This window comes from Eptatretus burgeri, chromosome 11 (assembly GCF_056783735.1).
Source record: "Eptatretus burgeri isolate ZD-2024b chromosome 11, Ebu_testis_v1, whole genome shotgun sequence".
NCBI lineage: Eukaryota > Metazoa > Chordata > Myxini > Myxiniformes > Myxinidae > Eptatretus > Eptatretus burgeri.
In genome coordinates this window covers 3,917,166-3,988,662 of record NC_140971.1, presented here as the reverse complement: position 1 = coordinate 3,988,662, position 71,497 = coordinate 3,917,166, and the positions used below count along the sequence as shown (strand labels likewise).

The 71,497-nt window shown below is 45.6% G+C and overlaps 4 protein-coding genes across 11 annotated transcripts in view; 3 read left to right on the top strand and 1 right to left on the bottom strand.

Moving 5' to 3' along the window:
• POLR1H (RNA polymerase I subunit H) overlaps positions 1-1,581 on the top strand; it is a 13,809-nt gene extending 12,228 nt beyond the window's left edge. For 4 of the 5 annotated variants that reach the window (XM_085844927.1, XM_085844926.1, XM_085844925.1 and 1 more), the window contains 4 exons: positions 29-153; positions 239-333; positions 468-577; positions 1,019-1,581. In XM_085844927.1, the coding sequence (XP_085701053.1) occupies positions 33-153; positions 239-333; positions 468-577; positions 1,019-1,043 (351 nt within the window). In that variant the 5' untranslated portion in view covers positions 29-32 and the 3' untranslated portion in view covers positions 1,044-1,581. The remainder of the gene's footprint in view (positions 1-28; positions 154-238; positions 334-467; positions 578-1,018) is intronic. The other variant, XM_085844930.1, reaches the window with a different exon arrangement.
• A 1,600-nt stretch (positions 1,582-3,181) lies between these two features.
• Positions 3,182-12,904, bottom strand: LOC147016335 (uncharacterized). 2 transcript variants are annotated; one of them, XM_085844920.1, is made up of 5 exons: positions 12,789-12,904; positions 12,295-12,425; positions 10,761-10,847; positions 8,151-8,297; positions 3,182-4,263 (listed from the first exon to the last, which is right to left on the bottom strand). In XM_085844920.1, exons 1-5 carry the CDS (start codon positions 12,808-12,810, stop codon positions 3,682-3,684), a joined length of 969 nt encoding a protein of 322 aa, XP_085701046.1. In that variant the 5' UTR covers positions 12,811-12,904; the 3' UTR covers positions 3,182-3,681. The 2 variants fall into 2 exon arrangements, with proteins under 2 accessions (XP_085701046.1, XP_085701047.1); XM_085844921.1 differs by having other exon boundaries at positions 12,295-12,422; positions 12,789-12,894.
• A 7,524-nt stretch (positions 12,905-20,428) lies between these two features.
• Positions 20,429-46,197, top strand: UBE2J2 (ubiquitin conjugating enzyme E2 J2). 3 transcript variants are annotated; one of them, XM_085844922.1, is made up of 7 exons: positions 20,429-20,706; positions 35,407-35,535; positions 35,729-35,769; positions 35,940-36,042; positions 39,671-39,809; positions 40,035-40,115; positions 44,666-46,197. In XM_085844922.1, exons 2-7 carry the CDS (start codon positions 35,408-35,410, stop codon positions 44,927-44,929), a joined length of 756 nt encoding a protein of 251 aa, XP_085701048.1. In that variant the 5' UTR covers positions 20,429-20,706; position 35,407; the 3' UTR covers positions 44,930-46,197. The 3 variants fall into 3 exon arrangements, with proteins under 3 accessions (XP_085701048.1, XP_085701050.1, XP_085701049.1); XM_085844924.1 differs by having other exon boundaries at positions 20,444-20,706; positions 35,359-35,535; XM_085844923.1 differs by having other exon boundaries at positions 20,444-20,725.
• Positions 46,198-47,653: 1,456 nt separating this feature from the next.
• Positions 47,654-64,912, top strand: LOC147016333 (45 kDa calcium-binding protein-like). Its single transcript, XM_085844917.1, has 6 exons — positions 47,654-47,952; positions 59,292-59,428; positions 59,677-59,790; positions 60,943-61,101; positions 64,136-64,287; positions 64,380-64,912. Exons 1-6 carry the CDS (start codon positions 47,759-47,761, stop codon positions 64,551-64,553), a joined length of 930 nt encoding a protein of 309 aa, XP_085701043.1. The 5' UTR covers positions 47,654-47,758; the 3' UTR covers positions 64,554-64,912.
• Positions 64,913-71,497: the final 6,585 nt, after the last annotated feature.

Genomic DNA, 71,497 nt, shown 5'->3' with positions numbered 1-71,497 from the left:
ATCAATTAATTAATTATTTGGCTTGTAGAACCATGAGTGGTGCATTTGATTCATGGCCGGAGCTGTGCCCCAAGTGTGGTACGGTGCTACCACTGCCTGTGGTTGGGAACTTGATGGTATGTCGGCACTGCGGGAAGGCACAGCCCATCACAGGTACGGGAAGAGAATGAGGGGATGTCCTTGGAGATGCAGGGATGTTGTTGAGTTTGTGTTACAAGTTCCCGTGACCTTGTACCAGTACTGCAGAATGTGATGACCTCCTCCAATGTGACCTTCCTTTCGGCTAAGGTAGCACGGATTGAGGACATTGAAGATGAAGACTCTGGACTGTTGGTAGGTTGTTCCAACTTAATTTGTTTGTTTTCTCGTTACCTCTTAGGTCATAGCTGCACTTGTAAGGGTAGGGTGCACTTCACCTTACCATTCGTATTTGAATGTGTGATGATCGCCTTGTTTTGTGGTCATAGGTGGAACGTTTGTGTAAGAAGTGTGGCCACAACCAGGCGCGGTACCATACCCAGCAGACACGCTCTGCAGATGAAGGGCAGACCGTTTTCTACGCGTGTGCCAGCTGTGGGTACGAGTATACAACACTGTTGGTCTTGGCTATCGCTGTGCATTGCTCGGCGTTTAATTATCATTTGTGGGATTTTGACGAAAAATGTCAGCACCTGCACCTGCACAACCAATGTCAGCACCTGCACAAGAACAACCAATGTCAGCACCTGCACAAGCACAGTGTGAGATGTTGTCCACAATGGCTGGTACAGAAAGCCCATTTCAGTCACAGGTTGTTAAAGGCCGTACACACCGGTATTAAATGGCCTCGCGGAGGGGTGAATATGGGCCTGCAATGGACCCCAATCTTTGGGCAACCATTCCCGTTTGCACATACTTGTATCATTGACTTGTTTGTATTCCTCAGTTTTTTTACATCGCCAATGAGATGAGTGTGGAGGCTTGATAGACGAAGAACAACATGCTGCGTTATAACACAATGTGATCCTTTCTTGTGTAGGTTCCAGGAGAAGGAGGATTCGTGATACGATCTTTGCTGCTCTATGGAAGGTTCATGGTCTTGCTCGACGTGGTTCTATCATGGTTAATTGCTGGAGCGCTCCTCCTGTTTTTACCTGAAACATGTGACCAATTTAAAACCACAACCATGAGTCATCATCCTTACAAGTGTGGATTTGGAGTTACTCAAGATCATAACATTTACACCGCCGATGACTCTCATATTTTGGGCTCATTCGGTTTAGTTGGAAAACACCCATTTCCAGTTTTGCACCAGAACATATCAAAATAAAGTTTGTTATTTGAAAACATCGATTGGGTTTTAATTTCAAAACATACTTTTCCTGATATTTAGACCTACTGCTTCAATTGAAATGTTCATGGGACTGTATTCCAAAATTCAGGCACAATATCCACACATGACGGTTAATAAATTCCCCCAACTCTACGTGCTTACTTCCATGACTGTGAAAAGTAAACTTCCCATCGAAATGATTATCAAGTACCTTACTTTGTTTACAGAATGTTAGGGGTTCTGATTAAACAGTTCTTGGGCAAGTGTTACCCTGGGTGGTTTGGTTATATCCTGGGTTGTTTGGTTATATCCTGGGTTGTTTGGTTATCTCCTGAGTGGTTTGGTTATATCCTGGGTGGTTTGGTTATATCCTGGGTTAATCCTGGCTGGTTTGGTTATATGCTGGGTTGTTTGGTTATATCCTGGGTGGTTCGGTTATATCCTGGGCGGACTGGTGACGCCTAGTGGCCTCGCAGTTTGGCAATGCTGCTTGGCTTGGTGATGCCAGGAGGTTTGATGATGCTGGGTTGTTTGGTTATGCTCGGAGTTTTCTTTTTGTGAACAAAGTTGAGGCTCGTGGAGGAGCCAACAACACAGAACAGATCATCGTGGAAAGGGGGGAAATGCACTTGCAGCAGGGTAAGACTAGAAAATATGGTAGAAGACAGACCACTGATCTGTCTGTAATGTGAAAGTGATAGGCCCAGAGACTCCACTTCTTCAGGGAGATTCCAATGATTTTGAGTGTCTTGATCCCCACAGCATCAAACTGAGCAAGGTGTGAGGCAGCCCAAAGGGGAGAACATTGTTTAATCTTGCTGCGGATGAAGGCCTTATAGGTGGATAAGAGTTCAGGTGTGCCAATGAGAGACTTTACGTGACAGCGTATACTCAGTCAGTGTAGTGGCTGACTTTGGAGGCCAACTTGGATATATGATTTGCCCAAGAAAGATCATGGCCGAGTTCCAATAGTTTGAGTGACTGAACTTCGAGTGAGCGTGTGGGATTTGTCAGGATTGAAAGACATATTTCAAGTGTAGGATGAGCTCTTCATTCCATCAAGGTTTGCAGAGTGGTGGTTGCTGCCTGCCTATCTGAAGTTTGGTTACGCTGTGTGGTTTGGTTTGGACATTCAGGGTGGTTTCTCGTTGCCTTACCGATAGTCAGGGAAGGAATTTGTGATTTGCTCAGGGTGCTGGGAATAACTCGCCTACTCTTCATGAATGGCACTTTGGAATCTTTAACATCCACCAACTAATGGTGGCAGACGGGACACCCGTTTAACGTCCACCCGAGGGACAGCCCACACATTGATGAATCACCCTGTCTGTGAAACACCAGGATGGCAGTTTATAGCTGGGTTGGGATTCCAACCCAGGCGAGACAGCTCAGAGGCGAGTGTGTTTAACTCTTGGTGATCCTACCAGACCTCACATTGAAATAGCATGTTAACACACCGTGTGCTGCACTTCAGGATGTTTTGCAGTCCCAGATCATGGTCTTCGTGCTAAAAGGATCATGAGTGCCCACTGTCCTGTGCTGTCATTGAGATGGGTAATAAACTTCAAAAGATCTTCACCCATGTTTTTAATGCAACAGAAAAATTCCATTCCTTCTCGAACACAGACATGGGTGCAGCGATGTAGTGGATTGAAGATTGGAAAACTCAGGCCATACTGTATGTGTATCATCGAGCGAGTAGGGGGCTTGGGTCGTCAGTTTGGGAGACAGCATGTTATTCGTGCCACATTAAAATTATAAATTCGTGTGAAATGTTCCATTCCTTATTCCTCGGCAGTTTAAACAGTTGAGAATGATTCCAGAATCAACCAAGAGGGATTTTAGGACCAAAAAGTCAGTTTTCTGGTGTAAGGTAGAAAAATAGCATCTTTATTATAACCCTGCTTTACAGCCACTCCGATATATTGTGCTTGAAGAACCGTGAAATTACCTTCAAATCTGATGTCATAAAAATCCTTCAACCTCCTGCTCCTCCTCCGAAATATTTCCTTAACGATATGAGTTTAAGCCTGGTTTTAAAACCTAACAAGGCAAACCATGTTTAAAAAAAAAAAAGCAGTAAAACTGTAGGTAGAATAGAGCATTGCACATAACATGAACCTATACATTCAGTTTCTTGCATAACACAAGCAGAGATACCAGCAGCAGCACGTGTACCAAGGGGTTCAGCCTTAATCTGGGCCTAAACCCCACTTCTATCCTCCAGAATGTGTGATTGGGTACGGCACAAAATGTCTGTCAAGTCAAATGAGCATTGTGTAGGAGACTGAGAGGGGGTGACAGAGATTTGCTAAGTAACATTTTATAGCACACAATGAAGGTATAAAATAAGACTTGAAAGCCAACATTCACATCCTACTCGTCACTCTCGTTGCTTGAGGGACACAAAGGTTCTGTGCACGCATGCGGAAGTATATTCGAACCTTGCCTTTAAGAAAACGTAAGTACAACTGCAGCACCTGAACGAGGCTCTGACTCGTCTCACCTGTCCGCTCGTTCACCATCTTGCTCGTCTCTTTCAAATCCTGCTCATTGGCATCCTCGCTCACCTCCAACCTCACCTTCCCCATTCTGTCCCTCCCTCCTTCACTCAATTCGTCACTTATGCCCTTCTCATCCGCATCCTCATCCTTCCCTTTTCTTACATCTTCACTTCCGCTCTCGCTTTCACTTTCCCCCACCATTACCCCTTCGCTCGTCTTCTCCGTTCCTCTCATACTTTCCCCATCATCAACCCCCTCGCTGCTTCCATTACTTGTTCTCATGTGTTGTTGCGTTTCTTCCCATACTGTTTTTGTTTCGTTGTCATCCCTTCGCTGTTCATCTCCGTACACGTCCGAATCAGCATCCATCTGCATCGCCAATCCCGAAACCTTTCCCCACCCGAATCGGCACGGTCCCACAGACACTCGCTCTCTGTTCGGCTTTACCTGGGGGAGCAAGGTGGTAAAGGAAAGGGTCAAAGATAAAGGAAAATGTTAATAATAGAGAAAAAAATCTTTAGGCTTTTGGCTGTATGTTATTAAACAGTATTTTCATCTTTTTACAATTTATGTGAATATTGAGGCTTGTAAAAGAGTTTAATATTTTCATCTTATTAATCAGATTACTCTTTAGGGCATTCAAATCGCGATGTCCTAAAACGATGTCACAAAGCCGAGCAGAAAGCGCCCGTCTGGCGTGCAATGGAACCTTTCACAACTACTGAGCATGATTGATCAAACTCCCCACCTGTACCTGCCTGCACCCCTAAAAACATTTTAGTTTGTTATAGTTAATCATTTTGAAATTTCCACTCTTTCATCTAAATGCTGAAAATTATGTTTAAAGGACTATTTGAATCACAGATTTCACGCCAGTAATGGCAAGTTCATGTTCCAATTGATTCGTGTTCTGCAGTGTTCAAAATACAACATTCAATTAGAATTAAGTAGTTCATTGATCGTAGACCGATGTGTGTAACAGACAAAGTGAACCAATTCCTAAACCCCACCTTTCGTTTCACGTGCGTGGGGAAACAACCGCGCTGCTGAGTTTCACTTCGTGAATGACTGATATGTCAGCAACAGAATAAAATAGTGAACCCAAAAGAAGAGCTATAATCTTTTATCAGTGGAAGTAATAATGTCTTCAACAAGCCTGAAAATGTACTCCTGGCATTGTGAGAACTCGGTAGATTTTTCACAAATTAAGACTGACGTTCAGCTCTGAGAATTCATCTTTCAACAATTGAAATTTGTCACTGAATCACAACAAAGAGTTTATCTATGTCCTGAAATAAAATACGTACAATTTGAGGACACCGTCGGAAATTCACGATTTGGAATGCCACCAGCATAAGGCCGATTCCAAGATGTTTTTCCATGTCCATATCCTCGACCTCTCTCTCTCTCTCTCTATATCTAATAAATAAGATTCATCAGATGTCTGTATGTCTGTTTGAATTTTTGCAAAGACCGCTGGACCGACACCCACCAAATTTAGCACACAGCCCAAATCCGATCCGGGAATTGTCCTAAGGGTATTTTCATCCACCACCTGAGCCTTTAAATATCACTTTTCTGGCTTTTTCATTTATATGCAATCTCATTGGTTAACAGATATCACGTGACATATAACAGGACCAAAGGTCAGCACACCTAATCATTCGAGCTGTGTCTTCCACCCATTGCCTCATTGCACAGCTGGCCTGACTCCACACACAATTGCAACCTAAATAAATAATACATTTACCATTTTCATACTGCGGTAATCCAAAACTATCTGCCACAGAAAGTGGTGTACAGTACGTTCCTATTCACAATCATCATGCCATGCCCGTTCCTTGAAGATGTATTTAATAAATAAGATTCATCGGATGTCTGTCTGTCTGTCTGTTTGGTTGTTCGCGTTTTTTGCAAGGACCACTGGACCGACAACCACCAAATTTGGTACACAGACAAAGTCCGACCCGGGTGTACTAAGTGTATTTTCATCCACAACCTCAGCCTTTAAAGACCCCAAAGAACCACAAGACCTTTTTTTTTTTAAACATGCTTGAGAGATTGGAAGACATGTTTGAGAGAAGACTTTTTACATGCTTGGGAGATGAGACCCCTTAAGACCCCAAAGATCCAGACAGTTAAGATCCCTAAGACACTTGAAAACCCCGAAGATCCCTTGGAGCCAGAAGACCTCAAAGACCTTTAAGACCCCTTGGAGCCAGAAGACCTTTAAGACCCCTTTGCCCACTGGTGTAAATATATATTCTGGCTCTCCTGTCCCCCTACACAATTTCCACCACCCCCCCCCCCAATCTGTTCTCCTGTGCCCAATCCGCCTACCCCATTCTTAGCCCTGCCGACTCTCCTGCTTCTCAGTACCCTCCCCCCTTCCTGCCCAATCCCCACTCACCCAAGCAATGTCAGGTAACCTTACTAGTACTATAAATATAGCTCTCTATATAAACAAGTGGTGTGCTGCCACTACTAAGTAGTGTACTAATTATTGTGAATGCATGGACATTACTATAATCACTCCTTGGTAAGTACTTACCTCTGCCACCACCAAAGGTGGACAGAAGTTATGTTTTCACCCCCTGTCTGTTTGTTACTTACGAAATCTAAAGATTTCGTAAGTATATTGATCACTTCCGGACTCTGTTTGTGTGTTTGTAGGCACGATAATTCGAGGACGGAAGAAGCTACCAATGTCAAATTACACCATATGATTCACGAGGGTGATGGCTAGCGCTGATTAGATTTTGGTCAAAATCGGTCAAAGGTCAAGGTCACAGTGAGGTCAAATATTCAAAAAATGATAACTCGAGAACGGAAGAAGCTACCAATGTCAAATTACACCACGTGATTCAGGAGGGTGATGGCTAGCGCTGATTAGATTTTGGTCAAAATCGGTTAAAGGTCAAGGTCACAGTGAGGTCAAACATCCAAAACATTCGATTTTTGATGGTTTGGTACAGAATCATCGTAGAAACTTCTGGTTTGCGTCGCTACCTTCTCTCGAGACAGCTTTTATTAGACAAGGTCAGAGGTCAAATTGACGATTTCGTAAGTACCAGTCTATGACTGCTTGTTAATTTGTTTGTCTGTGAGCACGATATGTTTGTCTGTGAGCTGTGAATACGGACGAAATTTGGTGGACAACTTGCGTGTTTGATGAGGATGAATTGATTAGATTTTGGTGAAGATCAGGACCTGGATACCGTGATTTTTTCGTGATTCTTTATCATTGAGAGATGGGCCAAAAATGGTATATAGCATGATATCTCAAAAAGTTGTGGATGACTTGTGACAAAACCAGGTTGAAGAGTTGGTTGTGTGACGAGAATAAACTGACTGGATTTTGGTTCAGGTCCAGATCCAGATCCGGCCCATCAGTGGGATACAAAACGTAAACTGTTCAGCCTGGCAGAGGTATGCACTCTACCAAGTGCCGTTCTGGTTGTACGTGTAATGATCAATGAAGTAAGATATTATTTAACGTTTGATTGATGGACCAATGATCAGTTCAGTCGTGTAATTGGCTGAGGGCACAGCTGTGCTGAGGATGCAATTCCCTCTGCTGGTCAGGACGGGGATTTGCAATTTGTTCAGGGTGGTTGCAATAGATCACCTACTCTTCGCGAAGGACAATATGTGATCTTTAATGTCCACCAACGGATGCTGGCAGATGGGACGCCCATTTAACATATATCCGAGGGAAGGCACACATTGATGAATCGCCCTACCTGTGAAACACCAGGATGACAAGTTGATAGTTGGGTCGGGATTCTAGACAGCTCAGAGGTGAGTGTGCGTACCTCTAAGCCATCCTGTCAGCCTGAATATCTGATCAGAGGACATAGCGGCTTGCTTGATTGGCCACTGAGCTTATAAAGCCATTACCACCTCGTCTCATTGATCCCTTACGTTATCAGTGTGCGATAACAGTAACTCACCAAGCTTGCATCAACGAAGACTCCCAGTTCCAAGTTCAGTTGGTGCAGGAACCAAAAAACATCAAGCAGATGTAAAAGTGATGCCGAACCCAGGCAAGTCGATACCTCCAAGCTTCAAAATCAAATAGAATGACTTACATTACCACTCCTTTACCAATGTTTTACCAGTGTATTTCAATGAGGAGGCCTGTGTGTCTTGCCAAATGAGGTGACAGTTAAAGTCTTAACTACAGTTGAACCAACATCCCAAACCTGAAACTTGGTCATGGATCTGGATCCATACTTGTATGCACAGAAACGAGGGAGTATGATCCGGGTAATAAGAAACAGATGGAGAACACCATGGAGATTGATGTTAGAGGTGAGAAAACTGATTGGAACCTGCGAAAGACGACTGGCCAGTGCGGAAAGTGTGCGAAGGTGACGCAATACAGCAGACAAAAAGTCGAGAGTCGGTCGAGGCATGGGCTCCAGCACCTCCAGTACAGCAGCCAATCCTTGAGATACCTCTTCGGCAATCAAAGTTTCCTGGTTGGACACAGAATGAACCCACGAAGTATACTTGCACAGACACATCGTGCATTCAACTTTTAAAAACTTAAATCTACCAGACTGTTCACTCAAATAAACGTATACATCGAACTACACAATTACCGAAGGTAATCAAAGACTAAACTTGTTCTTTGTCTATCAATGTCCTTGAAATCCATGTAAAAGTACGTGAATGACTCCAAATGTCCTCATATAGCTCCTCCTTGAAGCTTGGATCATGAGAAAACGGGGTGCAGTTAATTGACAATATTGGTAATAATAGACAATTCTACTAAAAGAGTCCCAATCACTCTACCTTGGACATGCTGCTTCGACTCGCCAAACAATGGAGGCCCTCAATGCAAGACGAGAGATCTCGTGCTTTGATACAGTCTGGCATCCCACCTTGCTCTCCAATCTGTCTGCCTATGGAATCCAAGGCCAACTCCACACATGGCTTTTTGATTTCCTCTACTCTCATAGCCAATGTGTGACACTCAACGGAATATTTTCATCTCCTCTCCCCGTTAGGGCTGGAGTGCTGCAAGGCAATGTTCTAGGCCCAGTCCCTATCGGCAGATCACTTTCATATCACAGACAAGTTGGTGGTCTCTCTGTCTTCTAACGCCTCCTTTCTAGTCTTGCACCCTGTGCTCTTTCCATGCTTTGCCCCCCCCCCTTCAAGGTTTCTGCAGGGCTCACATGGTCCACCACCCACCCATCGTGGTGAAATTCCCAAAATCCAGAATTTCTGCTCACCTCCACTCCTTTGTTCCTCTTTTCCTGCCTGTGGAATCAACTTCCTCTTAAACATCATTCTTCCCTCCAGGTCTTCAAGACAGCTGTTCAACACAGTCTCGGATCGCCCCCCCCCCCCCAACATCATCTCAGATCGTCCTCCCAACACCATCTTGGATTGTCCAAATGATCCTTTCGACTCATGTAAAGCCACCCCATCCCCACCCACAAATCTCCAGTGTTTCCTTCCCGAGTTTCCTTCTGTATCCATCTTGTTCACTCCATGCATCTTACCCTATCCCTCTTTCCTCCCCACATCCCTCATTTGTCCAAGTCTCCCTCTATTTTGTCCCTCTGCTGTTGGTATCCCCTCTCTCCCTTCTCTTGACTGCTCCTTTTGTTCTGTTGTGTCCCGATCCATTGTCTTCTAGCTCTTCCACGAGCCTTGACTTTGTACACAATTTTTTCTTTTCTGTACCTCATTTTTGAGTAATCAATCCATGGATGTTGAAATGCTTGCATCATTTCATGAACAATTTCCCTGGAATTAGACAGTCTCACCAGAATTAAAAATATCCTTCATTGAAATCATTAGTTGGTTGCTCAGGGATGAGTCTTCCTGGAGATTAAACTTCAGACTAGACTACTGAAACCAAGATCCGTGCACGGCTTAACAGCTACCTCGACATCATGGCTAAAATGCAAAAGAGAACAGTTATGAGGTGGATTCCCAAGGAGTGCCACTCTCCCATTGGCAGCAGGTCAGTGGCCCTCTCTTTTATAAAGTTTACCGCTCCTACCTGTGTCTGTTAATATCCACCCCAGGTTGCACAATTTCCTCAAGAAACCCTCACCTACTCACCCTCTCAAAGTCCATTCATTCCTTTATTCTCCCAATTGGAGAATCATCTCCCCGTGTCCGTCGACTCGTTCTCCTTCACTCTTTCAAATGTGCTGCCCATCACTACCTCGTGTGCTCCCCCATGCACATCCTCCATCTCCTCGACACACTGATTCTTTCCCATTCAGTTACTCTCCATGCCATTGTAAATCCTTATTGTGTTATTCATCCTTGTGAGCATCCACCGTTCACTCCCGAGCCCCATACGGAGTTTGTGAACCTGCTGCCCTTTGTCGTTTAGCTCCTCCATCAACCGAGACCCTTGTATAAAAAAAAAGAAAGAAAGAAAGAAAGAAGTCTCCCAATGGAAAACTGGTCACCTCCATTCAATTTCAGGATTGTGTAGGCAAATGTTATGTTACACAGGTGGAGTTCAAGTGAAACAAATGAATGGACATGCACAGAGGATTTGTATTGATGACAGAATGTGTGTGCAGCTTGGTAAAAAAAAAAAATAGAAATGAAATCAGAGCATTTGGAGTAAACACCAAGATGAAATGAAAGATGAATGGAAAGAGTTCCTCAACTTGGCGGATCGTGTCCACTGAGCAGACCTTTCAATAAGTGCAGGTTGTACTTAAGCATTCGGATTGGTTGAATAAATATGCTTTGGAGTAGATTATGACACCCGATACAAAGAATTTATGCACATAGTACGTATGCAGGAAGAACAGGATAATTCCCAGTTGGCATCGAGCTTTTTAAGACATTTTACACTAGCAGCTCAGGGACTGATGAGACCCCCAAGGAATGCCAGCGATGGAATCACATTTGCTTTGAACATCAAATTAGTTGGGACACCATTTGCGTTTCATACCTACCGGGAGCTTGGACCATCCATACGCGATGCGAGGATCCGGAAGGAAGTTTGGGATCATCACAATCAGGTCACCAGCGCTGCTTTTGCCCTTGAGGATGAGAGGTCAAAGAGCAAGGTAAACATTAAGGTATGGTTGACAAAATTTGGCACAAAATATAACTTCATTTATTCACAAAATCCCAACAGTGGCTGATGATGAGTGAAGGCTCTGAATAATGGGAGGAGAGAAGAATAAAGGGAATGAAGATTGGGATGAGAGAAGAGTGAAGGGAATGAAGATTGGGATGAGAGAAGAGTGAAGGGAATGAAGATTGGGATGAGAGAAGAGTGAGGGAAATGAGGATTGGAATGAGAGAAAAATGAAGGGAATGAAGATTGGAATGAGAGAAAAGTTAAGGGAATGAGGATTGGAATGAGAGAAGAGTGAAAGGAATGAATATTGGGATGAGAGAAGAGTGAGGGAAATGAGGATTGGAATGAGAGAAAAGTGAAGGGAATGAAGATAGGAATGAGAGAAAAGTTAAGGGAATGAGGATTGGAATGAGAGAAAAGTGAAAGGAATGAATATTGGGATGAGAGAAGAGTGAAGGAATGAAGATTGGAGTGAGAGAGGAGTGAAGGGAATGAAGATTGGAGTGAGAGGAGTGAAGGAATAAGATTGAGGTGAGAGGAGTGAAGGGATTGAAGATTGGAGTGAGAGAGGAGTGAAGGGATTGAAGATTGGGATGAGAGGAGTGAAGGAAATGAAGATTGGAATGAGAGAGGAGTGAAGGAATGAAGATTGGAATGAGAGAGGAGTGAAGAAATGAAGATTGGAATGAGAGAAAGGTGAAGGGAATGAAGATAGGAATGAGAGAAAAGTGAAGCAAATGAGGATTGGAATGAGAGAAGAGTGAAAGGAATGAATATTGGGATGAGAGAAGAGTGAAGGGAATGAAGATTGGAGTGAGAGAGGAGTGAAGGGAATGAAGATTGGAGTGAGAGGAGTGAAGGAATGAAGTTTGGAGTGAGAGATGAGTGAAGGAAGGAGTGCGTATTTGGTGAAAGTGGGGAATGAACGAGGTGAAAGTGGGGAATGAACGAGGTGAAAGTGGGAAATGAACGAGGTGAAAGTGGGAAATGAACGACGTGAAAGTGGGGAATGAACGACGTGAAAGTGGGGAATGAACGACGTGAAAGTGGGGAATGAACGACGTGAAAGTGGGGAATGAACGAGGTGAAAGTGGGGAATGAACGAGGTGAAAGTGGGGAATGAACGAGGTGAAAGTGGGAAATGAACGAGGTGAAAGTGGGAAATGAACGACGTGAAAGTGGGGAATGAACGAGGTGAAAGTGGGGAATGAACGAGGTGAAAGTGGGGAATGAACGAGGTGAAAGTGGGGAATGAACGAGGTGAAACGTTCCGTCAGGGAACCATTGGCGTCGAAGTTAAAGGTTTACCATGGTGAGGAACATCGAGGTCGTGAGGCGTTCCGCGCTGAGGTAAAGTGTGCGTAAAGGTGTGTTGTGCGCCGTGTGAAGGTTCGTTCACTCACTGCAGCGAGCGCCGCCATCTCGGCCTGCATCACCATAGCAACGATGATCCGGTCATCGCAAACGAAGCGCCTGATTGGCCCGATCCGTTGTTCACCCAATATCGCACTCAGAACCACACCGAGTATAACTGCTGTAACACACCACGGGGTGAACACATCGTCACAGCATTCCGCGTGTCCTTCACACCTCGCCATTGTAATAAAGACATTGCACAGAATCCCCAAACTACACGTCACACTATAATATACATATATAAAACCTTTGCCACCGAAAGGCTTCCCCACCCCGGAGGTCAAAGGTTGTGTAATTCTGCACCGCCAGCGATAATGTGCGATCACGTTAATAACTACAACGCACTCGAACCAAGGCCTAAGGCTTCGCCTTTAGCTCCGAACCAGTGCAAACACCCGGACTCGGCTAATCCCCCCAGGCCGGTGCGCCTGCACCCTTGGGGAAGGATGAGGGAAAGGGGGGGAGAGAGGAGGCCGCGCACCTCGTTGGGCCAGCTTGCGCATCCCGCGCTGCACCACATGGCTTCAGCGAGCAGCCATCATCTCGGCCTGGCGGTGAAGCGCATGCTCGTGGGGGGAGGAGGGAGGGGGGCGTTTGTTTATCTTTCTCCACAATGAACCTCTCATGCTCTTTAACTCATTCATATATCATTCTCTACTTCATTCTCACTTCAATCCTCGGATTTTTAGATTTTTAAAATCATTTTTGCATTTATTTGTTTGTTTGTTTTATTTTTATTTTTTAATTAATTTATGTATGTATGTATGTATGTATGTATGTATGTATGTATGTATGTATGTATGTATGTATTAATTAAATAATTAAATAATTAAATAATTAAATAAGTAATTAAATAATTGTTATATATTTCCTTTTTAAAATATATATATATATATATATATATATATATATATATATATATATATATATATATATATATATATATATTGACATTCCTTGCGCATCGTGAGTACATTCCAGCACAGGGGCTGATGGGTTTGGGGACTTGGACCTGGGGGTCGTGTTGTGTGTCATGTCACGTCATGTGAATGGAGAAAGTCAGACTGAGCCGTGAGCCCCTGATGAACTCGTTACCTTCGCCAAAGCCCGACATTTTAACCCCAAAACAAGGCCATTCCCAAGGCGGGAACACATCCTGACCCAGACAGGCGCACACGTTGCAGTTTATTTAATAAATAATATGATGATACATATAAATGCATTGTACAGAGTCGAGGCTCGTGGAAGAGCGAGAGTCAGGACGTCAATCAGGAGTCAGGACGCAATGGAACAGCATCGACCAATCACACGTCTCCAGCTCAAGCGGAAGTGACGCTTCATTCATTGATCCACATAAGGAATTCGATATTCTGTTTCAAACAACAGAAAGAGAAAGGTGGGGAAGGATACCGATGGGGTTAAAGGACAAAATAACCGGAGATGGACAACGAGGGATGCGGTTTTAAAGGATGAGGGGTAGGGCAGAATGCAGGGGGTGGACAGGATGACACAGAGGAAAATTATCAGGAAGGAAATCCTGGAAATTTGGGAGAGGACTGGAGTGGGAGATTTATTGAGAGTAGAAAAGATCATGGTTTCAGATGGTGGTGCACACCTGTCTTGAAGATCTGGAGGGAAGAATGATATTGAGGAGGATGTCGAAGTTGGTTCCACAGGTGGGGTGGAAAAAAAGGAACGAATGAGTGGAGGTGAGCAATGATCCTGGATTAAGGTCGTTTCACCAGAAAGAGGTTGATGGTGGACCGTGTGTGCCCTGCAGATATCTGGGAGGGAAGAGCAGAGGATGCAAGACCAGAAAGGAGGCGGTGGAAAACGGACACCACCAACCTGTCTGCGATGGCAAAGTGATAGGCCCGTAGACCCAGCTTCATCGCAGGACATTCCAATAATCCTGAAGGCCTTGGTTTCCATGGTGTCAAGTGGAGCAAGATGTGAAGCAGGGGAGTCAGTCCAGAGGGGAGACGGTACTCCATCAAGCTGCGGATGAAGGCCTTGTAGGTGGATAGGAGTTCAGGTGTGCCAAAGAAGGACTTTGTATGATGGAGGATGCCCAGTCGGCGGCTGGCTTTAGAGGGCACCTTTAAAATGTGGTTTGTCCAAGAAAGATCATGGCTGATAATGAGACCAATGAGTTCCAATGACTGAACTTCCTTAAGAGTCAAGGGGATTGTTAAGAAAGTAGATTTGAGGGCTGGCCAAATGAGAGAGAGAGATAGAGATAGAGATTTGTCACGATTGAAAGGCATGCATATTCCAAGTGTTTGACTAATTTGTGATTATATTTGCGTCTTTCACGGTTATTATCTCCAATTTGATCGGCCTGAACCACACCCTGGTGGCGGAGTTGCACTTTACATCAATAACTCGATCTCTCACTGCCCTTAGACTGACTTTATACCTCCCAACTTCCAGGAGTACTTTTGGCTCCGACTTCCCCTTCGCTCCCACCTCTTGTTTGTGTGTTGTTCTGTCATCCTAAAAGTGATATATATATATATATATATATATATATATATATATATATATATATATATATATATATATATATATATATATATATATATATATATATCTATCTATCTATCTCTCTCTCTCTCTCTCTCTCTCTCTCTCTCTCTCTCTCTCTCTCTCTCTCTCTCTCTCTCTCTCTCAATCTCTCTCTCAATCTCTCTCTCAATCTCTCTATCTCTCTATCTCTCTATCTCTCTATCTCTCTATCTCTCTATCTCTCTATCTCTCTATCTCTCTATCTCTCTATCTCTCTATCTCTCTATCTCTCTATCTCTCTACTCTCTATATCTCTCTATCTCTCTATCTCTCTATCTCTCTATCTCTCTCTCTCTCTCTCTCTCTCTCTCTCTCTCTCTCTCTCTCCAAACTTTTAACCACTCATCCTAATACTCTCTTCCTCATATGTGGAGATTTAAATTGTCACCATGCAACTTGACTAAGTGTTGGTACTTGTCTCACCAGCCATGGCACTTCAGCAAAGCACTTCTGTGACTCCATGGGACTGACTGAATATGTCAACTTTCCAACCCAGATTTCTCCCAATGGCAAATCCTCCCTTCTGGACTTGGTGATGACTAACTTTCCTGCAAATGTCTCCTACTCTTCCTTTGCTCCAATTGGTTCATCTGGTCATGCACTTGTGAAAGTCAACATCTCTCTGGCTATTCTCATAGAACTGCATCAATGTCGGTAAGTCTGGAATTTCACTCTAAGCAGATTGGCAGGGATTGCAACCAGCCATCTCCCTTTAGCTTCCAAATCTTGTGATTGTGTTTTTCAATTATGTGTTTAATGCCAAATCTTGTCCCCAACCCCTTACTCGTGGTACGCATGATTCGCTGTCATACCCAGCTGCTCCTGGACTCTTTGTCTTTTGCACCTGAGAAGGTGGAGAAGGTTCTTTTCAACCCTCAACTTTGACTCTGGAACTGGAATGGATGGCATCAGTTCATATGTCGAAAAATCCTGCTCTGCTGCTCTTGCACATCCTCTCTTTGCCCTTTTCGCCCCATCATTTGTGCGAGGTCATCTTCCATCTGCTTGGAAACCATAGCAATCAACATAACTGCAACAACTGGATGATTGTCAGGTCGGGTCAGATGAGATCTGTGACTTGCAACAGGTACCATGTAAACCTGTACTAACCTGCTTCATGGTCGGGTTGGCAGCGATGAAACCATCTCCCCCACCAGGTTTTCTGGTGAGGAGGGTGTTTGGATATGGACACCCAGCAGGATGAAAAAAAAACCTGTCAAAGGGCGGAGGAGCTCCTTGTGAGCCAATGGCCATCCATATCTAGTGCCCAACTGTGTCTGCGAATGTCCTCCTGCAGTTAGGTTACTTCGTATGAGGAGGTTGGTGGCAGTGTTTGTACTCCGGCCACCGTAAAACCTTTCACTCCACAAAATACAAGAAAAAGGCAAAGAAACTTGAAAACCCACTCCGTGGGAGTACCTGCTGTGCAGCTGCCTTCCGCAGGGCAGCTCACTGAATGACAGGATTGGGGCAAAGCCTTCAGGATCCCCACTCTTTGATGATAGGAGGAAAACCATGGGGTAACCTTCCCGGGTCAGATTGTGGTCGTGTGTGTCGGGGTGGTGCTGAGGTGTCATCCGCCAGACGGTGGTCTCCTTGGGTTAACCTGAGGCAGTCCCTTCGGGTGGGTGCCTGGAATGTTCTATCCCTAACAGAGGATGATCACCTGTCTCTGTTATCATCTGAACTCAGGCGTTTGAACATCGGTGTTGCAGCATACCCGCAAGCCTTCTCACCTCATGCCCTCAAGCTTTGCCTTCCTGAACTCTAACCCTCAACTGAATCTTTGCACACACAATGTTGTGATCACTTGATCCTAAATGCTCCCCAACCTCAACCACCTCCACCATATTGGGATCGTTACTTAAAAGGAGGTCTAACACTGCACTCCCCCTCGTGGGATTATCTACAAACTGGGTCAAAAAACAATCTTGGACTAAAACTAGGAAATCCTCATCTGCTCTTCCCCTTCCCTGTTCCTGGACCCAATATATCCCTGGCAAGTTAAAACCCCCCATAATCAATACTCTTCCCTTACCACATGCCCTTTTGAATTCTTCATGTACTTCTTCCTCCTCCTCCTTCCCACCCGGAGCCCTATAAAAGCATCCCACCAGTATCTTACTGTTTTTACAATCTCTAATCTCTACTCATACAGAATCCTCAACATTTATTCCTTCCTTAATATCACCTCTTTCTCTTGATGCAATGCTGCCCTTTACCCAGATTGCTACTCCTCTTCGTATCTCCTTCCGATCACACCATACACCTTTGTACTCACGACACACCTGAGGTTGAAACAAAGGATGGTGTACACCGCCTCCCCATTGCTAAAGGCGACGAGGGCATCAAGATCATGATGAACCATACCCCCTCTCACAAGGGGACACAAGGAAATTAAACACAGATGGAGGCCATTCAGCCCATCACGCCTGCACCACATCAACACCACAACAATTTATCAACACAGAATCAAAATAAGAAAATGTAAAATGTTTTTTTTTATTATTATTATTGAGTGGTTTTTGTGGTTTTTTTTTGTATTCCCCAACCACAGGAGAGGGGGAATGGGCTTGGTTAAAAGTCACAAAACATCAACCACACAACACCCCTTGAAGAGACCTCCACCAACAGCACTATGCAAGTATACATGCACAAAATCACCCATCAATTTTTTTTTTTTGTATACCTTGTCGAGGCTTGTGTGAGAGCGAACAATGACCCCAAACTACCAAAAAGTCCGACCAACATCCCCATACTCCTCTATCTCCATAACTTCCAGGTACGTAACTAATTCGAATTTAAACTTATCTCGGGTTTCTGCTGCCACTACCTTTCCAGGGAGACCATTCCATACATTAACTACTCTCTGAGTGAAAGTTCCCTACCTCACTACCGTCTTAACTCCCCTCTTATTTACTCTCAGGCTATGGCCCCTGGTCCGAATACTATCTACTCTGTTGAATAATTAATCTGTACTTATTTTATCTTTACCTTTCATTATCTTAAACATCTCAATCATATCTCCTCGTAACCGCCTCCTTCCTAGTGTATAAAGCCCTGTCTCCTTCAAACGCTCCTCATAGCTGAGTCGAGCTAGTCCCGGAATCAATCGAGTGGCCCTGCACTGAACCTTCTCTTTGGCATCTATGTCCTTCCTGAGTTGTGGTGACCAGAACTGTTCACAACATTCGAGATGTGGCCCTCACTAAATTCCTGTGCAATGTTAACACCACCTCCTTTGATTTATTATAATTGACCCCCCTCCGAATACAACCTAAAACCCTATTTGCTTTATGTGTAGGTGCCTGGCACTGTGCTGCCTGCTTACCTCCCGTATCTATTACCACCCCCAGATCGTTCTCCTGTGTGACACGCTCCAAAATTAGTCCTCACATCATGTAGTCTCTATTTTCATTGTTCTTTCCCATCCCCAACACCTTACACTTGCTCAGGTTAAATTACATCTGCCAATCTTTCGCCCAATCCATACAAGTGTCAATACTTTCCTGAATCTGATCACCACCACCCTCCACTATCCACCTTACTTCCAAGCTTTGTGTCATTTGCAAATTTGGAAAGCTTTCTCTTTACCCCATTATCCAAATAATTGATGTAAATAATGAATAGTAATGGTCTGAGTACTGATCCCTGAGGTACCCTGCTACTTACATCCTCCCAGCGAGACATCCTCCCACTCACAGCCACTCTTTGCTTCCTACCACGAAGCCAGTTTACAATCCAATTAGCTACCTGACCAGCCACTCCACAAGCCCTCACTCGAGCTAACAACCTCCGATGTGGTACCTCATCAATACCTTCTTAAAGTCTAGATATACTATGTCCCCTGCCTTTCCCCCATCCACCCAATCAGACACTGATTCATAGAACTCTAAAAGATTTGTTAAACAGGAACTACCTTTGGTGAACCCATGCTGACTCCCTTTAATTAGTTTGTATTTGTTTAAATGGTTCCTCATCTAGTCCCTAATTAATATCTCCAACACCTTCCCCACAACTGAAATCAAACTAACAGGTCTATGGTTTCCCAATTCTTCTCTGGATCCTTTATTAAATAACGTTGTTACACTTACTACTCTCCAATCCTCCGGTACCTGTCCTGACTCCAGGGAACTATTGAAAATATCCGTTCACATCTCGCTTACCTGCTCAGACACCTCCATCAATACTCTCAGGTGCATGTTATCTGGACCCGGAGCCTTATCTACTCTTAGATCACCCAGCTGTTCCTTTACTTCCTCCACTCCAACCTGGATCCTTTGTAAAAGCCCTTCCTCACCTCCTCGATAGATACTCTCAGCTATTGGCAATTCTCCAGACTGTCGTTCTTGTGTAAAGGTTGAAGTAAAATACCTGTTTAATAAGCCTGCTATCTTCCTTCCATCACTAACCACTCTCCCGGTGCTTTTCCTCAATGGGCCCACACTGGTCCTCACCTGTTCTTTTACCCTGATATACTTAAATAAAGCCTTGCTATGATGTTTAATATTCTTAGCCATGTCCTTCTCAGACTCTCTTTTGGCTTGCCGAGTTATTTTCTTAACTTACCTCTGTTTACTCCAATAGTGATATCAATCTAACTCCAGTTCTGTTATTTTAAACCTAATAAATACCTTCTGCTTCTCCTTAATAACGTTCCTTATCTCACTACTCAACCACCCTGACCTCATTCAGCTTCTCGTTTTACACCTCATTGGAATGTACTTACTCTACACTCTACACATTTGCTCCTTGAAGGTTTCCCATTTTTCTGATGCTGATTGTCCTGTTGTTGGAGTCTCCCAATCTCCATCACCCAACTCTCTCCTCATACCCTCAAGGTTTGCCTTCCTGAAATCTAATAGCCTCACCCGACTATCCTGAACTCTAACCCTCAACAGAATCCTTGCACACACACACACAATGTTATGGTCACGTGATCCTAAATGCTCCCCAACCTCCACCTCCTCCACCATATTGGGATCGTTACTTAAAAGGAGGTCGAACACTGCACTCCCCCTTGTGGGCTTATCTACAAACTGGGTTAAAAAACGATCTTGGACTAAAATTAGGAAATCCTCATCTCCTCTTCCCTTTCCCTGTTCCTGGAACCAATCTATCCCTGGCAAGTTAAAATCCCCCATAATATTAATACTTTTCCCTTACCCACGTGCGGTTGTTTGTGATCTATCCTTAGTTATAGTTGCTGAGCATCGATCAACACAACATCACGTACATTGTGAAACATTCCGTGTAACTCGGACGGGATTCGAACTTCAGACTGAGCGCACGGAAAGGGGACCCCGCTAACCATTACTCCACCTAGGCTACTATAAAGTGTTGATATAAATATAATCGTTTTTTTTTTTTTTTTTGAAGTTCTCAATCTTATTTCTCTCTTGTGCTCTTGTACGTCCATCATTATATTACCTGAGTTTGCCGCATTAACGTCGACACCACGAACGTTCTCTCAAGCGAATGATGAGAAAAAGCAAAGAAAGTGATCGTTAAAGAAGGAAATATGAATCCTTCAGTGAGGATTGAAAAAAATTTTTTTTTTCATTCACCAACCGTGTAACACAATGTGTGTAGAGATCATTTAAACGGGGTTCGAGGTCCGCTTGGGGGTGACAGGAATGTTCATGGATGTTTGTAAAACGAGGTAAACAAAACCAGGAAGTGTCCGTGCTGCCGCGTTTCGCTTTCGTGGGCCCTCGGCCATTGTGAGGGAAGTGTTTAAAATGGGTTTGTGCGATTGAAAACCCCGTTTACCACACGAACCGCAGATCCACCAGGACGGGCCATTTACCTACAGTCATCGGCTGAGTGAGGTAAAGGACGTGGGTTCGGGTGAGCTAAAGAGTTGTGACTTCTGTGTTTTCGTTTCTTCCTCGGTTTGCTGTGACGTATTGTTTACGTATTTGAAGGTTGTGTGATTTTATTGTGGATGATGTGTGGTTGTGTTGTGGGGCAGCGTGTGATTGTGTTGTGTGGTTGTGTTGTGTTGTGTGGTTGTGTTGTGTTGTGTGGTTGTGTTGTGTTGTGTGGTTGTGTTGTGTGGTTGTGTTGTGTTGTGTGGTTGTGTTGTGTGGTTGTGTTGTGTGGTTGTGTTGTGTGGTTGTGTTGTGTGGTTGTGTTGTGTCGTGTGGTTGTGTCGTGTTGTGAGGCGGCGTGTGGTTGTGTTGTGAGGTGGCGTGTGGTTGTGTCGTGTTGAGGCGGCGTGTGGTTGTGTCGTGTTGTGAGGCGGCGTGTGGTTGTGTCGTGTTGTGAGGCGGCGTGTGGTTGTGGGGCGGCGTGTGGTTGTGTCGTGTGGTTGTGTCGTGTTGTGGGGCGGCGTGTGGTTGTGTCGTGTTGTGGGGCGGCGTGTGGTTGTGTTGTCTTGTGTTCTCGAGTCTGTGGTTGATCAGTGCCTCACACGAGATACACTTCTAGTCTTTGGGGGATTTCAATGCATCGACTGGAACTGATAGGGATGGTTATGAGGTGTGTGTTGGTCCCCATGGGTCAGGAACTATGAACCAGAATAGCACTAAGTTCCTTGACTTTGCAAGAAGTGATGGACTTTAAGGGTGGCCGGTTCATGGTTTCAGCGCCCACAAGCTCATCGCTGGACTTGGTATACCAACCGTGGCGGTGTGGCAAAGGAGATTGACCATGTCCTCGTTGATGGTCGTTGGAGGATGATCCAGAACTGCAGGATCTACCGGAGTGCTCAGTTCCTCAATACTGACCACTGGCTTGTTGTAGCAACTCTGAAGTTGCACCATAAATCCAGGAGAATGGTACCATCTGAGCCGAGGCTGGATGTTGGCAAGCTCAAGGATGAGAGGGTAGCTGAGGAGTTTGCGAACAAGCTGAGTGGAGATTTGAAGGGTCTGGGTGCTTTGGTGGATCCTGAAGAGTTGTGGAGTGCCTTCAAGACCACCATCCTTGATGTTGCCAGTCGATGTCTTGGAACTCACCGTAGGGCGAAGACTAATTTTGTCTCCCAAGGGACACTGGATACCATTGACCAGAGTCACAGGGCCAGGTTGAATGGCAGAGCTGAGGGAGCTGAGGTGTAAAACTGCACGTGCACCCAGGATGGACAAGGAAGATGATGTGCGAGGACTCTGAGGGGGTAGAACATCACCTGTGGACAAGTGATTCTCGTCCTTCTTACAGGGGAATTAGCGTATTGCATTCCTCCAAGTCCGTCCCTCGGTGTACTGCAGTTAGTGCGGAGGGTGGTGTGCTCTTGATAGAGGAGGCAGAAGTGAAGGCCCACTGAGCCGGTTACTTTGAGCGGCTGTACCAGGCTGATCCACCAGCTGTCGAGTTGGATGTCAGGGGTGTTACTATCCCCATTGCTGACCCTCCAATCAACTGTGATCCACCTTTGTTTGTGGAAATACAGGCTGTGGTGAACCGGTTAAAAGAGGGTAAAGCTCCTGGGATCTGTGGCATCCATGCTGAACTTCTCAAGGCTGGTGGAAATGCTGTATTCGTGTCAATGCATGCAGTTCTGTGCTCTGCCTGGAACACAGGCATCATCCCAACTGACTGGAAGAGGGGCCTTGTTATTCCTCTCTAGAAATGGAAGGGCGATCACTAAGACTGCGACAATGACCGAGGGGTGACGCTGCTCTCAATGCCAGACAAGGTTTTTGCTCGGATAATTATTCTTAATTGATTTGCCACCATCTGCTTCAGCATCAGCAGCAGAGCAGTCAGGCTTTTCGTCAAAGAGGTCAACGATTGACCGTATCCTTGCTCTTTGGGTCCTCACTAAACGCAGACGATAGTTTCGGCAGGGGCTGCTTGCAGCCTATGTTGATCTCTGTAAAGCTTTCGATTCAGTAAATTGAGATGCCCTCTGGAGGATTCTTGGTCTTAGTGGGGTGCCACCAAAACTGATCCATCTGATGTCTGAACTACACTCTGATACATGGTGAAACCATCTCTGACTTATTTCCAGTTGTTGCTGGAATTTGTCAGGGGTGTGTACTGGCCCCCACACTTTTCAGCACTTGTATTGACTGGATTTTGTGGAGGATGTCAGAGAGATCAAGCTGCGGTGCATCGTTTGGGAATGTTAAGATCTCTGACATTGATTTCACAGATGATGCAGTCATCTTTGCGGAGACTCGAGATATCCTTTTGGGGGCTCTCAAGATACTGACGAAGGAGTCAGAGCCACTGGGATTACGAGTTTCCTGGGTCAAAACTAAGATGCAGGCTTTCAACGACATATTGGATGCTGCTATCCTGTCTGTACCTGTTTGTGGTGAGGATGTTGAGGTCACGGAGAGATTGACTTACCTTGGCAGTGATATTCATATCTCTGCTGGCTGTGAGCCAGACATCAACAGACGTCTGGGTCGGGCCTGTGGAGTTATGCATTCACTGGAACATGGGGTGTGGCACTGTCGGTACCTATGCAGGAGAACAAAAGTCCGAATCTTCAGGTCCTTGGTGCTTCCAGTCTTGCTCTTCTGATGTGACATTTGGACTCTGACCAGGGATCTGAGACGGAGACTTAATTCCTTTCGTACCAGGGCTCTTCGGAGAGTCCTTGATTATCGCTGGTCAGACGTTGTGTCCAACGAGCGGTTGCTGAGAGAGACTCAAATGAGATTTGTTACCTGCATAGTCCATGACAGTCAGCTGCAGCTGAATGGACATGTGGCTTGTTTTCCTGACGCTGATCCTGCTCACCAGATTCTCTCAGTGAGGAAGCCTCGAAAGTGGAGGCGGACAATGGGCCGACCACGTGCCTCGTGGTTGCATCAGGTTGGTCAGCATCTCAAGGAGATTGGGATGGGCCAGGCATCTGCCTGGGGGTTGGCCAGACGGAGGCCCCTGGAGTACCGGCGGAAAGTGGACACAGCGACCCCTGCTCCTCCGCTCCCCCTTCCCTCGCTCCTCCGCTCCCCCTTCCCTCGCTCCTCCGCTCCCCCTTCCCTCGCTCCTCCGCTCCCCCTTCCCTCGCTCCTCCGCTCCCCCTTCCCTCGCTCCTCCGCTCCCCCTTCCCTCGCTCCTCCGCTCCCCCTTCCCTCGCTCCTCCGCTACCCTCTTTCCTCCTCACCTCGCCGCTCCGCTCGCCCTCGCCCTCGCCGCTCTGCTCACCCTCGCCACCCGCTGCCCCGTTCCTCTCTCCACTCGCCCTCCACTATTTTTTTTATCGTGATTCTACACCATTGAGTGATGGGGCCAAAAGAAATTTTAAAAAATCAAAAATGTAATTGGCCCGAGATGTTCTCGTGGATCAGGCATTACATGGCGGAGGTATATGTTCTACTGAGTGCCCTTCTAGTTTATTTATATTTTCATTTATGGATGCTTTCTGACGGTTCTGTAATTTTTCCTGGTGTATCGGCTTCGATGTCTGTCAGCGCACACAATTGCTGTGCAACCCCATTGTCTTGGGTCCCTCACCTGCATTGTTTTATTTTATTGTTTTTTTTTCATTTATTTATATTTTCATTTATGGGTGTTGCCTGATTCTGTGATTTCCCCACCCTGGTGTATCGGCTTCAATGTTCATCAGCACGCAAAATTTGAGCTTTCTACGTCACCTGGAAGGTTCCGATCTTTATCAGTCAGTGAGTCAGTGGTGAGAAAGAGCTATATATATATATATATATATATATATATATATATATATATATATATATATATATATATATATATATATATATATATATATATATATATATATATATATATTGTTGTAGTTTTACGCCCCGCCGGCGTGCGAGCGTCCGCTTTTAGCTAATCGTAGTCGCGCGACCACCGAACGTGGCAAACCTAGTCGCAACTTTGGGATCAACGCCGAAATCCAGCCACGGGTGTGTCTTTAATCACACGGAAAATCAGCCAACTATTCTGTCCGCGCGTGACGGTCCGATCGCTGAATTGTCGATTTATCTAAGTATGTGCGCAGACAGAAATGCCGGAGATTTTCACCTCGACGGGACCTGCTTGGAAACGAGCCGCGAAGCAGCTCACTCCGTTTGCGATTTGCCGAGCGGTGTATATCGCCAAGCCCCGCCAGATCCGATTACTTTATCGGCTATTTAAAAGCCCGCTAATATCCCGAATGCAATACGGCAGCTCAATTAAGGGAAAGGACGCAATGAACAGGTAAACATTCACAAAGCATGTATGAAGGCAAACACGCATGCAATTATGCAGTCAACAAAAGCAATGCAGGTAATACAAGCACGACAAAAGAACTACTACCGTTCTTAGTTATTTACATGCACTTAACAGTTCTACTGAAGGACATGGCACCACAACATTCATTCAAAGAAACCCCAGGAAAGGCAAGGGCAGAACTGGACCTTGTGGGTCTTTATAGTTCACGGAGCCGTGGAGACTGCAAAAGCTCCGAGAGACCGCGTTGGTTACCTGTCACCCTCGTGGTGACTCACTGGGCCCTGGTTCGGCGACCCTCGGTGGCTCTGCCCGCACTCCGCGGGACTCCACCTCTGTTCTCTGTCAGCCTGCAGCTTTCCAAGCTGCCAACTCGACCTGAACCTGACGTCCCCGTTTTTTCCTCTTACTCGAGCGAACGCGCGGTTTTTTATCCCCCGCCCGTCTTGCCCCGCCCTTCCCAGCACGCGGCGGGGGGGGGGACTTTTCTCTGGGGGACACGCCCCCAACCGTCCTTTCGGGGCGGGAGTTAAGTTCCAACCGTCATTTCTGTTTACCGTGGATATCGGGGCGGGAGTTGAGTTGAGTTGCTGTTTTCCAACTGTCATTTCTGTTTACCGAGTAACCATCGTGTTGGGTGGCAGAGATGTTATTCGTTTGGGAGGCCGTTGTTTGTGGAGATGTCGGCGGTTTTGGAGAAGTTGGTTGTGGTTGTTGTGGCTGGCACTGTGGTGGGGATGGCGTGGTTGTTGAGATGCGGTTGTGGAGAAGGTGGTTTTGGTTGTTCCAAAATAATGATAGCAAAAGAATAATGGCTGACTCAAAGATCACAGCCCGGTTACATGAATAAATCCCTTTAGACCTCGGTGGGGAAATCTAATCTGAACACACACTTATCGACATAACTGATCTCTGGGAAGCCTGAATGGTGTTTTGTGAATTTCCACAACCGTAACAATATATATATATATATATATATATATATATATATATATATATATATATATATATATATATATATATATATATATATATATATATATATATATATATATTGTTACGGTTCGGGGGGGGGGGTTTCATTCGGACGATTGCGTCAATCAATGTCCGTAACCAGTTTGGGTTTTCGCACCCGGCTCTCGACAGCCAAATGTTAGATTCGGCGCCACCCTAACCACCGCTGTCTCTGGGGTTATAACGCCGGCTGGCTCGGCACAGGCCTCGGGTCGCACGTCTCGAATCGCGATACCAACGTACCCCTGGACCTTACCAGTTGGGGAAATAGACCCCGGTTACATACTGGTTTTGTCAGAGACCGAGCGAATTCTGCCAGTCTGTAACCATTTTGGTTTTTATTCCCAAATCGAGCGGATCATTCCTCGGCGCGGCACAAATTAATTCAAAGCGGAAACTTCATACGAATCAGCCAGATTTATTGGGGACACGTCGGGGAACCACAACACAAGCAAAGCATTCACGACAATGTTATAATTAATCTATAACCCGTTCTTAACTAGGGAGCTACGGCTTTCGAAGGGGACCCTAACAAGATAAGCCTTAAACAACATGCAGAAAAGACACGTACAGCATGCGGACAAGACACAGAGTACTTGGTGATGTTTCATGGACGAGAGGAAAGTGTCAAAAGCACGAATGTGGCTCGTGACAAGCTGATGTCCACGGATTCGAGCACCCAAGCTCGAGCACGCCGCGTAGCAAAATGGCGCTCGTCCATGTGTCGCAGCCCTCACGCACGCAGCCTCGGCGCGTTCAGACCCCGCGAGGTCGACTGCACCAGAGCGAAAGATCGATGGTGGGTTTCAGCTGGTTTCTCCCAAGGTCCAGTATACAAGTCCAGGCCTGGCCTGTTCACCAGACCAGGCCAAATCGAGGTGTTGGGCTCCGCAGGCTGGGTCCATGGTATTCCAAGACATCGTCGAGCCGTGAGGTGAGTAGGGACAGTCAGAGGCTCCGTCACTGGACTCCGGATGAACCTGTCGATGTCTCCTCACGAAAGCCGATCACGCCCCACCTCGGCGCTCAGTTTCACCACTGCTGATCGCAGACTCGGCACGCTCAGGTTCACCTTCTGCCGATCGCAGACTGCAGTTTCAGCACTCGCTTCAAAGCCGATTGCCCAACTCGGTGCTCTCAGTTTTACCACCTTTTTCCCGGCGCCCCTCGCCTCCAAGCCCACTGGCTCCTCCCTTCAGTTTTACTTCCTTCTCTAGGCCACTCCCCCTCATAGCACTGGGTGGGGACTATTGGCCGGAGAGAGCAAGGAAGAAGAAGAACCTCTCGGTCTACCACCAATCTACGAACCATGCACAGCCTCTTACACCTCCCGACACACACGTAGCATCCATTTACCGAACAACCTGGCTAAACATGCATTTAATGGGGGATCTGGGCTAATCCTATATTTAATAACACGCTAAGGGCCATTTCCGCAACAATATAATAATTATTTATTTATTCATTTTTTACTTATCTATATAATCATTTATTTTACATATATATATATATATATATACATATATATATATATATATACATATATATATATATGTATCGGTGTGATTGGCCCTCTGCCAATTGTTGCCTCAAGTCTACCTCCACCAGGCTGGTTGACTGGCATTTTCCTGCCCACATCTCTTGGCCCTTCATTGCCCTCTGCTTCGTAATGCAGTTTTGCCTACTTTGTGGAATTCTATCAAGTTATGTGCCTTTCCACTAAAATATAGTGGTTGAGTGTTTAATCCAGTGACTGAGCTTAAATTAATTTTGAGTTAGGCTGTCTGAACAAGATAATGAAGAAGAAGAAGAAGAATTACAAATGGGCTGTTCTTGATTTCAGTTTTGAAGCTCAGCTATGCTTTCCAAGAGATTCACAATTGTTGTTGGATGTGAAATCCTCCGCAGGTGACAAGTCGGTACTGTATAGGTTTATGAGTTTGTACCTTGGTAGGTATTTTAAAAGGATTTGTATTGTGCAGTGTTAAACATATGGAGTCGGTGCCATACCTACTTTGGAAGTCCGACCGACTTCCTGACTAATTTGAAGGACCTGCCATTGTATTCTGGTTGTAATCAATGGAGGATATGTGCGAGCTGCGATGCAGGCCTTGAAGATGTCGCTGGTAGTACTTACTGTCTGAGTGGAGCGATCAAACTGGCATTCAGAAACCGATAATTTGAAGCCACTTACTGTAATGGGCAAAAATATTTGCTCCCTTGCACTTTTTTTCAAATAATGCACCATTTCTTCCAGAAAATTGTTGAAATTTAAAAATATTTTGGTATCCACAAATGTATTTTTTTGGTTTGCAGTGGAACAAAACAAAAACAAGCTGAAACAAATTACAAAATCTTCGCTTATGAAACACAGAAATCTTAGAATGGCCCGGACAATATTATTGGCACCATTTAGACGTTGTGAGAAATAATTACATTTCAAGCAGGTGATTCTTCTTTACTTTGGAAAGGAACTCACCTGTGAGTTCCAGGTGTCTGCAATATAAAAATCACTCATTCAACCAGTTTGAATGGTGAAAAGGAGACATTCTGCTGTTTTGTGTCACTATGTGTACCGCGAAGAGTCCGGAGAAAAGAATAAAAACCAGAAAATTGACTGAGGAGGTCAAACACAAGATTGTAGCCAAGCATTGACAATCTGAAGGCTACGAGTCTATCTCCAGAAACCTTGATGTTGCTGTGTCCATTGGACACAATGTTATCAGGACGTTCAAGACCCATGGTACTGTAGCCCTCCCTGGATGTGGCCGTAAGAGAAAACTTGATCGAAGATTGCAACGAAGGATTGTTCTAATGGTGGAGAAAGCACCTCCAATAAACTGCCAAGCAGATTCAAGCTGACCTTCAGACACAAGGTTCGACAGTTTCAACTCGCACCATCCGTCGCCAACTCACTGTGTCTGGGGTGATGGGATACCTGCACATCTTTGGGGTTTCCTTCCCTTTGGTGTGCATATGTGGTTCGTGGTGCTGGACTCGGCATGTCCTCAAACGACTACAACCAAGTTTTGAGCTACACGAGTCTGGACGAACGTACAGGTCAGCTACCACTCAAATAGGACCTTCGTCAAATGGTGTCTGTGACTTCTGAGTGGCGTTACAATGACCACATCAACAGCGTAACGTTTTTGAAACTTGTTTTTCAAACAAACAGATACAAAGTCAAACTGGAGGGGGAGCACTCGGTAGAGTGCAAAACCTCCGCCGCCAATACTGCTCGGTCACTCAAGTGAACCTGATATCCTATTCATTCAATTTGACGTCAACAGTGTTCACAGAGTTATCGTTTGCAACTTTCCCTTTTACTTTTAACTTTTACATACTCAATTCATTTGTCATAACGAGATTCCTTGAGACAGAAATTGATTTTACGTGGGTATATCCACCTGAAGTTCCAAAATCAGCCGCAATTATAATTTTGGCATGTTTTTTGTTGGAAATCACTTATAACGTGTAGAACTGCAAAAAAAATCGAAATTTTGTTGAAAAAAAAGTTGCAAAAAAATTTTTTTTTCTCTAAAAATTTTTTTTTTTTGGGGGGGGTTGAAAATCACTTAAAACATGTAGAAATGCAAAAAAAAAAAATTCAAATATTGTTTTCAAAATAGATGCCATAGCAGCCATATTGGATTTTGGACCAAGTCCAAAATCTAATGGCATGATCCTTGGACCATACCTAAACCCCCCCCACCAAGTTTCGTCAAATCCGTCGGAGTTTTTCCGTAATACTGTTCACAAACAAACAAGCAGTCATAGACTGGTACTTACGAAATCATCAACTTGACCTCTGACGTTGTCTAATAAAAGCTGTCTCTCGAGAAGGTAGTGACGCAAACCAGAAGTTTCTACGATGCTTCTGTACCAAACCATCAAAAATCGAATGTTTTGGATGTTTGACCTCACTGTGACCTTGACCTTTGACCAATTTTTTTTTTTTTTTTTTTTTTTACCAAAATCTAATCAGCGCGAGCCACCACCCTCCTGAATCACATGGTGTAATTTGACATTGGTAGCTTCTTCCGTTCTCGAGTTATCATTTTTTGAATGTTTAACCTCACTGTGACCTTGACCTTTGACCGATTTTGACCAAAATCTAATCAGCACTAGCCATCACCCTCATGAATCACGTGGTGCAATTTGACATTGGTAGCTTCTTCCGTTCTCGAGTTATCGTGCCTACAAACAAACAAACATACAAACGAGCAGTCATAGACTGGTACTGACGAAATCGTCAACTTGACCTCTGACCTTGTCTAATAAAAGCTGTCTCTCGAGAAGGGAGCAACGCAAACCAGAAGTTTCTACGATGATTCTGTCTCAAACCATCAAAAATCGAATGTTTTGGATGTTTGACCTCACTGTGACCTTGACCTTTGACCGATTTTGACCAAAATCTAATCAGCGCTAGCCACCACCCTCCTGAATCACGTGGTGTAATTTGACATTGGTAGCTTCTTCCGTTCTCGAGTTATCGTGCCTACAAACAAACAAACAAGCAGTCATAGACTGGTACTTCCGAAATCGTCAACTTGACCTCTGACTTTGTCGAATAAAAGCTGTCTCTCGAGAAGGTAGCGACGCAGACCAGAAGTTTCTCCCATGATTCTGTACCAAACCATCAAAAATTGAATTTTTGACCTCACTGTGACCTTGACCTTTGACCGATTTTGACCAAAATCTAATAAGCACTAACCATCACCCTCTTGAATCACGTGGTATAATTTGACTTTGGTTGCTTCTTCCGTTCTCGAGTTATCTGTACCAAACCATCAAAAATCGAATATTTGACCTCACTGTGACCTTGACCTTTGACCGATTTTGACCAAAATCTTATCAGCACGAGCCATCACCCTCCTGAATCACGTGGTGTAATTTGACATTGGGAGCTTCTTCCTTTCTCGAGTTATCGTGCCTACAAACAAGCAGTCATAGACTGGTACTTACGAAATCGTCAACTTGACCTCTGACTTTGTCTAATAAAAGCTGTCTCTCCAGAAGGTAGCGACGCAAACCAGAAGTTTCTATGATGATTCTGTACCAAACCATCAAAAATTGAATTTTTGACCTCACTGTGACCTTGACCTTTGACCAATTTTGACCAAAATCTAATCAGCACTAGCCATCACCCTCCTGAATCACGTGGTGTAATTTGACATTGGTACCTTCTTCTGTTCTCGAGTTATCCTGCCTACAAACAAACAAACAAACAAACAAACGGAAGGCATCAATATACTTCCGAAATCTTTAGATTTCGTAAGTAACAAGCAGTCATAGACTGGTACTTATGAAATCGTCAACTTGACCTCTGACCTTGTCTAATAAAAGCTCTCTTTAGAGAAGGTAGCGACGCAAACCAGAAGTTTCTACAATGATTCTGTATCAAACCATCAAAAATCGTAACGTCAACCGAAGCAAAAAATCTCCATTTCTCCATGCAATTATACCTTAACGCAACTCGACGCGTCTGCTCGAGCGCACTGCATCATGGGATGAGCCGTGATGCGTCGAGTGGAATATTTTTTTTATACAATCTTAAAACGTCTCCAAAACATCCGATTTTTACCAGAATTTCGACAACCGAATTTTAAGCGTCCTAAGCGATCGCAAAAACTGAAGACAAAATTAAAATCGAAGTTAAAACGAACTCGTAACGTCAAGTGAAGCAAAAATACTCCATTTCTCCACGTGAATTTACGGAATTATGTTTGACCTCACTGTGACCTTGACCTTTGACCGATTTTGACAAAAATCTAATCAGCACTAGCCATCACCCTCCTGAATCACGTGGTGTAATTTGACATTGGTAGCTTCTTCCGTTCTCGAGTTATCGTGCCTATAAACAAAAAAAAAACTTCGTTTTGGCAAGATAACAAGCAGTCATAGACTGGTACTTACGAAATCGTCAACTTGACCTCTGACCTTTTCTAGTAAAAGCTGTCTCTTGAGACGGTAGCGACACAAACCAGAAGTTTCTAAGATGATTCTGTACCAAACCCTCAAAAATCGAATGTTTTGGATGTTTGACCTCACTGTGACCTTGACCTTTGACCGATTTTGACCAAAATCTAATCAGCGCTCGCCACCACCCTCCTGAATCACGTGGTGTAATTTGACATTGGAAGCTTCTTCCGTTCTCGAGTTATCATTTTTTGGATGCTTGACCTCACTGTGACCTTGACCTTTGACCGATTTTGACCAAAATCTAATCAGCACTAGCCATCACCCTCCTGAATCACGGGGTGTAATTTGACATTGGTTGCTTCTTCCGTTCTCGAGTTATCTGTACCAAACCATCAAAAATTGAATATTTGACCTTACCCTGACCTTGACCTTTGACCGATTTTGACCAAAATCTAATCAGCACTAGCCATCACCCTCCTGAATCACGTGGTGTAATTTGACATTGGTAGCTTCTTCCGTTCTCGAGTTATTGTGCCTACAAACAAACAAACAGAAATGGAAGGCATCAATATACTTACAAAATCTTTAGATTTCTTAAGTAACAAGCAGTCAGAGACTGGTACTTACGAAATCGTCAAATTGACCTCTGACCTTGTCTCATAAAAGCTGTCTCTAGAGAAGGTAGTGACGCAAACCAGAAGTTTCTACGATGATTCTGTATCAAACCATCAAAAATCCTAACGTCGACCGAAGCAAAAACTCCATTTCTCCACGCAATTATATTATACCTTAACGTAACTCAACGACGCGTCTGCTCGAGCGCACTGCATCATGGGACGACCCGTGACGCGTCGAGTGAAATATTTTTTTATACAATCTTAAAACGTCTCCAAAACATCCGATTTTACCAGAATTTCGACAACCGAGTTTTAAGCGTCCTAAGCAATCGCAAAAACCGAAGACAAAATTAAAATCGAAGTTAAAACGAACTTGTCACGTCGAGCCAAGCAAAAATACTCCATTTCTCCACATGAATTTACGGAATTATGTTTGACCTCACTGTGACCTTGACCTTTGCCCGATTTTGACCAAAATCTAATCAGCACTAGCCATCAAGATTTCGTAAGTAACAAACAGAAACGGAAGGCATCAATATACTTACGAAATCTTTAGATTTCGTAAGTAATAAACAGAAAGGGGTGAAAACGGTAACCTCCGATCTTCGATGGCGGAAGTTAATGAGGAAGTTCACCGTTACATGCAATGTCCAACTCCGGTTCCTGCATTGAGTTATTTCTGCCACCCAGTGTCCCAGTCCTGCCGGCACAACTCGCCCATGTTCACCTCGTCCTTCAGGGTTGTCGATTCTTCGATTACCATCACTGTGCCCTCTCGTATGATGGCGTCCACAAAGTTGATTTAAAGAGCTCAAAGGAAATCTTTCCCGATGCATAATCTTAATGAGTTTTAAACAGCCTATTTACGATTGGCTCCATGCGTTAACAACCGCTTTTGACATTAACACATCCTTCATTCAGAGTTAAATCGAGCACGAGGTCAAGGGAAACACAGCTCGTCACATATCACCCATCCACACGTCGCTCTCACTGGTTTATGTAGTAACACAGAATAATTCTGTGTCTTCCAGCAAATGCGATGCAAGAACACACTGGAAGTTTCGTCTGAGAACGTTCCAGCACCTTCACGAATCTTACCAAGCAGTTTATAGTATGATACTGCCATCTACAATCAAAATTAGCGAATCACATCGAGCGGTTTATATTACAATTTACCAATTCGTATTACGCGAAACTTATAACATATAACCGTCACTTTTAATTGCACATTTACATGCATTTTCAAATATTTAAATTTACCACAACGTCTAGTTTTTAACTGACACAATGAAAGGGGGTTCTGTAGTAGGAGACCTGAGCAGACCCCACTGCTGAGAGAAATGCATAAGAAAGCCCAACTGGAGTTTGCCAAAATCCTTCTGGGAGGATGTCCTGCGGACAGATGAGACCAAATTGGACCTTTTTGGTAAAGCGCATCATCTCTGTTTACAGAAAACAAAATGAAGCCTTCAAAGAAAAGAACACCTTCCCAACAGTCAAACATGGAGGAGGTTGAGTGATGTTTTGGGGTTGCTGTGCTGCCTCTGGCACTGGGTGCCTTAAATGTGTGCATGGTATCATGAAATCAGGGGATTACCAAGGAGGCATTTTGGAGCACAATGTTCAACCCAGTGTCAGAAAGCTGGGTCTCTGTTGAAGGTCAGGGGTCTTGCAGCAGGACAATGACCCCAAACCCACTTCAAAAAACACCCAGGAATGGTTCAAGACAAAATGCTGGACTGTTCTGAAGTGGCCAGCAATGAGTCCAGATCGAAATCCCATTGAACACCTGTGGGGAGATCTGAAAACAGCAGTTGGGAGAAGGTACTTTTCAAATCTGGGAGAACTGGAGCAGTTTGAACAAGAAGAGTGTGACAAACTACCAGTAGAGAGGTGTAGCAAGCTCATTCATAGATATAGGAAGTGCTTCACTGCAGTTATTTTGTCCAAAGGCTGTGATACCAAATATTAAGTTGAGGGTGTCAATTTTATCAATTCTGTTTATTTTTATTTTCTGATTTAAAAGGACATATTAAGTTCTGTAATAATTTAACAATGACACAAATAATTGTGGAGACAAAATACTTTTGTCAATTTCAACTTATTTTTCAAGAAAAATTCTGAGTTATTTGAAAAAAGTGCAAGGTTGCTCATATTTTTGGCCACAACAGTATTATGAAGTGTTTCATTAAGAAACTCCAGGGAAAGGTTCTAATTTCATTCCAGGACATCAAACCACTAACTTTCCTCAAAATATGACATTGGGTTCATACCACACCAATCCCGCTGTGTCTTCCTCTTGCTCCACCAACCCAATGATGTTCCTGAGGACTTGATACGGGATCCGTACACTCCGATTGGCTTGATTGTATTCCGGTTTGAATGAACATCGTTCGTATTCCATCAGAAACTCCATTGAATTCTACGTCATGTTCAACAGCATTGAAACTGCATGGCTGCTCAATGACTCTCTGCAGAGACTCCTTGTCCTTGGACGTACGTCACTTCTGCAAATGGTGCTGTCGTCGTGGTTGTCTCGATTTCTTCTGGTCTTGTCATTTTATTTTTTTTGTCAAATTGTTTTTATTTTTATTCCAAAGCATTTAAATCCCACTTAATGGACAATATTTGAGGAGTGGGGTTTATCCTGACCTCAATAAGGTGGTAATTATGCCTTGGTTTTGTTTCCCTTCAAACTTTCTCAAATGAACGGGACGAGAGAAAGGTCGAGGTCGGTGATATTTTTATACTGTCAAGCCACATACCTGTTTATCCTTCCTTGCGCATTAACAGCTGGCATTGAGTGCACACCATTACTGATTAGTGGTGTGCGTGCTGCAGGATGAGTGGGTCCAGGAAACAGGCTCCCACAACAGCAACCAAGCGGTTAAAGCAAGACTACCTGCGGATCCGAAAGGATCCTGTCCCATACGTGTGTGCTGAACCCCTAGCCTCCAACATTCTCGAATGGTACGGTCCGGATGCTTGTCCCATTTCCCCCTCTCCCATCAACATATTTCCTTTGTCCCTTTACTTGTGTCCTGATTTAAATAATTACATGGAGTTTTTTTTTTTTGTTTGTTTGTTTCATTATTTTTGGGGTTTTCATGAAGGATGATGACTCTCTAACCTGAGGATTCAATGTCTCGTTTATCCAATCAAGGCATTACGTCGTCAGGGGACCAGAGAAAACTCCTTATGAAGGTGAGCTTTTCATGGGAGGGCTTCGTATCCTTTTAATTCTCTTTACATGTTCTTGAGTTTTTTTTTTTCTTTTTTCTTTCTCTGTGGTTATTTTACTTTGCTTTGGTGAATATGATGAACAGTTTGAATACACAAACCACTATTCTAACCCTCAACCATTGCTTTTTCAGGAGGTCTTTACCATGGCAAACTGCTCTTTCCTCGTGAATTCCCCTTTAAACCCCCAAGTATTTACATGATCACACCGAACGGGAGGTTCAAGTGCAACACACGGTGAGGAAAGTCCAATGCACATTGGTCACGTAACCTGCTGCTTTATTTATTTAAGTCTTTGCCTCAATTATGGGGAGCAGGCTCTTTGTCTTTCCTTCTCAGGACATCTTAATCAGGATGTGCAATTCCACAGTTGGACTTTGCTTCAAACGTTTTCAAAACCATTTTGACCACTTGTTGATCACAAGGCAAGATTCTGGAAGACAGCTGTCACAAATCCCTTATTAGTGATTGTGAGCTGGTTGGGATGACACCTGATTGCCAGTTGGACACGATCAATTGATCAAAGGACTTTGGTTTTTGTGATTAATACCATGTGGATCCAAATCCTCCCTCCCTGTCCCACCAGCTCTGCCACGATTGAGCCAGAAGTAAAGGCCTCTATCTGCAGCTCTCACAATAGTAATGATTGCTGTTCACATATACCGTGGGAACACCTGTGTGCTCGAATTGTTTATCATGTAGAAGCTGTTACTTACACAATGACCAATAACCACACTCTAACATAGTGAGCAGTATAAACTGGTGTCGGGGAATATTTGAGAAGACGAGCGAACTTGTAATTTACAATGGCAGACCTATTTCCTCAGGAAGTGATCCGCCAATCAACTAACAACTGGGTTCGTACTTGCTGCTCAGCAAGCAGAGGCATTTGGAGCAAGGAAATTGCTGTTCGAATGCTCATGAGAAGTCCTGCCTTGTGTTTGTGTTGCCTTGACAACCAGAATTGCTTTTTGGGGGGAGGATGGGGACATTGTGCATACATTCTGAAAGTTTCTTTTGAGGGGCAGTAACCAAGCTGTTAAGGCCCGGTCACACCTTGACGTTTTAGCCAACGATGGCAACGTATTAAAATGTATGTAAAACGCTGGCTGACGTTGAACTTTTGATGTTTTTTTTTTAAGATTCGGACGTATTCATAACGAGTTGGTCGTATGCATAACATATTAGTAATGGACACAGAACATTTCGTTGTGTTATAGATAACTTATACCAACGAATGCTGAACCTGTTGTTGGCCTACACAACCGATGCCCAACGATAGTCTAACTTAAGCATAGCGCGTTGCACGCATCGCCGACGATGTTGTGACGTAGCCTATTAAAAGGCTGACGCACAACGATTCGAATCATAACTGCCGTAGAAATGGAAGTGTCAACATCGCGGTCACACCTTGGCGATCTTGCCAGCGTATGCCGACCGAAGAAAAATGTGTCTAAAACGTTGTGGCACGTCAAATACGGTACGAGTAAGTTTGGTATACGTGAGTACAACGCTAAAGTACGCTATCATACGTCGTAGTAAGTAGAGTACGTCAAGAAATTTTAAACATGTTCAAAATTTTACGACGTACTCGGCGTATGACACACGTTCCGCATGCGATAGGGATAAGTTTTACACACGATATGTGGACGCTTACACACGTCCACAAAGGCTACTTATAAGCTACTCATAAGTCAAAACACGTCGCGGTAATGTCTTTTTTACGCGAAACTTATTTCTAACTTATGTTTGACGTGCTTTGAACCAATTCTTTACGTAGTCCCAACACACATCGACGTATGTAGACGTATTTCAATGACGTCTTCCGGTCGACAAAAAAAAAAAAATGAACGTGTTTCTAGGTTACAACTGCCATATAAAGACGTGTTCCCAGCGGTTTTGGGAATTGGTATATAAAAATGCTGCTCATAAAAGGGGAACCCAACAGTGTTTTCGAGTTCCTTTTTGAGTCGATGTCCATGTCAGCAGTATCAGTATCAGTATCAGTTTGTTCATGTTGGCAGTAGTAGGTGAGTGTGAGGGGGAGGGTGTGGGTTATGATGGATCGTCCTTGTGTCCGCGTGTCCACGGGTAGGTTCATAGGCTGCCACTCAACGATTTAAATGGCTGCATCTCCACGATTGAAAGTAGACGCTTGCGCTCAACAATTGGATTTTTTTTACACTCAATGACTTTTAAACGGTACCACTCAGCTAGTTTCATTGTTTACAATGAACGATTTAAATTGCTGTCACTCGCCTTTGTTTTTTGACGCTGGCGCATGGAAATTTTAATCGGTTCTATTCAACGTGCTAAATCACTCAAACCCCACTTTTGAAAGTAGACGCTTGCGCTCAACAATTGGATTTTTTTTACACTCAACGACTTTTAAACGGTACCACTCAGCCATTTTCATTGTTTACAATGAACGATTTAAATTGCTGTCACTCGCCTTTGTTTTTTGACGCTGAGGTTTTGAAATTTGAAGCGTTTCTTCTGAACGTGTTAAAACGCTCAAACTCGACTATTTTAAATAGACGCTGCCGATGGACAATTGGAATCATAGCCAAGCTAGACATCGAAGTGTGAACATCCTCGTCATGCCGAAGAAAAGTTTGAAGAATGCTGCAAATAAGTGTCCTGGCCGTGGCCGTGGACGCTGACGCAAGGACGATCCATTATGCCGACGTCTTTCAGCCTCTGAGTAACTTAAAAGTAACGTCTGTCGATGTGTGGCAACGATCGCGTAACGTGCCAACAACACGTTAATCGTAGGTTAGAAATAAGTTTCGGGTACGCTAAACATTACCTCGGCGTGTCTCAACTTATGATTAACTTACAAGTAGCATGTGTTGACGTCTTTCAACGATTGCAGACCGTGCATACAACTTGTGGCCAGCGTAGCGGAACGTGTGAGTCATACGCCGGCATACGTCGTGAAATTTCAAGCATGAAAAAATTTGAGGACAACCGAAAAGTACAACGTTTAAAGCCAGCGTACAACGACGTATGGCAGTGTTTTTCAGCGTGCTCTCAATGTTATCAAAACTTACCCATAACGTATTCAACGTGTGCCAGCGTTTTAGAAAAAAAATTCAAAAATCGGCATACGTTGGCTAAAACGTCAAGGTGTGACCGGGCCTTTAGTTCTTGTTCCAAAGGTTCCACTCTATTTTTCTGGAGCAGATCTTTGAGTACATTTCCTCACTTGTTGCATTTTGGACTTTGTGTTGAGCTGTGCTTTGATTGAACGGTTTGGTGTTCATTTCATCGATTGTTCGTTGATTTGAAGCTTGTATAAAATCTAGCCTCATGGAAGAGCGAGGGGATGGATTATAAAGGCAATGAACTGACAGTGGGGCTGCAGTTGGACACAGGCGGGGCGAATAACGAACAGGAACTAAGAGGACGAAATGTAACGTGGCCTTTGGGGGAGTGAGACCATGGAAGGCTTAAGACATTCAGTCACATATCCCAGCCGATCACAAATTCAGAATTGACAAAACGGGACCAAGTAAGTATAGGAAAGAAGACATGGGAACATATTCACGATACGATTAACAGTTCAGTTAACAAACCACAACAGGTTAGGGAAGTCAGATCTGGTGCGGTAAACATAGCTTTTGGAGAGTAGCTCACGAAGCTGAAAAAAACTGTCTGTACTCGCGAATAAACCACAACCTTGATTGAGCTGGTACGAGTTATTGGGCAGTCAGCAACGTCGTAGTTCATGGGCGAGGAATTTGAATGGCTTACTCTCTCGATCTCAAATTCTTTCACTTCATATTCGTTATTTTGTACTTGTGCCATTTCTCCTTATTATCTTGCTCTTCCTTAGCCCTCTGTTTTATTCTTTATTTCCCAGGCTCTGCCTCTCGATCAGTGACTTCCATCCAGACACGTGGAACCCTGCCTGGTCCGTTTCCACCATACTCACCGGTCTCCTCAGCTTCATGGTGGAGCGTGGACCAACGCTCGGCAGCCTGGAGACTTCTGACAGCACGGTGCCACGCTTTGATTTCTTCTTTTCACTTCTCCTTCCTGTCCATTTTTATCTGTGTAATGTAATGTAATGTAAACACTGCATCTCCATGCACTTGCGCAGCAGCTTGTTCGTGTTGACGTCATCAAATCACTTCACCATTCACAGAGTCTAAGATTATAAAATGACACCCATTGTACCTCCACCCATACTTTTTCCCTCTTCCTCCTCTCTCTCTCCCTGGTAGAGGCGACAGCTGGCATTGCAGAGTGGTGCATACAACATCAGAGACAAGGTGTTTTGTGAGCTTTTTCCCAACCTGGTTGAGGTGGGTGAACAGATTGCATTTGTTGGATCTCCTCTCCACTGCCCACATTCCAAATACATCAAATCTCCTCTGTCCCATGCCCCCTCCCCTCCAATTCGTCGGATTTCTTCTCCCACACCTCCTCTAACTAATACATGGTATTCCGTCTCTCCCAGGCTGATCCCTTCCTAATACCACATCGGTTTGTTCTGTTCCTTCAATGCTGGGTTAAGTTGCTCTGTAACAAACTGTTAAATGCTGAAATAATTGGTGGCTGATTGAAGGGACTGACATGTTCCGTAACTCCCATGTGCTACAAAACATACATTGGGATCACTGGATGGAATTTAACAGAGTAAATTTCAACTTCAGGATGATTTATTAACCTGTAGGCTCACGATTTGTAGAAATGTTCAGAGATCTTCACTTCAAAATGCGACAGACAGTGCGACTCAACAAATGTTAGCACAGTTTAATACAGATATTACTGTACATTGATTCGCATCATAAATTGTGATGAAATACATTTATGAGTCCAAAAGTGTGTTTTTTTTTGGTGGTTGTTTTTTTTTTTTAAATTCCGTTAAACCACCACAAACCCCTGCCCAGTGCACACTCGACAATAATATTTTTGTTTGTTTTTAATTACACCATTCTGTTCATTCCATGAATTTTGGAGTTATTGTACCATCAACTTGTTGTTTTTATTTTAATTTTCTGTGGAACAGCTAGAACACAGTAATGAATCGGGTCACAACATAACAGTAATGAGCAGGGGAAATGCCAGCAGAATGGAGAAATTTCACAGGGATGACAAGATGGATACATAAGCAAAAGTTGGGGGGAATGGGGGGGGGGGAGTAGGGATGGAATGGTTTAACGAGGGTACAAAAGATCATGGTTTTGGATGTGGGATGATCTGAGATGGTGGTGAACAACTGTCTGGAAGACAAAGAGGGAAGAATGTGATTGAAGAGAATATGGAAACTAGTTCCACAGGTGAGAAAAAATAGGAATGAATGGAGGTGAGCAGTGATCCTGGATTTTGGCAGTTTCACTGGGGGAGTGTTGAGGGTGGACCATGTGCACCCTGCAGATACTGGGGGGGGGACAAAGCATGGAGGACAGAGGGTGCAAGACAAAGACTGAACAAGACAGACCACCGACCTGTCCGTGATGGCAAAGTGATAATCCCATTGACTCTGCTTCATCGTGGGAGATTTCAATGATCTTGAAAGCCTTGGATTCCATGGCATCAAGCTGAGCAAGGTATGAGGCAGGTGAGCTAGCCCAGAGAGGAGAGCAGTACTCCATCAGACTGCAGATGAAGACCTTGTCGGTGGATAGGAGTTCAGGTGTGCCATGGAAGGACTTTGCATGATAGAGGATGCCCAGTCGGCGACTGGCTTTGGAGGCCAACTTTGAAATACAGCTTGCCTAAGAGAGATCATCGCTGAGAGTGAGACCCAATAGTTTGAGTGACAGAACTTCTTTGAGAGGGTTGTTGAGAAAGTAGTTAGGAAGGTTTGCCATGCGGTCCTTTCGGAGAGAGAGGGTGAGTGTGGGATTTCTCATGGTTTTAAAATACCTGTTCTAAGCGTTTGACCAGTTTGTCATTTTGTCAAGGTCTGCAGAGACTGCTGCCTACCTGTCTGAAGCATGAGAGATGTCCTGGCAGAGGGTGAAGTCATCAGCAAAGAGATAGAGGATTTTCCAGTCAGAGATCGTTGATGAAGATTAGGATTAAGAATAGGATGGGGCCAAGAACACTGCCTTGTGGCACACCAGCCTTGACATGGAGAGGAGATGAAAGGATTCCGTTGAGAGCCAAACATGTTACTGACTTCCACCACTCTCATAGCCAACAAGAGTGGAGTTGGCCTTGGATTCCATGGGTAGAGTTTGGAGAGCAAGGCAGAATGCCAGACTCTGTTGAAAGCTCAAGATATGTCCAGATGGCCCTGATCTCATGTCTGATATTGAGGGCCTCCATCCATTGTTGGGAGTAGAAGCAGCATGTCTCAGGTAGAGTGACCTTGTCTGAATCCAAATTGATGATCTGAGATGAGGTCATCAGAGAAAAGGAAGGATTTCATATAAACTGTGATGGTGGATTCCCTAATATTGCTGATTGGAAGCAAGCTAATTGGTATGTAGTTAAGGGTATCAGTTTTTGCACCTTTTTATGTAATGTGGTGATGTTGGCTGATTTCCAAGCAGATGGTAGATTACTTCATGCAGAGAGAGGATGTGCATAGTGAGCAGAGCAGGTTTTTCGGACACAGGAGCTGATGCCGTCCAGTCCAGTTGTGAAGTCAGAGTTTAGGGTTGAAAGAACCTCTCCACCATCTCAGGTGCAAGAGACAGAGTCCAGGAGCAGTTGGGTATGGGGAAGGTTGGTTGCAGAGAGGGGTTGGGGACAGGATTTGGAAGCGAAACACTTCTCAGGACTCTCTCTGTCTTTTGACTTCTGGTTCGGGGTTCGTTGTTTGTGGACAACTGATCAGTTCGCCGGTGCTGAGGCTGTTCTCTGAGAATGGCAAGAGAGATATTTACTTGACAAGCACATGATCAGAATAACTAATTGGGGCAGAGGAAGAGCAAGATACATTGGCAAGGAAGTTGGTAATCACAAAGTCACAAATCACAAATCACAAAGGTAATCACAAATCAGAAGGGAGGAATTTGCCATTTGGAGAAATCTGGGTGGGAAAATGTACAAATTGAGTCAGAACCAAGAAGTCACAGAAGTGGCCATGGCTGATGAGGGAGGTATCAACACCCAGCCAATTCGTACAGTGAGAATGGAAATCACCACATATGAGGGAGAGAGAGTTGGGATGAGTGGTTAGAAGTTTGTTCATGTCATCTGAGGTTTGGGAGGTTTAAGAGCAGCACATGGAGAGTGAGAAATGAAGTTCATGATGTGCAGTGCAACTGCCACCAGGACGGGGTTCAGGTCGATCAAACCGGAGGAGACAATAGCCAGGGAGAGACACGGAGGACTCTGGGATGTCCTGTTGGAGGAAGGATTCAGTTAAACAGATGATGTCCCGTTTATTGGCAGTGGCCTGGATTGAGAGATATCTCAGGTTGGAGTGGAGGCCTCAGATGTTTGAGGTCCACATTGGGGGACAAAGGAGGAGCAGCTGCTGATGGGGTGTAGGGTTGTGGAAAGGAGCAATAAGAGGTGTGGGGTGGGTGGCGGTGGGGAGTATCTTCTGCGATGGGAAGGAAATCGAGAAGTCTCGGAGAAACCATGAGGGTGGGGGCATGGGTGGGACAAGAGAGAAGCAGATGGGGCACTGCATCAGCAGCACAGCCACACTCCCAGCAATGATGCAGCCACATGCTTGTGCCTATCACTGAATGAATGGATGAAATGAGCTGACAGTCATCTGCACTCTGACACACAAGAACAACGCTTAATGGAGGCTTGTCAATCACTGTGGTGGTTGCTCGGTCATGATCCACGATCAGCCACTTGTGTACTTCAGGTTCTCCAGGTGTGATCCCCAACCAGGTGCCTCTGTTCCCACAATTTCTCCACATCCTTTGGGAGCACTTGAGCGAGAGGCTGGTGGAGCGGAGGTGGTTCAGTCGCCCAAGCGTTTCAGTGAATCAAACTCTCGGATACATTTTTCCAGCATTGATTGTTTGATTGTCTTGAATTTCCTGAGTAAATGATGTGCCCAGCTCGTTGATGAAGTGGTTAAGTTTATACAGTTCATTGTGCTGCTGTTACATGAAGTAGGGTTTGCAAGCCATTGTTTGGTCATTGTTGACTAGTTGATTATCCCAAAATATATTATTTGTAACCCTGGGGGAGAAGTCTGCGAAGTATTCCAAGCAATGCCATGCTGCATCGCCACCATGTCAAGCCACATACCTACTTGTGTTTCATACCAAAGCATGTCATGTGTCTTGCATGTGATACACATGACATCAGTGCTCATGATACAAGGCAATGGCGACAACGATGCTAGGCAATGGCAACAGTGTGAACGAAACTTATGGTAGCGAGAGCCATCGGCAACCACTGCAGTGGTTGAGCGTAAAGGAATGAAAGGGTAGAAATGTGAACGAAGAGCATAAATTGCTTTGGACGTGCTGTAGGCCCAAACTGATGCCGTTTTACAGCATGCTCAGGACTATTGTTGGTCCTGTCTCTAACCCGAACCCCTCGTGAAATGGGAAAAGCTGCGACACAAATCAAATCACGGTTGAATGAGCCAGCACGAATGGAACGCCGTGGCAGTGAAATTGCCTCGAGTTGCCAAAATGTTTCCTTGCACGGCAGTGCCTATCTGTGCAAGTGTGTGTTTGAAATGATCATGTTGGACTGCCGTAGAGGCTGAAATTATTCTTCAGCTCTCCCTATTCTTGTCATGTTCAACACTGTACATAGTTGGTGGTTTCGTTTTTGAATTGTGGATATTCACGGTGGTAGTTCGTGTCCTGTAATGGATGCCCTTGGAAGCTTGCGATCATGATGAATGACCCAAAGTTGTTGTTGAGTGTATTTCCATTTGGCTCCTTTTGTGATGACCATTTCATATTTATTTTTACAGGAAATCCGTAAGGAGGCAGAGTCCACGGCAGTGGATAGAAAGTCTGGCGTGGGCGTTTGCGTGTCCAACGGCTTTGTGGGATCGTCTCACGACCCGGCGGCTCGTGGTCCTGCCGACCCAGCTGATCAAATGGCAGGAGAAGGCGGAGTGAATCAGCACGCAGGCATTTTGGGCGGAGCTTTTGCCAACCTGGTTGTCATTGTCGGGTTTGCGGCGTTTGCGTACACGGTGAAATACATCCTGAGATCTATAACGCAAGAATGAAGAGCAAGAAAGGGGCTGGAGATGGAGATGGGGCTTTGGGACGATCATGAGGCTCTTGTGTATTTTATGCTTTCTCTCTGTTTCCAAGTATACAGGTGTACAAAACTAAATAATGGGATAGTCTTGTCTCACTCATTGGTTCTCATGTCCTTGGGGTGCTGATGTGTTTCTGTACCATGTTGGACTTTCTACAAACTCTTTTGGATGCTTAAATTGTGCAAGGCTTTCAAAATTAGTTTCTGGCCGATATGTTTAACCACTGTCGCATCACACGACCTGCTCGCCCAAAGTCTATTTGGCATGAAAATGACCCAGTGAGGGGGGGGGGGAGGGATAAACCTCAATTAGGGAAGTCCATATGTGTCCCCCCAAACCCCTCATATATTTGTATTTTTAACCTTCACTGAAATTTATTCCATTGACACATATTCCTCTTTAAATTCACTAAACGAACAACCGGGCAGAACAAGACCTAGTCCATGCTTGTCTCCTCTCCATAACATTCGTTTGTGTCGATGATCGTTGCCCACTTGAGTGGGACCGCCGTGTGCATTATTGAAAGGGTAATGTTTCTTGTAACTGATTGATAGCGTTCTGATTATTCTCAACTTGTGTTCGTTGTACAACTGGTCATTTGGTCGTGCAATAAAACAGGGATGAAGTGAAGGGTCAGGTGAGTCGGTAAGGTACCGATGTTGACAAATGGCGTGCGAGGCCTCGATGTAACCTAGGCCTTTGCATTGTACTGGTGCTGAAGGAGTCCCTACTGCTGTTAACCCATCACTCCTTCACCCAGTTTTGTAAGCCCAGTGATGAGATTTTATTAGTTACTCCTTTATTATTATTAACTGAAGTACTTTGTTTCATTAAGAAGCTGGTTTGGTCAATTGTTATCCTACCCCCTCTCCCCCCCCTCCCAATCAAGATGAACTCTGCTTTCAACAGTGATAAACTGGTCTTTGGTATATTGACTGATTTACTGCCCATCAACTATTCACCCCTCCTGTCCCCATTTCACTCCAACCCCCTCCTCCCTTTTCTTCTCCCCCTTCCCCTTTTACTCTACCCCCCCCCCCGGCTCCCTTTTTCCTCTACGTTCGCCCATTCACTCACGCCTGCCAAGAACGAAAGTAAAACAAAAACTTTACTTCTCTGTACCCGTGGGGTGTTGCCCGTGTTTTGCACCTGATGGAGGTGGAGGTGCAGGTGGTGATTCATCCCTTGTGAAGGTAGATGCGAGTTGTGTATAAAGCTTCCCACTACTAAAACCTGTATGTAAGATGGTTACAGTACCAGAGCCTCGTTTATTCTTACAACAATGACTTTATCATTGATGTAAAAATGAAATGTTTCCTCATGATTGGATCTACCACTCGATTGGTCAGTGTTGGAACAGCTGGGGGGGGGGGGGGAGTATCCAGTGATGGGCAAGGTGTGTGCATAAAATAAAAAAAATTCTTTTGAGCCTAAGCAACCAAGCTTAAACAGTTAATTAGTTTTGAATCGCCATAGTTAATAAAAAAAATTCCTATTGTTACCTTTGTTTTGTGGTTTTTAAAATATAAAAAAAATTGTGTGCAACTTCTGGTCGTCATGGACTGAGGATAAGGTGTGTGGGGTGGGATGGGTAACACCCTCCATGTTTTGAACATTGAGGGTGTATGGGTGTATTCTAAAAAGACCCGGACAACTTTGGTTAATATATTTGGAATACTTGCCTGGTGTTGTCTTAATCGTTAGGGTGGTGGGTTTGGGATCCTAGAGTCGAGTTGGAATCCCGTTCGGCCGTTGAATATCAGGTGGGGTTAACTCGGCCTGTCATCTTTCCAAGGTCGGCAAAATGAGTACCAGCTTCCTGGGATGATTGAGCCATTCGAGTATCCTGCGTCGGAGTGGCGACCCGTCTGGGGTTGTGCCCAGGAGACTGCTTTGGCAGCACTGACGCCCTCTCTGTACAGAGCCAATTGATGGATGGATGGATGGACATTTAGAGCCACAAAAGATGTAACAACACCTTTTGGGTTATACAATACAGAAACCAATTTTTTGCACACCATCGATACACTTTAATGTGAGCGCCATTTGTCGTGCGCAGGACTTCAAGGTGGTACATGAGTTCTTGCCATGTTCGGCTCGGCTTGTTTGTGTTCATCAGTGCACACGCAGCTGTGATCTTACAATGAAGACCCTGTAGGTTTATCACCTTTGAGAAACAAAAATCACGGGGGGGGGGTGTCTGGTGGTCATAGGAGAGGAGGGGGCAGGCGGTTGGTCGGCTGAACATGGCAAGAACTCGTGTACCACCTTGATGTCCTGTGCATGACGAATGGAGCTCACATTGAGGTGTATCGATGGTGTGCAAAAAACTTTTTGAGTTTCTGTATCACTAAAGGGTATATTGTTGTGTCCTTTGTGGTTCTAAATATATTAACCACCAAAGTTGTCCGGGTCTTTTTGGAACACCTTCTATGTTAAAATTGATAACTTGCAAGCATGCCTGACACTTGGCTCACCATGCATTCCATTTCGTATGTGTGTGCTGGGTGTTGATGCTCACTACCAGTTACGCACCACGGCCGGTGTGTTCGTGATCGTCATTGAATACCACATGCCGTCGGTTCCTGAAACCACATGACCATGTGCGGTGACTGGATGCGACGTAGTGCGAAGAAACGTTGGCCGCAGTGACGGCACCGTTTAACCACATCCAGATGTGAGGAGTGGGGGGGGGGGGGGTTGAGGCGTTGGTCCAAAGGAGGGGTTGAGAGAGATCCACGTTTTGAGTTTATTCGACAGAAGGACGATTTCCAAGTCTGAGTGCGGTGAGATATGTCGATGTGCGGCGTCCTGTTACTACTGCTCCTCAGTCCGCTCTGCAAAGTGTTCGCAGCTCCTGGTGATGGACACCTATCCGGTGTTCCGTTGGAAAAGGACGGATCCCTGAACGGGAACTACGTGCAGGAGACTTTGTTTGGAGGTGACAGAGAAGGGGACGACAACAAGCTTGGACTTCTCTTCGACATGTGGGTTCTTGTCTGTCTGTCTGTCTAGGATCGCCTCGAGGTATGTCTGGTTCGAATCCCGACCCAGCTATAAAACTGTCGGATTGGTGCTTCGTATCAACATGTGTACGGTCCTTTGGAATGACGAAGCCGGCTGTCTTATGTGTAATCACCCCGTATGTGAAGCGTAAAGTGGGGTTTAAGCAATTGTTGGTGGGTCTACATCTCTCTGTCTATGACACAGGAACTATAGTTGATCTCAATGGAATGTTATATTTTGAACACTAGAACGTGAATCGGAACATAAATTTACAGTTTAGCAGTACTTGGCAGTTGTATAACATATCACGATATTTTTACACTATGTCGACCAATCAAATTTGCGTTCACGACGTGTGAACAGTCCCCCCCCCTCCTCCAGGTGCGTGTGATCAGTTCCCCTCCTCCAGGTGCGTGTGATCAGTTCCCCCTCCAGGTGCGTGTGAACAGTCCTCCCCCCTCCAGGTGCGTGTTATCAGTTCCCCCTCCAGGTGCGTGTGATCAGTTCCCCCTCCAGGTGCGTGTGATCAGTTCCCCCCTCCAGGTGCGTGTGAACAGTTCCCCCTCCAGGTGCGTGTGATCAGTTCCCCCTCCAGGTGCGTGTGAACAATCCCCCTCCAGGTGCGTGTGAACAATCCCCCCTCCAGGTGCGTGTGAACAATCCCCCCTCCACGTGCGTGTGAACAATCCCCCCTCCACGTGCGTGTGAACAATCCCCCCCCCTCCAGGTGCGTGTGAACAGTCCCCCCTCCAGGTGCGTGTGAACAGTCCCCCCTCCAGGTGCGTGTGATTTGATGTTCGCACGTGCTCGTTGTCATGTGGACACACTCCACACTTGTCTCGAAAGCTGTCGAGCCTGGGTTCGAATCCTGACCCAGCTATAAACTGTCGTCTTGGTGATTCATCAATGTGTGTGCCGTTCCTAGGATGGACGTTAAGCCGGGTGTCCCATCTGCCAGCATGCGTTGATGGACGTTAAAGATATCCCCATGGTGTCCTTCGCAAAGACTCAGCGAGCTATCGGCGGTACCCTGAACATTTTATTAATTCCTGTCCGAACGACTTGGTCGAGCGTGAGGCCTCGCCTTCATGAAAGATTTTTCAACCCACCCCACCCCGACAAACTCCATAAGAACGTCGGAATAATTGCAGCCGTTCAAGAAGAATATCGTTTTGTTACTTTCTTAAATTTTTCTTATTCCAACTATTTTACTTCACTTTCATGAGTTTATACAACGGCGATCGTTTGGGGCGGTGTATAATCTTACATAGTGACGTCAGCGATTGAGTCGGAGACGTGGCACGGATAAGGCGGGGCGAACAACGAACCCTTCACTCGCGCCAGTATGGTTGTTAAATTTAAATGATCGCAATCATGAGTAAATTAAAAAGTTTCGCAATTTCTTCAATCGTGAGGAGAATAAAAATATAATTTACAACTTGGTGTAAAACGTGGTTTCGTCAACGTCACGAAAATAACTCTCCGGTCCGAATGGCGCGCACACTTCAGAGTTCAAAGAGAAGTGGCAGAGGTCGTGAGGTCATCGCAAACAGGGCAAGTCCAGAGCAGGGCTGCGAAATTAGTCTGTGGTAACCATGGTGATAGGACGCCGGGATATGTGGTTGAATGACGTCACGTGGAGGACAGTGAGGAAGGCAAACAGGATTAATACACCGCACAAGATGAACAAGTCCATGTATTTACAACATGGTTAGTGTGTACTAGGTGCGGTGGGACGCAAGAAGCACGCGGGCCACCATCTACTCTGCTTTATTGCGCAGCCGGAAGCACAGTTCTGCCACCCCTAGCGGGCGAGGCATGATATACGAAAACCCAATCACGTGACACAGCACACTCCTCCCCTCGTAAAATGACCCGTCACATAACGAACGGATAATCACAACATGACCATCAGAAACCCATCAACACTCATAATCCTCCAAGTACCGTGGCCGCATTCTGACCCGCCTCGGACGGGCAGCGCCACCAGACAGCCCAGGCTCATACGCCTCCCGGCTCGGTCGAGGTGACATCCTCGCCGGACTCGCACTTTCCGCAACACCAGCTACCCCCGACTGCCCAGCCTGCTCGACGTCCCCGGGTAGGACGGCATCAGGCGAAGACCCCCTCGGCGCTGGCCCAGCCAGTCCCGGCGATACAACGTCAGGTGCCGGCGAGACTACCGGTGGGGGCCCCGCAACGTTCGGCTCGGGGAGGTGTGGGGGGGGTGACGCTGAACAGCGATCATGCATCTGGTCCACGTGCCGCTTCCACACACCCCCACCATCAGTCCGCACCATGCAATTCGCCGGCCCCAGCACCCCAGAGACCACCGCCGGCACCCATTTGGAACCGTGGAAATAATCGCGTACCATCACCCGCTGCCCCACCTCGAAGCTGCGCAGCCGCGTCGGACGCGACATAGCCCCACTCACCGACCCTCCAGGTCGCATGATGCAGAGCTGTCGCATGCTAATAGGAGCGGACGTGCAGGCTCGTAGTGCACGAGGACCGTATCCTCTGTGAGCAGCCGCTTGACGCGGTCGAACGACGCCTGGTGTGCAGGCCCCCAAACCCAGCGCTCGTCCTTCTTGAGCAACCGCGTCAACGGCGCAAGTTGTGAGCTGAGCCCGCGCACGAACCTTTGGTAATACTGGGCCATGCCAATGAACGCGCGTAGCTGCGCCTTGTCGCGAGGTGGTGGCATGCGCTGAATCGCCTCCACCTTCCGAGGACCTTTCAACAGCCCCTCCGGCGTGATGACGTGCCCGAGGTATTCTAAGCGCTGCTTGAAGAACGCGCACTTGTCCCTGTTTAAGCGCAGGCCGCACGCTTCTAGCTTTGTTAGCACTCGGGCAATGTTTGCCAGATGCTCGTCCGCCGTTTTCCCCGCAATGAGCACATCGTCCAGGTAGGTCTGAGCGGGCAGGTCAATGCAAACCTGATCCATGGCTTTCTGCCACAAAGCTGGAGCCGAAGCAATCCCAAAACAGAGTCGGGTATATCGATAGAGTCCTTGACACGTGTTGATTGTTAAAAGCTCGCTACTCCCGGGATCCATCGGCAGGTGAAAATATGCATCACGCAGGTCTAGCTTCGTGAAGTATCGACTCCCCGCCAATCGCGCATATATTTCATCGATTGACGGCAGTGGATATTGCTCCACGCTGAGCCCCGGGTTAACTGTGGATTTGAAGTCCCCGCACAATCGGACGTCTCCATTCCGTTTTAGCACCGTGACAACCGGGGTGGCCCAGTCCGAGCACGACACCCGTTCGATCACTCCACAGGCCTCCAGCCTATCCAGTTCACCCTTGACCTTGTCCCGCAGGGCATACGGCACCGGACGCGGTTTACAAAACCGAGGAACTACCCCCTCCTTCAAGAAGAGTTTCGCCTCCATGCCCTTGAGTTTCCCAAGGTCGCCTCTAAACAACCCTTGATGTCTTTGAAGAATCTCCTCCAACTGATCCTCCCACTGGCTCGGCATGGGTTGCACAAGGTTAACTGCGGCCCAGTCTAGCCTGATGCGGGTCATCCAATCTCGGCCGAGGAGAGACGGCCCCCTCCCCCGTACGACGTACACCCGAAGCGTGGCGACCTGGCCTTGGTACCGCACAGACACGTCTGCCATCCCGACTGGCGTTATCTTCTCGCGGGTGTACGTGAACAGCGCGAGGTTCGACCTGATAAGCTTCAAGCCGTTGAGTCTACGCGCGGTCTGTTCGTCAATGAGCGACACCGCTGCTCCCGTATCAACCTGAAACGTGATCGGCGTTTTGTTCACTTCGACTTCCACCGTCATCGGGCGCGCCCTCACCGGGCCAACTGAACCCAGGCTCAACACTGGCCGCTGGTTCCGCCCCGAGTCGCGTCGCACATCGCCGTCCACGACTTCAACGGTGGCCGAAGCCCCACGGCACACACGCGCCAAATGACCCACCTTGTGACATTTCAAACACACGTTGCCTTTATACGGGCATGCACGGCGCAGGTGCCGACCTCCACATCCCAAGCATGTCCGCGGTGTCACCCTGCTGCACGCGTGGCCGCGCGGCGACGTCCGACCCGCATCGAAGGCCGTGCGCGCGTCCCGGGGTACTCGCGACCCCGCGTGGCCGGTGATGGCTCGAACATCCCCGCGAGTCTGCTCAACCGCCATGTGTGCTTTCATTTTCTCCACGATGTCCCGAAACGCCAGCCTGTCATCCCGGGGCCTGTCCGGTGCCACTAAATCACCCAGCAGCCGATAATGCTCCGGCGAAAGCGAAGCGAGCAAGATTGACTTCTGCTTGCCCTCGTCGACCACATCGTTCGCGTGGAAATAGCAATCCAATTGCTCTGAAAACGATTCGAAGTCGTCCCCGTCGAAAACGGGCATAAGTCCGTATGATCCCATCCTCGTCGCCAACTAGTGTGTACTAGGTGCGGTGGGACGCAAGAAGCACGCGGGCCACCATCTACTCTGCTTTATTGCGCAGCCGGAAGCACAGTTCTGCCACCCCTAGCGGGCGAGGCATGATATACGAAAACCCAATCACGTGACACAGCACAATGGTGACGCAACAAATCGAGGATATCGGCGCTTTTTACAGGAGACGATATCGACCACCCGGCACTTGGTCCCTTTCTTTCCCTGTGGACCCTTATCGATCAGAACCAGTCACCAACATAATGTACCACGACGACATGTTCATTGAAACAATAAAAAAAAAGATAAATCATGTTTAATTACCATGGATGTACATTATAGATATGGTCATGAACCTCAAACATTGAGATGAAGAGGAAGAAGAAGAAGAAGAAGAGAAGGAAGAGAGTCATGAACCTCAAACATTCTGAGAGGAGGAAGAAGAAGAAGAAGAAGAAGAAGAAGAAGAAGAAGAAGAAGAAGAAGAAGCAGCAGAGAAAGAAGAGGAAAATAGTCATGAACCTCAAACATTCTGAGAAGAAAAGGAAGATAGTCATGAACCTCAAACATTCTGAGAGGAAGAGGAAGAAGAAGAAGAAAAGGAAGATAGTCATGAACCTCAAACATGCTGAGAGGAAGAGGAAGGAGAAGAAGCAGAAGAAGAAAAGGAAAATAGTCACGAACCTCAAACATTCTGAGAGGAAGAGGGAGAAGAAGAAGAGAAGGAAGAGAGTCATGAACCTCAAACATTCTGAGAGGAAGAGGAAGAAGAAAAGGAAGAGAGTCATGAACCTCAAACATTCTGAGAGGAAGAGGGAGAAGAAGAAGAGAAGGAAGAGAGTCATGAACCTCAAACATTCTGAGAGGAAGAGGAAGAAGAAAAGGAAAATAGTCACGAACCTCAAACATTCTGAGAGGAAGAGGAAGGAGAAGAAGAGAAGGAAGAGAGTCATGAACCTCAAACATTCTGAGAGGAAGAGGAAGAAGAAAAGGAAGAGAGTCATGAACCTCAAACATTCTGAGAGGAAGAGGAAGAGGAAGAAGAAGAAGAAGAAGAAGAAGCAGAGAAAGAAGAGGAAAATAGTCATGAACCTCAAACATTCTGAGAAGAAAAGGAAGATAGTCATGAACCTCAAACATTCTGAGAGGAAGAGGAAGAAGAAGAAGAAAAGGAAGATAGTCATGAACCTCAAACATGCTGAGAGGAAGAGGAAGGAGAAGAAGCAGAAGAAGAAAAGGAAAATAGTCACGAACCTCAAACATTCTGAGAGGAAGAGGAAGAAGAGGGAGAAGAAGACGAGGAAAATAGTCACGAACCTCAAACATTCTGAGAGGAAGAGGAAGAAGAGGGAGAAGAAGATGAGGAAAATAGTCATGAACCTCAAACATTCTGTGAGAAGAAGAGAAGGAAGATGAAGAAGAAGTAGATGATGAGGATGAAGAAGATCCCCCCGGTTCTAAAATAAGGGTGGTAGCGCAAATGAAGGAAACTACCGCCCTATTAGCTTCATTCCCACAGTAGTTAAAGTGATGAAATCTATCATTTGAGATGCCCTTGTTGATCAGTTAAAAGTAATGGATCGTTCCTGGAAGTACATGGTTTCACTCCTCATCGATCAAGTGTTACTCAGGTTTGATGGGACATGGAGGAATGGACAAATATTAATAGCTCATCTGGAATATTCCACATGAGGTTTTGTCATCGCGCTCCGTCTGTCCGTCTGTCCGTCCTCTTATTTTGACTTCTCCAGCCAAACCGCTTGGCCGATCCGGTTGAAATTTCGCAGCAACGTTCCTCTCGTGACCGGTAACAAGAATTCCAAAGCTTGTTCCGGTCACGTGACTTTAAGTAGGTCAAAATGGCTGACTTACTAAATTCCTTACAAAATCTTCTTCTCCACAGGCACCAGTCAGAATGCTACCAAATTAGGGTTACAACCTTCGGGAGGGATGTTAAATTGCTGGTCATTCTGATCAGGTGACCGGAAGTGTGTCAAAATGGCCGACTTAGTCAATTTTGGGGAAAATCGCATAAATTTCTTCAAAAATCTTCTTCTCTAGACCCACCATTCAGAATATTACCAAATTTGGGTTGCTGCATTAGGACAGGGTCCTGATGTTAAATTGTGGAGGCCATGCTGATCACATGACCGGGAATGTGTCAAAATGGTGGTCCCGCAAATTCCTTCAAAAATATCTTCTTCTCCAGACCCATCAGTCGGAATGTGACCAAATTTGGGTTTCAACATTAGGCCAAGGCAGGGATGTTAACTTGCAGAGGTCATGCCGATCACATGACCGGAAGTGTGTCAAAATGGCGGACTTAGTAAACGTTTGAGAAAATCACATAAATTCCTTCAAAAACATTCCTCTCCAGACCCATCAGTCAGCATGCTACCAAATTTGGGTTACGTTAGACCTGGGCCAAAATAAGTTACAGGTCCAGTGGTGCTTTTTTTGATTAGTGTGACACATGTTGATGTACTTTATTTTGGATTAATAAAAAAAAGCTTTCCATGCTGTTCCGCACCAACTTTTACTGACAATGATAAGATCCTATGGGATAACAGAACCCTAATACATAATGGCCCAGCCGGTGAACCATGCCCGGCCGGCGCCATGCCGCATGCCTAGCCAGTGTCCTCACGCCCGCCGAGCCGGAAAACCATGCTCAGCCGGTGAACTGTACCCAGCCGACGAAGTGCGCCATGCCGCATGCCTAGCCAGCGTCCTTACGCCCGCCGAGCCGGAAAACCATGCTCAGCCGGTGAACTGTGCCCAGCCGACGAAGTGCGCCCTGCCGGCCTCTCTGCATGCACCCTGTCAGTGCTGCTACTTTCAGAAAAGAAAGTAGAACAGAAGAGCTGATGGTGCTCGGTGTGATGTATTGACAACAATTGGCTGTGGAGCCTCTTAACTTTGAACATGATCGTCATAAACACCATGCTGTTATAAACAATGCGGAGACCCACACAAATCGACACAAGTTCAGGGGAAGGATAGTTATTACCCCAGGCACGTGAATTACCCCAGGCACGTGAATTACCCCAGGCACGTGAAGCGGAAACTGAGTTAAGCAATTGGTTCCTTTTCATCCCTCTGTCTGTTTTATCAGTTCATGATAAAGGATCAGCTTATTTAAATCAAATTTTTATATTTTGAACACAAATTGGAACATGAATATGAAGACAAGTTTGCCATTTTACCGTTGTACTTGGGCTCTGAATTTGTCCCGACTGCGCATGTGCAGAGACGAGTGAGATTCTTTTTACTCTGTCTGCCTGTCTGGCAGACAAACAAAATTGAAAACAATTCCAAGCAGGAAACTTATCTATTTATAAGGACGTCATAATGGACACATGCGACAGGCACGAATAATTAATGTAATGTCTTCGATATAAAAAAATGATGCAATAGACACTGGGGAAAATGGCGGTAAAAACCGGAATTGATTTATTTATACGACTTATACAGTCTTTATTTTATTTCAATTTAATTATGTACTTGAACACTGTGGTACACAATTCCAAGAAATGGGGGTGGTGTATTTGGGATCCTAGGGTCCTGAATTCAAATCCCACTTGGCTGTTGAATTAATGCCAGGTGGGGTTGACTCAGCCCGTCATCCTTCTGATATCAGCAAAAATGAGTGCCAGCTTGCTGGTATCCTGTGTCGGAGTGGCGACCCCATCCAGGATTGTGCCTAATAGCTCAGGAGACTGCTTTGGCAGCACCAATGCTCTGCACAGAGTATGGTCACAATGGATGGATGGATGGGGTGGTGGATAAGGGTGGTGTTCCGGACTGCTTCTGGTCCACTTCAATAGCACTAAACTTTTGGATTTTTTTTTTTAACGATCATTGAAATTATTATTATTTGTTATACATAGTCTATGCTCGTGGAAGAGCAAGGACACGTAACAGATCAGGACACAACATAACAGAGGGGCCTGCAGGAGAACGGGGAAACACAAACAACAAGGCGGAGGGAGAAGGTAGACTGAGACAGACAAACAAGGAATGCAAGTAATGAGGAGTAAGGGAGAAGGGGTGGACAAGATGGATACATAAGCAAAATCTCGGGAGGGGTGGTTTAATGGGTGTACAAAAGATCATGGTTTTGGATGGGGGATGAGTTGAGATGGTGGTCAACAGCCGTCTTGAAAAACTGGAGGGAAGAATGAAATTGGAGAGTGTAGAAGGTGGTTCCACAGGTGGGAAAAGAGGAGGAATACATGAGTGGAGGTGAGCAGTGGTTCTGGATTTAGGCAGTTTCACTGGGAGGGGGTTGCAAGTGGACCGTGTGTGGCCTACAGATATGTGGGGGGGGGGGGGAGAAGCTTGGAGACAACAGAGGGTGCATGACCAGAAATGAGGTGTAAGAAGACAGAGACAGAGACAGAGACAGAGACAGAGACAGAGACAGAGACAGAGACAGAGACAGAGACAGAGAGAGAGTATACCGGCAATGGTGAAGTGATATGTCCATCGACTCAGCTTCATCAAGAGAGATTCCAATGATTTTGAAATTCTTGGTTTCCATGGTGTTGAGCTGGGCAAGATATGAGGGATAGGACCCAGTCGAGAGCGGAGAGCAGTTTTCCATCAAGCTGTAGATGAAAGCCTTGTAGGTGGATAGTTCAGGTGTGCCAAGGAAGCACTTTGTATGATGTCCAGTCAGCAGCTGGCTTTAAAGGCAAACTTTGAAATGAGATTTGCCCATGAAAAATCATGGCTGAGAGTGAGACCCAAAAGTTTGAGTGACTGAACCTCTTCGAGAGGGTTGTTAAGAAATGAAGAGAGGGACGAGGCTGTTGCTTGCTTGTCTGAAGGATGAGGGATGTCACAGCACAGCGTGTCGTCATCAGCAAATCGATAAAAGGATTTTCCAGAGAGTCAGAGAGCAATGATGAAGACACTAAATTGGAATGGGCCCAAAACACTGCTTTGGGGCACTCCAGCCTAGACAGGGAGAGGAGAAGAAAGTGTTCCACTGAGAGCCACATGTTGGTTACGAGAGTGGAGGAAGTGGAGTTGGCCTTGGATGCCATAGGCAGAGAGTTTGGAGGGTAAACCAGGATGCCAGACTGTATTGAAAGCTTGAGATATGCCCAGATCGACGGCCCGGATGTCATGTCTGACATTGAGGGCCTCCATACATTGTTTGGAGAGTAGAAGCAGCTTGTCTAAGGTAGAGTGACCAGGTCTGAATCCAAGTTGATGATCTGAGATGAGGTTGTTGGAGAAAAGTAATGATTTTATGTCAACTGGGATGATGGATTCCATGACCTTGCTGATGATTGGAAGTACGTTGACAGGTCTGTAGTTATGGTGATTCGTTTTTGCACCTTTTTATGTAATGCTGTGATGTTGGCTGATTTCCAACAAGATGGAAGATGACCTTGGGTCAATGACAGGGTGAAAATGGCAGAGAGGAAGTGCAAGAGCAGCAGAACAGGTGTTTAGGACACATGAGCAGATGCCATCTGGTCCAGTTGCAGAGTCAAAGTCGAAGGTTGCCAGAAACGTTTCTACCTTCTCAGATACAAAATAAAGAATTCAGGAGCAGTTGGGTACAATTGGGAAGGGGAGTGGGGTATAGAGAGAGAGAGAGATAGAGATAGAGATAGAGATAGAGATAGAGATAGAGATAGAGATAGAGATAGAGATAGAGATAGAGATAGAGATAGATAGATAGATAGATAGATAGATAGATAGATAGATAGATAGATAGATATATAGATATAGATATATTGGGGGGGGGAAAACACAATATTTTGAAACAAACACAGAATAGAGGCATTCGGCCTCCTCATGAGAAGGGTCAGCTGTGGTGCCATTTGAAGAGAAGGAAGGGATGGAAGGGGTGTATACCAAGAAGGGGTGGCCAGAGAGATGTTGACCTCCACAAGCACATGATCAGATGAACCAATTGGAGCATAGGACGAGCAGGAGACAGTGGAGGGGAAGTTGGTCATTGCCAAATCCAGAAGGGAGGCTTTGCCTTTGGAAGAAATAATTGTTGGAAAGTTCACAGATTGAGTCAGTCCCATAGAGTCACAGAAGTGCCATGACTGGTGAGAGGTACCATCACCCAACCACTTAGCATGATGACAATTGAAGTCACTACATATGAGGAAGAGAGAGAGTTGGGATTAGGAGAATGAGAGAATGAATTGTCACTGGTGGGAGGACGATATTTTATTTGCCTGGCGTGCGTTTTGTCCCGCTACGAGAGAAGCGCCATTTAGTTGCATGCGTCTGCACGTGCGAATAGAAGTGCCCTCGATTCCAAGTTCCACAAAGACCAGCTCTGGGCCAAGCTAAGTACAAGACTAGTTGAAAGGGTTGGGGTTTTCTTTTTATTTCTGTTTCCCCGTTGTGTGTATTTGAGTCCGTGTGAAGAGGTGCCTCGATTTTAGGATTGATTTACTTCATGTTATGATCATTACCTTTTGAACTATTGTCCTTTGTAAATATTTATCCATTTTCATTAAATGTGTTCATTTTAAGAAACTGTTACTGTAAAATAATGTAATTTTATTTTTTCTTTGTTTTATTTTGGGGGAGGGGAGGGGGCATGGGGGTGACTGTGGTTGTTGGGTGAGGAGTTAACAAACACAGCATATTCGTCTTTTGACGACACTGTCACACACATAACAATCACGGCACAGGTATACAATCACCGATCCCTGTTTAGCACAACTTGTATTCAGCGTGTGCACATTCAAGATCACACGGTATCTTTGGAAAAAAAACAATTCCATTGTGTAATTAATAATGGTTGTACTGGAATGTGGATATGGTATGGGCACGATGGGCCAAATGGCCTTTCCTGCGCCTCAATTAGCTTGTGATGAAAGTTTGTTGATTGCTTTTTTGCCACCTTGCCACGATTGTCAATGTCAGGGCAGACCGGAACAAGGACAAGAGGTTGAGTGAACGTGAGCTCCAGTCATGGATCTTAACAAAGACCCAGGAGCACATGGACGAGTCTGATGCCAAAGTTCACGTTCAGTTTTCGACGGTCGATCCAGACAGGGATGGTATGGTTCCACTTCAAAATGAGGTCTTTTGTACACCTCTCAAACAGTTACTCAAGAGCTGTCACTTGTGTAGTCTTCAACTTGTCCTAATTTGTACTTACCCACAGGCCGCAGCTAACTATGACCACGTGTGTCACAATGCTCGTGTAACAGGCATGTCTATCGCAGCAAATATTTACTCTGGAATACTACAGATCTTTGAGACATTGTCATGATATAATGCCTTTCTTTAACACAAACGTACGCAGGTTTTGTGACCTGGACCGAGTTTGGTTCCAGGTATCTGGAAGGACAAGGACTACAGGAGGATGAAATACTTAATATACTCCATCAGAACCTCTCTCTCATCCAGGATGCAAATGGTAAACTCCAGTACACTCATTATGACACACACACACACACACACACACACACACACACACACACACACACACACACACACACACACACACACACACACACTGGGAGGGGGAGGGGTGTGCAAGTGTAGTGTAATCTGCCATCAGTGCTACACTCCTGAATGTGCAGCTTGTATTTCAGCACAAAAGCCATAAAAGGACATCAATGACTTTTTTTTTTAACTTTGTCCCTGATTATGATCTGTCACGTGTATAAACAGCATAACTATCGGGATGTACCCAGAGATGAAGTGTAACAAATTCTATATACCAATCATGATGTCCCCAATTGTGGAGCATACCCATCAGGACCAAATTTAAAATTCCTGCTCTAACCTACAGGGGGCACTGCATCAGTGGCATTGCCTACAAACGAACGAACAAAGGACATCTAACGATTACTTATAACTTATTCCACTTGGCCCAGTTGAAAGTAGATTTTTCTCAAAGCGTTCACCATGCTGGATGACTGCATGACATTCCGGTTGGTGGGGCTTCAAGCCTTACTGTCATGGGATTGTTTTCTGCTGCTGCTGTTGTTGTTGTTGTTGTTGTTGTTGTTGTTGTTGTTGTTGTTCCTCTTCTTTGGTACTTCCATTCAATCAAATGTCATTCCAATCCCATCAAATGTCTCTGACGGATGTATGCGGAAGTTTAATCTATTTATCAAGATTCATCATCTCACTCGATGTATTCAACATGAAGCCACTGTGAGAAAACTTTTGTTTCGCCACCATAACCTTGTTTATTTGTATTTGTTGGACTAACCACGTCACAAAAGGGCCAAATGACTAACCACGTCACAAAAGGGCCAAATGAATAGCCACATCACAAAAGGGCCAAATGACTAACCACGTCACAAAAGGGCCAAAGCAGACATTGTGAACTCTTCCTGCTCCTCTTCTTTTCTTGAGCTACTCCAATTATTATTTTTAATTAATTTGAATTGCCATTTTAAGCTGTCATTGTGAAAACTGTTCATTGCAGTGTCTAATTCACGAACACATTCCCAGAGTCAGCTGTGAGTGTGGTTAACAATGCAATGCTGCTTGGTGTACTGGTTGGGGATGGAGTTGTGCGTGAAGTGGTGTCCTGTGGAACACTGGATGTGTGCAGTGCATAAAGTGCTAAGCGAGATGTGGGAGTCGTGGCGGGATGCCGATGAGAATCCGACTGATGGGAGATTGAGCGAGGAAGAATTTTCCACTTTCCTGCATCCGGAGCACAGCCGCACCACCTTACTGCACCTCGCCAGAAGCATCCTCCAAAACCTCGGTACGATGAATGAATGTGTGCAGCGATGTGTGTGCACGGTCAGCAAAAGTGAGTGCAGGTAGGTGTGTTAATTTGAGCAATACGCAGAGGCACATCCAGGATTTTAAATGGGTGGCACCACAGGTTTACAGGTACACATCAGTTTTTAGTTTTTAACCTGAGATTAATTTTTTTGATGTTAAACTATGAACAGGATCCCACTCGTTCCTGAGGTCAGCCGAAGGGATCCCACTGGTTCACAGGGTGCGTGAAAGGAACCTCACCCGCTCCTGGGGTGCGCGGTAGGGACCCCACCCGCTCCCGGGGTGCGTGGAAGGGACCCCACCCGCTGCCGGGGTGCGTGGAAGGGATCTCACCCGCTCCTGGGGTGCGTGGAAGGGACCCCACCCGCTCCCGGGGTGCGTGGAAGGGACCTCACCCACTCCTGCAGTGTGTGGAAGGGACCTCACCCACTCCTGCAGTGCGTGGAACGGACCTCACCCACTCTTGGGGTGCACGGAAGGGACCTCACCCACTCCCGTAGTGCGGAGAAGGGACCCCACCCACTCCTGGGGTGCACGGAAGGGAACGCACCTGCTCTCGGGGTACGCGGAAGGAACCCCACCTGCTCCCGGGGTGCGCGGAATGGACCCCACCTTTTCCCAGGATCTAGTATCTCGGTAACACATACATGTACCTGGATTTTCTACGTCCATCTCGTGTTCCCAAATTATATTGCAACAATGTGAAATCAAACGTAAGTCGGTGCTTCGAGCGTCGTGGTGATCACACAGTTCACGAAAACATTGCACGGATTGTGTACCATTCAGCCAATGTATGAATGGAACAGGTAAAAGGAAGCATTGGTCGTGGAATAAGACACATGAGGGCCAAGGGTGTTTAGTACTGTAATAATTTCCCGCAGCGCTTGTGATGCCATTTGTAAACTACATGTGGAATGTCACGGATCGTATGTGGTACTTGTATCGTATGCAGACAGACAGTGAATGTGGAATGTCATGGTGTGATACGTTGCTTTTGTATACCAAGTCAAGGCTCGTGGAAGAGCTAAAACACAGAAACATGGAACAAAACATATAACTAAAATCGAGCTAGGTGTGAAGCAGGAGCACCACTCCAGAGGGGGCAGCAGTACTCCATTCAGCTGTGGATGAAAGCTTTTTAAGTGGTTAGAAGCTCAGGTGTGCCAAGGAAGGACTTTGCACGACCGAGCATGCCCAGTCAGCGACTGGCTTTGGAGGCCAGCTTTGAGATATGGCTTTCCTAGGAAAGATCATGACAGATAATGAGGCCCAAGAGCTTGAATGAAAGGACTTCTTCAAGAGGGTTGTTGAGAAAGTAGATGGGGAGGGTGGGGGGGGGGGTTCCAGACGCCCCTTTTAGAGAGACAAAGTGAGAGTGTGAGATTTGTCCGGATTGAAAGACATGTTCCACGTGTTGCACCAGTTTGTGATTTTATCCAGATCTGCAGTGAGCGAAGAAGCTACTTTCTGTCAATCAGAGGGATGACAGATGGTGCGGCAGAGGGTGGAGTCATCAGCAAAAAAGATAGATAAGATTTTCCAGAGAGTCCGAGAGATCATTGATGAAAACCAGAAAAATAACAGGGCCCAGAACGCTACCTTGAGGAACTCCAGCCTGGACAGGAAGAGGGGATGAAAGAACTCCATTTAGGGCCACACGTTGACTGTGACAGGAGAGGAAGTCTGCGAGCCATGAGTGGAGATGGCCTTGGATACCATGGGAAGAGAGTTTGGTGAGCAGGACAGGGTACCAGACCGTATCGAAGGCACACGATATGTCCAAGGGATATGGCTCTGATTTCACGTCCGGCATTGAGGACCTCCATCCATTGTTGGAAGAGCAAAAGCAGCATTTCCAGGGGAGAGTGACCTGGTCTGAAACCAAATTGATGATCGGAAATCAAGCCATTGGAGAAGAGGAAGGATTTAATGTCTGAAGCGATGATGGATTCCATAACCTTGCTGATGATTGGGAGAAGGCTGATTGGTCTGTACTTGCAGGGATCTGTTTTTACACCTTTTTTATGCAGGGCAGTGATGTTTGCAGATTTTCAAGCAGATGGCAGATGACCTTGAGCAAGTGAGAAGGTGAGTAGAACAGAGAGAGGGTGAGCAAGAGCAGAGGAGCAGGTTTTTAGGACACGTGGGCTGATGCCGTCTGGACCTGTTGCAGAATCTGAGTCGAGGTCTGACAGCAAGCTCTCCACCTTGTCAGGAGAAAATGACACAGAGTCCAAGGACAGTTGTGTGCGACTGGGAAAGGTGGGTACAGAAAGCGATGAGTTTTGGACACAAGATTTAGAAGCAAGTTCACGGAGTTTAGGCATTCAGCCTTTTCGCGTGCAGTGTCAGCTGTGTGTCCATTTGAAGTAAGGGAGGGGGATGGAGGGGGAACATACACCAGAAACAGACTTAATTAGATGCCACCAGGATGTGGAGGAGAGAGAGAGAGAGAGAGGTTTAAGAGTTCAGACTTGAGATTAGAAAGATGTTGTTTTCTGGCTCTCCAGAGGGTAGACACACACAATTGCTTTGAGCTTTGTGGAAGGAACTGAGATTACCTTCAGTTGGATTTGCCTTCCATGAGGCAAAGACAAGTTGTTTCAGGACAACTGTCTCGCCACAAGCTTCAGTGAACCATGGGCGGGAGGACGGGTAGGACAACTGCAGACGAGATGGGATAAATCTGTGCATGAGGGAGAGCAAATTTTGATGAAAGAATTCCCAGAATGAGTTGATGTCAGAGAAAGTAGAGATAGGAGACCAGTCTGTAAGTTTGATGGCTGCTTGGAGACCCTGCCAGTCGGGTTGAGTGAAATGCCAGACTCGACGATGGTGAGGTGGTTCTCTGATAACAGCCAGAGAGATGTCCACTTTAACAAGGACGTGGTCAGAAGAACCGATTGGAGCGGAGGAAGAGCAGCAGATATTTCTATTGCATGTGGAATATCATGGTGTGGTACTTGTATCGTATGTGGAATATCATGGTGTGGTCCTTCTACTGTATGCAGACAAAGACGGTGATGGAAAACTGAACGAGGACGAGTTCTCCAGACCAACCTCCGGGGACTATTCCTCCAAAGAGCAGGAAGAGCGTGCGCAGGAATTCCGTTTAGTCATCGACAGCAACAAAGATGGACACGCAAGTGCTTCCGAAATGGAGGTATTTTGGGTGGTTCGAGTTAGACATTGACCCCTGACCTGGATATGAACGTGTGGACCACAGAACGGACCTCAATATTGCTGTTTGTGCAGGAATTCCTGGATCCACTCAATGAGCACACGGCCCTGAAAGAAGCACGTCACATGATCGCCGTCGTCGACCGTGACCATGATGGCTTTCTGGAACGATCTGAGCTGCTCGCCGCTGGAGAATACTTCACCGGCAGCAAGTTTATGGACTTTTTAACTCGCCATGAAGATTTGTGACAAGACTTTTAACCACGAGCACGACCCATGGCAGGACTTTGCACATCATGACGGGTCCACGGACCGTGGCGCCTCAAGCCGAACATCTCAAAGTTGTGACTCGTCTGGATGTTAAAGTGCTGGTTCGAGTGGTGGTCCTGTCAGTTTAACAATAGCACGGTTTGATTGTGACGATGTGGAATGGTGATCTCAGGCTGCTCACCCCGTGCTTTTCAGGAAGCTTTGTCCATGTTTGTTTCAAGGCGGAATGTTGAGCCCTGCGCGGCATGCCAAATAGAAGGGATTGTTGTGGAGTAACAATGTTTAACTGAATGACTAAAAACAATGCTTAACATTAAATAAACACAGCAAGTACATCAGCCTCGGGGCTATCTACATATTAGGTATGCACAGGGTGGGGTGGAGGGATAAAATTGAGAGAAGGAAGGATGATGTGAAAGATAAACGATGAACACATAGGTGTGTGAGAGGAGAAGAGGAGGTTGGGAAGGAAATGCAATTTGAGAATTTTGCAATTATAACATGGTGTGTGTGTGTGTGAGTGTGTGTGTGTGTGTGTGTGTGTGTGTGTGTGTGTGTGTGTGTGTGTGTGTCTGCATGTCTCTGTGTGTGTGTCTGTGGGTGTGTGTGTCTAACTATCTGTATATGTGTGTGTGTCTGTGTGTATGTCTGTCTGTCTGTCCCTGTATGTGTGTCTGTGTGTGTGTGTGTGTGTGTCTGTCTGCATGTCTCTGTGTGTGTGTCTGTGTGTGTCTGTATGTCTCTGTATGTGTGTGCATGTGTCTGTCTCTGTGTGTGTGTGTGTGTGTGTCTGCATGTCTGTGTGTGTGTGTGTGTGTGTGTGTGTGTGTGTGTGTGTGTGTGTGTGTGTGTGTGTGTGTGTGTGTGTGTCTGTATGTCTGTATGTCTCTGTATGTGTGTGCATGTGTATGTCTGTATGTCTCTGTATGTGTGTGCATGTGTATGTGTGTGTGTGTGTGTGTGTGTGTGTGTGTGTGTGTGTGTGTGTATGTATCTGTGTGTGTTTGTGTCTGTCTCTCTGTCTGTCTATCTCTGTGTGTGTGTGTCTGTCCCTGTATGTGTGTGTGTGTGTCTGTCCCTGTATGTGTGTGTGTGTGTGTGTGCATGTATCTGTGTGTGTGTGTGTGTGTGTGTCTGTCTCTCTCTGTCTGTCTGTGTCTGTCCCTGTATGTGTGTGTGTCTGTCCCTGTATGTGTGTGTGTCTGTCCCTGTATGTGTGTGTGTGTGTGTGTGTGTGTGTGTGTGTCTGTGTGTGGTGTCTTTTACACAAAAAAACATTTTCCTTCTTTTCATGTTCTCTTTGTTTGTTTGTGTGTCTCCGGAGAGATAAACTGTTGCAATGTATTGTTTGTGAGGTTCATTTTTCTGCAGCTGGATGGGTTGGTTTGAGGGAAGAGGACGAGCGAGATGGAAACCCCAATGCTATCCGAGTGCGCCCTGATGACGATGTATGATCATTCCGGTTGCTCCTGATGACTCCAAAGTTCAATTTGGTGTTTTATTTAATAATAAATGAAAGATTGTGTGGGACTTGGGGATCGGAAGGGGGTGGGGGCATTGTTCATAGATTGAGATAAATATTGGGATAAACTGGTCCTTTCGGATAAATGTCGATGAAAGGGAGAATGAAACAATTATTTGGTGTCACAACAGAGCAAGAAGGGAAAACAACACAAAACACCACACTCCATCACTAACCTTCTCAAAAACACCACACTCCATCACTAACCTTCTCAAAAACACTACACTCCATCACTAACCTTCTGAAAAACACTACACTCCATCACTCACCTTCTCACAAACACGACACTTCATCACTCACCTTCTCAAAAACACTACACTCCATCACTCACCTTCTCAAAAACACTACACTCCATCACTCACCTTCTCAAAAACACCACACTCCATCACTAACCTTCTCAAAAACACTACACTCCATCACTAACCTTCTCAAAAACACTACACTCCATCACTCACCTTCTCACAAACACGACACTTCATCACTCACCTTCTCAAAAACACTACACTCCATCACTCACCTTCTCACAAACATCACACCCCATCACTCACCTTCTCAAAAACACTACACTCCATCACTAACCTTCTCAAAAACACCACACTCCATCACTAACCTTCTCAAAAACACTACACTCCATCACTAACCTTCTCAAAAACACTACACTCCATCACTCACCTTCTCACAAACACGACACTTCATCACTCACCTTCTCAAAAACACTACACTCCATCACTCACCTTCTCAAAAACACTACACTCCATCACTCACCTTCTCAAAAACACGACACCCCATCACTCACCTTCTCAAAAACACGACAATCCATCACTCACCTTCTCACAAACACCACACTCCATCACTAACCTTCTCAAAAACACCACACTCCATCACTAACCTTCTCAAAAACACTACACTCCATCACTCACCTTCACAAACACACCACACTCCATCACTAACCTACTCAAAAACACTGCACTCCATCACTAACCTTCTCAAAAACACTACACTCCATCACTCACCTTCTCACAAACACGACACTTCATCACTCACCTTCTCAAAAACACTACACTCCATCACTCACCTTCTCACAAACACCACACCCCATCACTCACCTTCTCAAAAACACTACACTCCATCACTCACCTTCTCAAAAACACGACACTCCATCACTCACCTTCTCAAAAATACTACACTCCAACACTCACCTTCTCACAAACACCACACTCCATCACTCACCTTCTCACAAACACCACACCCCATCACTCCCCTTCTCAAAAACACTACACTCCATCACTAACCTTCTCAAAAACACTACACTCCATCACTCACCTTCTCACAAACATGACACTCCATCACTCACCTTCTCACAAACACTACACTTCATCACTCACCTTCTCAAAAACACTACACTCCATCACTCACCTTCTCACAAACACCACACTCCATCACTCACCTTCTCACAAACACCACACCCCATCACTCACCTTCTCAAAAACACTACACTCCATCACTCACCTTCTCAAAAACACGACACTCCATCACTCACCTTCTCAAAAACACTACACTCCATCACTCACCTTCTCACAAACACCACACTCCATCACTCATCTTCTCACAAACACCACACCCCATCACTCACCTTCTCAAAAACACCACACTCCATCACTCACCTTCTCACAATCTCCACACCCCATCATTCACCTTCTCAAAAACACCACACTCCATCACTCACCATCTGACAAACACCACACCCCATCACTCACCTTCTCAAAAACACGACACTCCATCACTCACCTTCTCAAAAACACCACACTCCATCACTCACCTTCTCACAAACACCACACCCCATCACTCACCTTCTCAAAAACACCACACTCCATCAGTCACCTTCTCACAAACACCACACTCCATCACTCACCTTCTCACATACACCACACCCCATCACTCACCTTCTCAAAAACACGACACTCCATCACTCACCTTCTCAAAAACACGACACCCCATCACTCACCTTCTCAAAAACACGACAATCCATCACTCACCTTCTCACAAACACCACACTCCATCACTAACCTTCTCAAAAACACCACACTCCATCACTAACCTTCTCAAAAACACTACACTCCATCACTAACCTTCTCAAAAACACTACACTCCATCACTAACCTTCTCAAAAACACTACACTCCATCACTCACCTTCTCAAAAACACGACACTCCATCACTCACCTTCTCAAAAACACGACACCCCATCACTCACCTTCTCAAAAACACGACAATCCATCACTCACCTTCTCACAAACACCACACTCCATCACTAACCTTCTCAAAAACACCACACTCCATCACTAACCTTCTCAAAAACACTACACTCCATCACTCACTTTCTCAAAAACACCACACTGCATCACTAACCATCGCAAAGACACTACACTCCATCACTAACCGTCTCAAAAACACTACACTGCATCACTCACCTTCTCACAAACACGACACTTCATCCCTCAGCTTCTGAAAAACACTACGGTCCATCACTCACCTTCTCACAAACACCACACCCCTTCCCTCACCTTCTCAAAAACACTACACTCCATCACTCACCTTCTCAAAAACACGACACTCCATCACTCACCTTCTCAAAACCACTACACTCCATCACTCACCTTCTCACAAACACCACACTCCATCACTCACCTTCTCACAAACACCACACCCCATCACTCCCCTTCTCAAAAACACTACACTCCATCACTAACCTTCTCAAAAACACCACACTCCATCACTCACCTTCTCACAAACATGACACTCCATCACTCACCTTCTCACAAACACTACACTTCATCACTCACCTTCTCAAAAACACTACACTCCATCACTCACCTTCTCACAAACACCACACTCCATCACTCACCTTCTCACAAACACCACACCCCATCACTCACCTTCTCAAAAACACTACACTCCATCACTCACCTTCTCAAAAACACGACACTCCATCACTCACCTTCTCAAAAACACTACACTCCATCACTCACCTTCTCACAAACACCACACTCCATCACTCATCTTCTCACAAACACCACACCCCATCACTCACCTTCTCAAAAACACCACACTCCATCACTCACCTTCTCACAATCTCCACACCCCATCATTCACCTTCTCAAAAACACCACACTCCATCACTCACCATCTCACAAACACCACACCCCATCACTCACCTTCTCAAAAACACGACACTCCATCACTCACCTTCTCAAAAACACCACACTCCATCACTCACCTTCTCACAAACACCACACCCCATCACTCACCTTCTCAAAAACACCACACTCCATCATTCACCTTCTCACAAACACCACACTCCATCACTCACCTTCTCACAAACACCACACCCCATCACTCACCTTCTCAAAAACACGACACTCCATCACTCACCTTCTCAAAAACACGACACTCCATCACTCACCTTCTCAAAAACACGACAATCCATCACTCACCTTCTCACAAACACCACACTCCATCACTCACCTTCTCACAAACACCACACTCCATCACTAACCTTCTCAAAAACACCACACTCCATCACTAACCTTCTCAAAAACACTACACTCCATCACTAACCTTCTCAAAAACACTACACTCCATCACTCACCTTCTCACAAACACGACACTTCATCACTCACCTTCTCAAAAACACTACACTCCATCACTCACCTTCTCAAAAACACTACACTCCATCACTCACCTTCTCAAAAACACCACACTCCATCACTAACCTTCTCAAAAACACTACACTCCATCACTCACCTTCTCACAAACACGACACTTCATCACTCACCTTCTCAAAAACACTACACTCCATCACTCACCTTCTCACAAACACCACACCCCATCACTCACCTTCTCAAAAACACTACACTCCATCACTCACCTTCTCAAAAACACGACACTCCATCACTCACCTTCTCAAAAACACTACACTCCATCACTCACCTTCTCACAAACACCACACTCCATCACTCACCTTCTCACAAACACCACACCCCATCACTCCCCTTCTCAAAAACACTACACTCCATCACTAACCTTCTCAAAAACACTACACTCCATCACTCACCTTCTCACAAACATGACACTCCATCACTCACCTTCTCACAAACACTACACTTCATCACTCACCTTCTCAAAAACACTACACTCCATCACTCACCTTCTCACAAACACCACACTCCATCACTCACCTTCTCACAAACACCACACCCCATCACTCACCTTCCCAAAAACACTACACTCCATCACTCACCTTCTCAAAAACACGACACTCCATCACTCACCTTCTCAAAAACACGACAATCCATCACTCACCTTCTCACAAACACCACACCCCATCACTCACCTTCTCAAAAAAACGACACTCCATCACTCACCTTCTCACAATCTCCACACCCCATCATTCACCTTCTCAAAAACACCACACTCCATCACTCACCATCTCACAAACACCACACCCCATCACTCACCTTCTCAAAAACACGACACTCCATCACTCACCTTCTCAAAAACACGACAATCCATCACACACCTTCTCACAAACACCACACCCCATCACTCACCTTCTCAAAAACACGACACTCCATCACTCACCTTCTCACAAACACCACACTTCATCACTCACCTTCTCACAAACACCACACCCCATCACTCACCTTCTCAAAAACACGACACTCCATCACTCACCTTCTCAAAAACACTACACTCCATCCCTCACCTTCTCACAAACACCACACTCCATCACTCACCTTCTCACAAACACCACACCCCATCATTCACCTTCTCAAAAACACCACACTCCATCACTCACCTTCTCACAAACACCACACCCCATCACTCACCTTCTCAAAACACCACACCCCATCACTCACCTTCTCACAAACACCACACTCCATCACTTACCTTCTCACAAACACCACACCCCATCACTCACCTTCTCACAAACACCACACTTCATCACTCACCTTCTCAAAAACACCACACTCCATCACTCACCTTCTCACAATCTCCACACCCCATCATTCACCTTCTCAAAAACACCACACCCCATCACTCACCTTCTCACAAACACCACACTCCATCACTCACCTTCTCACAAACACCACACCCCATCACTCACCTTCTCAAAAACACCACACTCCATCACTCACCTTCTCACAAACACCACACCCCATCACTCACCTTCTCAAAAACACGACACTCCATCACTCACCTTCTCAAAAACACTACACTCCATCACTCACCTTCTCACAAACACCACACCCCATCACTCACCTTCTCACAAACACCACACTCCATCACTCACCTTCTCACAAACACCACACTCCATCACTCACCCTCTCAAAAACACTGCA

What these genes read in the sequence shown, in the direction of transcription:
- LOC147016335 (XM_085844920.1), bottom strand. Translation starts at nt 12,810, where the DNA reads ATGCGCAAGCTGGCCCAACGAG. An exon ending in GCGCAAGCTGGCCCAACGAG is followed by an intron (nt 12,426 to 12,788) that starts GTGCGCGGCCTC and finishes GGTGTGTTACAG; the next exon opens with CAGTTATACTCGGTGTGGTT. An exon ending in TGGCCAGTCGTCTTTCGCAG is followed by an intron (nt 4,264 to 8,150) that starts GTTCCAATCAGT and finishes TTGCTCCCCCAG; the next exon opens with GTAAAGCCGAACAGAGAGCG.
- UBE2J2 (XM_085844922.1), top strand. Translation starts at nt 35,408, where the DNA reads ATGAGTGGGTCCAGGAAACAGGCTCCCACAACAGCAACCAAGCGGTTA. An exon ending in AGGTTCAAGTGCAACACACG is followed by an intron (nt 36,043 to 39,670) that starts GTGAGGAAAGTC and finishes TTTATTTCCCAG; the next exon opens with GCTCTGCCTCTCGATCAGTG. An exon ending in TGGAGACTTCTGACAGCACG is followed by an intron (nt 39,810 to 40,034) that starts GTGCCACGCTTT and finishes TCTCCCTGGTAG; the next exon opens with AGGCGACAGCTGGCATTGCA.
- LOC147016333 (XM_085844917.1), top strand. Translation starts at nt 47,759, where the DNA reads ATGTCGATGTGCGGCGTCCTGTTACTACTGCTCCTCAGTCCGCTCTGC. An exon ending in CTTGGACTTCTCTTCGACAT is followed by an intron (nt 47,953 to 59,291) that starts GTGGGTTCTTGT and finishes TGTCAATGTCAG; the next exon opens with GGCAGACCGGAACAAGGACA. An exon ending in AAGCATCCTCCAAAACCTCG is followed by an intron (nt 61,102 to 64,135) that starts GTACGATGAATG and finishes TACTGTATGCAG; the next exon opens with ACAAAGACGGTGATGGAAAA.